The following is a 60948-nucleotide window of genomic DNA, read 5'->3' on the forward strand; positions in this document are numbered from 1 at the left end:
AGTTAAGGTCATTCCAGCTGCTCAAGCAGGCACCCTACATAAGGCAATAGCAAAATAAGAAGCAGCAAAGCAGGGGTGAAATGCTACCAGTTCAGCCAAACCAGTAGTGATGACAGTGGGTAGTTTGGAGAACCGATAGCAACAGCAGCATGAGGCTTCGCCCACCTGCCCGGTCATCATTACATCCTGGTTTTAACCAGGAAGTAACCTGTTTATTACCCTCTGCGCATGCGCAGAAGGGTTTGTGCATGTGCAGAGAGTCCGCATGTGCACATGACGCAGAGGGTCCGTGCGTGGCATGTGCACTTCTGAACCGGTAAGGAAGGTAAGTAGATTTCATCCCTGCAGCAAAGACAGACAATTACTTTAGTAACAGTAAACATATAATTTCATTTTGCATGGGAGAAAGAAAAGCAAAATATTCTTATATTTTACTTTAAAAACCACATGGATAGACACTATCAAGTGTCTGATAATAAAGCACCAGATAATGGACCTCTCAAATCAGACGGCCCCCAACACACTACTAAGATTAAAGCTTTCAGGACACATAATTGCTGATATTACCCTATGATAAGACAAAATCCAAACCTATAAAGATAGAATTACAGTGGGAACATGAAATATAAGAAGTATAAATATGAGAAAACAAAGTGAACAATGAAATGAATTAATGACACATTAACATTATAGATATCAGCGATTCAAGTGGATTAATAGTGAACGCCTTTGTTCAGAAGATCATACTATTAGCACTCAGGGAATAAAAAATTAAGCCAAAACTGCATGTTTATATGGTCAGGAAGCATATAGCAAAGACCGTACTTGGGTGTAAGGAAGTCAATGGCCAAATAATATCAATCAGACTTTGCAGACAATCCTTTAATATGGTGATTATCCAACTTTATATTCAAATCATTGCTGAACCGAAGAGATGGATGAGCTTTTGGATCAAGTTCGATCAGACATCAATAGAAGATGCAGGCAACGCATGCCACATGGGATTGGAGACCAGAATACCAAAACTGGAAGAAAATAGAGTTGGAAATAGAGTCTAGGAAACAGAAATGAAACATGAGAATGGCATATCACTTTCTTCAAACTCAGTTATTCTTCAATACTAACATAGTTTTCAAACAGCCAATCTGATACCTATGTACGGTATATATCTTCAGATAAGCACACACAAATCAAATTGACTATTATTGTTAAAAGGAGGTAGAAGACCTCACTTATATCATCAAAGACATTGCCAGGGGCAGTGTGTAGAACAGACTGTAAATTCTCATGTTCAAGTTCCAAACCAACTAAAGTGAAAGAAAAAAGCCAACCAGTTTCAATGATATGATCTTCAGCATATAGCTATAATTTTCAAGAGGGGCATCAAAGAAACACTTTGAAGTTCTGAGCCTAATTGACAGAGAACAACAAGAACTATGAAATGAAATCAACAGGATTAAAAATGAATGTAAAAAGAGATGGCCAAAGACTTGGGAACAAAAGAAAGTCAAAAGGATTTAAGAACAAAAGGGGCAAGTTGCCAAGAAAAGACTGGCCAATCCCAAGACTTCCAAATTCTTTTAAAAAATGAAAATCAAGAATTTCAGGAAGGAACTTAACAAATCAGGTGAGAGAGCTGCTAAAACAGGCAAGAACTAATATTACAACATCCTACAGACATTGAAGATAGAAACAAACTGGAATCAAAATTAAAATATTCCCAAAAGTCTCCATATGCAGACGGTTCCACCTTTAATTGATATGCTAAAGGATACCAGTTGATTGACAGTAACTCATTCTATAAAAATCAAACAAATATGGAAGGAGTACAATGAAATTCTGTACAATAAAGAGGTCAACATCTAAAGTAGCTTGAAAAATAATTCCTTATTTATCCCTTAAAAACCTCTGATACAGGGGTGAAATCAAGCAGGTTCTGACCGGTTCTGGAGAACCAGTAGTGTAAATTTTGAGCAGTTCAGAGAACCGGTAGCGGAAATTTTGAGTAGTTCAGAGAACCGGCAAATACCACCTCTGGCTGGCTCCAGAGTGGGAATGAAGATTTTGCAGTATCCTTCCCCTGCCACGCCCACCAAGTCACGCCCACCAAGCCACACCACACCCACCAAGCTACGCCCACAGAACCAGTAGTAAAAAAAATTGGATTTCACCACTGCTCTGGTACTGTAAGTGGAAGTTAGATCACCATTCTGGTTATTCGACTGGCGGCTCCCAGGGAAAGGGCCTTCTCTGTGGGGGCTCCTACCCTGTGGAATGAACTTCCCCCTGGACTTCGACAACTACCCGACCTCCGGACCTTTCGCCGCGAACTTAAAACTTATTTATTCCGTCTCGCTGGACTGGCTTGAATTTTTTAAATTTTTAACTGATTTTATGGGTTTAAATTTTTATTAATTTTACAGGGTCAATAGTTTATTTTATAATAGAGCCAAATTGAATAAATTTTTTAATGTTTGTTTTTAGTATTGTATGTGTTGTTTTTTGTATTTTATTGTGGCTGTAAACCGCCTGAGTCCTTCGGGAGAAGGGCGGTATACAAATTAAAATATTATTATTATATTATTATTATTATTGCCAAGTTAAAACCTCTGTATTATCCAATGCAAATTAACTTCCATACATAGAAATGGAGATGCCACATGTGAGTTAGAAAGACTATAAACTCTCCTTATTTATTCAACCCACATGCTGAATATATTCTATTTTGAGGGTTATTTTGGAAGAAAATAACCCTGGTTTTAAAACTGGAGTAAGAGACATCAGCAAGCCACTTTATGCAGATGATACTATCCTGAACATGCAAATAATCTGCAAATTCTACTCATGATAGTCAAAGAGCACAATGGAAAAAAATCACATTATGATTAAAAAAGTCCAAACTAATGGCAACAGGTACACCTTAGAACTGACATATGCATATGCATAGACTCAGCTTTTAGGATCAATTACTAACAATAAAGAAAGCAGAAGTCAGGAATAAGCCACAGAGTAGCACTTGGTACTATCTTGATAAAATCTTGAAAAATATATTATAGCTTGATGATCAGAAATATTGAGGAAGTGGTTTTTCCTATGATACTTTATGGAAGTGAAATTTGGACTCAAAAGAAGCAGGGTAAAAAGAGTACTGATACTCTAGAATTTTGTGTTGGAGGACACTTCAACATGAATAGCCATGAGGAACAAATGAATCGCAGATGGATCTTGAGTTCTCCATCAAAGTTCAGATTATATGACCATTTTGCAAAGACTTGGCTTCCTTGAGAAGTCAGTAATGATCAGAAAGATGGAAGCAAGATTGATGGACTCAGTTATAGCAATGATGAACGTACCATTGGAAGACTGGAAACATCAGGTTGGGGACAGATCATCCTGATAATGTCTATTGAAGTGGTCACTCAGAACTGAGATTGACTTGATGGCACATAATAATCATATTATGACTGGAATTGTCAGATATTAGATAGTAATATGGCCAGTGGGTTTTCTTCGCTTGCCAAAACATACTTTGTATATTCTTTGTGTGTGTGTGTGTGTGTGCAACAAATAAGTGTGAGGAATATAAGAAAGCATCTGGTTGCTGTTTTATAAACAGCTGGAAGGAAATAGCAAATTTAATTAACAATATTAAGCAAAGAGAAATGGAAAGAGCAGAAAAATTAGTCATGATTTGCCATCATGGCTTTAGTTTTTCAGAAATTACATTTAGAATAAACAGCTGTGAAACTGATCATTACTCCCAATGTTCAAAATTAGAAGCCTTTTAGATTCTCCTTTCTTAAGACTGATAACAGAATCCAATAAGGGTTATATATCAAACAGGTACATACAAAGCTTCCGTTGTGAATAAATTTCAGCTGCCGGAGAGATTGAAAGGCAAGAGAAAACCAACTTGTTGTAATCACTGCTCAAAACCAAAATATGGCAGATCAAAAGCCACCAGTAATTTGAAGTGCCAGGAAATACCGCTGGTTAATTGAGTTTACATCTGTTCCTGTCTTGGAATTCTCAGGGCAGGTAATAAATTATTGTGAAATAAAATAATTTAATCTGAACTAAATAAACCATACTGCTTCATCCCTACTTACCAAGTGCCAGGCAAGTAAACAAACAATAAGTTTTCTATTGCATCTAAAGTATGCTTGGACCGGAGTTATAGCAAATCACCAGAGAAGGCTATTCATTTCACCAGGAAGCAATTTGGGGAAGTCTTTCTTGTTCTGACCTTGGAAAGAGTTTGAAGGACCAAATGAAAGGAATGATTGACAATTGCTCTCTAGCAAAGGTCTTTTCATATCATATTCGTATCTGATTCTTCCCTCTGGAGATGTCAGGAAGATCTCCTGCATTCCAATCATGTGCTCCACCACTGGCTCATTTGATGAACTATCATCCATCATGGTAATGCAAAGAGAAGATAAGTCAAAGGGGAAGGACTCCTGCACTCATTGCTTCCTTTTTCTATGACATGGGAAGACATTTCCATATTTAAATACCACTGTGTTCAATCAGAGCATTTCTAGCATCCGACTGGGTCAAGAGGACAAACCATAGAATCCCTTTAGCAATGCGCATTCCATTTTGCAGAGCTGGGTAATTCAGACTTTCATTTTTCACTTACATTCAATGACTCAATTGTATATATGTTTACAGTCTGTTAGTTGAATATAGCCAATAGCAGTAACACTTATATACCCCTTTACAGCCCTCTCTAAGCAGTTTACAAAGGCAGCAAAATCTGGGTCCTCATTTTACCCACCTCAGAAGGATGGAAGGCTGAGTCAACGTTGAGCCTGGTGAGATTTGAATTGCCAAATTGCAGGCAGCCAGCAGGCAGCAGAAAGTAGCTTGCAGTATTGCACTTTAACCACTGCGCCACCGTGGCTCACGACCAGTAGTGGGTTGCTACCGGTTCTCCCCAGTTCGCAAGAACCAGTAGTAAACATTTTGAGTAGTTCGGAGAACCAGTAGTAAAAATTCTGCATGGCCCCGCCCCCAATCTATTGCTGCCTCCTGACTCCCAGCTGATCGACTAGAAGGAAAAAAATCAAGACTCACTTGTTGAAGAAGAGAAAAAAAAACAAGACACCGTCCCTTTAAATTGATCGGCTGCTTCTCAGCCAGTAGATCACTTGGCAAAGAAGAAGGGGGGGGGAACGCTGTCGTTTTAAATTGACAGAGCGGCTAGAAGCTCCATTCTGAGTCAGCAGAACAACAAATTGGATAAGAGGAGGAATTCTTATATGGTTCAATGTTTTTGAAGTTTTGAGGTTTGTGCAACATGGGCTTTGTGTTTTTAAAAAGGTTTGGGCGATTTCTATTGTGAAGTATCCTGTCTTGAAGCAGTTTTCTGCCTGCTTGTAAATGGAGCCGAACTTCCGGCTTCCACTTTCTATGATCTCTAAGCACCGGCAGCTGTTTTCTGCTTACAAAGTTTTCTTTATGCAGCTCGCAGGAATGTGGAATTCCAGGCAGGTTCCTTGCTAGCAGCTTGATTATTCCTTAATTATCTGGGATATTTTATTTGGGAAATGAAGAGGGGGGAGTTTGATTCCTTCCCAGAACAGATTAGTGGGGTGGGGAGGAAATGGGATTTTGAAGTAACCTTCCCCTGGAGTGGGGAGGGAATGGGAATTTTAGGCTTGCTGTCAAACATCAGCCATAATACTAATGATTGTTTTGAACAATATGCAGGTTGTATTACATGAATGGCTATTTTATATCTGAAATTATGACTGAAACCTATATAGGTTCACACTGTCAGGAAGTTTGTCCTTAGTTTTAGGTTGCTTCTCTCTTTGTTGAGTTTCCACCCATTGCTTCTTGTTTTGCCTTCTGGTGCTTTGGAAAATACTTCCTCCCCCCTTCTTTCTAGCAGACTCTTAAAAGCCTGTTGCCTATCACACTCTTGGGCAAAGCATGTGAGCCATTTCCTCCTTTCAGTGGTCCATGAAAGTGCATCTATAGCAGAGGTCTCTAACCTTGGCCACTTTAAGACTTTAAGACAGCAAAGTTGGCTGAGGAATTCTGGGAGTTGAAGTGGCCAACTTTGGAGACCCCTGATCTATATAGTATGTAGATAATAAAGTTGCAAAAAGGTGAACAACATTTTTGCAGAACTATAGATACGTTGAGGCTGGGTGTGACAAGGAATGGCTGGGAGGGGAGGGGCCAGGCGAGGTACCCCTTGACATGAGAGACATTGAGTTGGCCATGCCTACCCAGTCATATGACCATCAAGCCACACCCACTGTCACATGACCATCAAGCCACACCCACAGAATAAGCCACGCCCACAGAACCGGTAGCAAAAAAAATTAGAACCCACCCCTGCTCACGACCAATGCTATCGATACGACCAAATGAACTTTCAAATGTTCTTCAAAAGGAATTAAAAATTAGGTTGGGGATGGTCCCTTTTAGTGTCTGCATTAGCAAAGCACTACTCCAGTCTGGCAGATATATTTATAGATTTAAATTGGGAGGCATGGAATTGAGGCATTCAGGCATTTACTTTTGCTATGTCATCTAGTACAAGGGCCCTTTGAATGCCTCTTCAACTAATTCATCTAGTTGCTAAAGCAAATTACACAGAAACTACTTTCAAAGCAGATAGTTCTGCTTTTTGTTCTCTGACAGGCAGTCCCCAACACAGTCTTTTTCAAGACAAGGTTTCCCTCCCCTCAAAAAAAATATACATTTTAATTCAATGATCATACCCTGAGTGCAGCTTTTAGTAGAGTGCCTCTGTTTCTGCATTTTTAAAAAAACAAAGATTCCTTTTGATCGTAGCATCTTGCAGGTATTATTTTACCCCTATGGAATGAGGTTAGAACAAAATAGAAGAACAGTGGTGTGGGCCGGAGAGAAATAAACAACTACCAGTTTTTTTTTCCCCTCATTTCACACACACACGCATACATACATGCATACACATAGAAAGACACGCATATAATATATTCCAGGGTGAAATGCTACCTGTTCTCCCTGGTTCGGCCAAACCAATAGTGATAGAAACTACCAATTTGGGCGAACCAGTGGTAAAAAAAAAAACCAGTTCGACCGAACCAGTATTTCCAATGATCAGCTGTGCCGTGTGGTTTATATTTGCTAGAAAGCAGGAAATCCTGCTTTGTAGCGAAGCTAAATCTCATGGCACAGCTGTTCCCCCCACTCGCTGTTCTACTTATCTAGTGAAGTTTTCTTTTTCTGCACGAAGTGCGCATTTGGCATGCACCGTTCATGGGCAGGCAGCAAACCAGTGGCGATCCATGGAGGATTTCACCACTGATACATTCACACAAATGTTCTGATGAATATCGCTCTCACGTGGCTGTTCCAGAAACATAGAATTTGGCCCTTTTAATATTACTGTAAGTTGAGCTTGACATTTACATATTAACATTTAGGTATTAATGAAATACAGTACAGAAGAAAGTCAGATTGACAGATGTAATACAAGGTAGACAACTTAGCAGGCTAAAATTATATGTTGCTTTGGATGTCTCATTAGCTGTAACAAGACATGTAAGTAGATTTCTGCATGATGATCTGAAAATGTACTTGGGGAAAGAAAAATATTTCAGACAGAATAAATGATCAGGAAACTAACTCGGATGTCATTCTTCTTCTTTTATAATTTTGGGGACAAATGTCTGAATTGCTCACATTTTTAATGCACTTAAGCAGCTCTTAGCTGCCTTCTTTTTCTCTTTAATTGGCTTCTGGTTTCCGTTATTTTCTAAAATATTATTCCTAGAGGCTCCTTTCCATTTCAGTTGAATTCAGATCATCTTTCTCCACTTCACCTATCCATGCTATTTCCCATTTATCAAAGAGCATCTCAAAAGTACAGATAGTCCTTGACTTACAACCATTCATTTAATGACTGTTTGAAGTTACAACAGCACTGAAAAAAATAATATCCGGCTGGTTTTCACACTTACGACCGTTGCAAGACCCCGTGATCACATGATCAAAATTCAGGCACTTGGCAACTGGCATGTATTTATGACACTTGCAAAGTTTTGGGGTCATGCAGTTGCCATTTGTGACTTTCCCACTCCAGCTTCCGACAAGCAAGTCAATGGGGGAAGCCAGTTTCACTTAACAACCACACGATTCATTTAACAACTGTGGCAAATGTGATAAAATGGGATTCACTCACTTAACAACTGTTTTGTTTAGCAATGGAAATTTTGGGCTCAGTTGTTAAATCAAGAACTATCTGTATACATGGATCTCAAACATTGATTCTAGGGCTAAAACGGAGAAGAAACATTTGAGGTCTGGATATTTTCCAGTATGCTTACAATAGTGGCCAAAATTGTGGAAACCTTTTGGGAAAAGTGTATTTTCTAAAACTAGCTAATAACATCACTTTTTTTTTGAGTAGTACCATAAAATTATATATCAATGTCAAGATAATTTAATCAAGAATGTAATGCAATAACTTTTATGAAGGATTTGCTATTAGAAGAGCAGTTACAGAATAAAGGAGAAAAGTGAAACACATAGAAAAAACAAGATATACAAAAATTATTACCATGTCAGTTAATACTTAGTTGGGTAACCTTTAGCATGAATTATGGCCTTACAACATCTTCCCTTGGAGTGAACCAAGTCTTTTAGTTCTGCAGCTGTTATAATGTGAAACCAAGATTGAATGATCATTGTTCACATCACCCAACTGCTCCACTTATGACTGTAACTTTGTTGCTTGTATCCTTACTATTTATATTGATATTGATTGTTTCCTGATTGCTTATTTGTACTCTATGACTATCATTAAGTGTTGTACCATATGATTCTTGATGAACGTATCTTTTCTTTTATGTACACTGAGAGCATATGCACCAAGACAAATTCCTTGGCCAATAAATTCTTTTATTCAATTCTATTCTATTTTTCTATTAACTGGGTTTTATTGCTGGGTCGCTTCTGACTAACAAGTTTCTTTAGTCGGCTCCATAGATTTTCAATTGAGTTAAGGTCTGGGCTATTCCCAGGCCATTCCAGCAGTGGAATATGATTATCTTGAAACTCCAAAAAAAAAGTGGTGTCATTAGCCATCAACTCTCAGAAATACACTTTTCCCAAAAGGTTTCCACAATGTTGGCCACTACTGTAAGTGACAGTGTGATTATCCTTTGTCACATTTCCTTGTGAACTTACTGATGAACTGGAATTGTGGAATTGTGCTCATTGGCTGTACATGTTTTGAACAATGTTTTTGATAAAGATAGGTTAGACGAGGATTGACACAAAGTAAACGTGTCAGCAGTGCAATTTTTCTAAGAACAACAATGTCAAACCTTATCCTATCACTGATCAGAGCAAAAACAAAAAACAGAGTGTGTGTTTTTCTCGAATTGGTTTCAACACACTGAGGAGGTTGGTTCTCTTGCCTACCGGCGTGCCTTGAATCACTGCTTCAGTGTTCCCCTGGGTTAAACCTTCAGTTCAGCTGCTTTATGATCACTTGGAAAGGCTATACTTCAAAACCCCACATCAACAGAAAGTCACTTCAAACTTCTATATTTACAAACTGAAATGTTCTGGTTGAATCAACTCTTGCTTGTATATCTTCTCACGTGAGGGCAGGATACCCAGTCGGCGTATTCAAAGCTACATGTGGCCCTTAAAAACCTTAGAGGAAACTTCTCAAGAATCCCTCCAAACCTTGTCAACAAACTCTCACTTTTAACACAGAAGAACAAAGGGTTTATTAAATAAAATAGGTGTCTTGTAATTGAACTACATCTTTCAATTAACACCTGGAAAAGAGACTTAGAAAAACTATACTAACTCTTCTTATTGCAAATTGTGAGATGACAAACATTTTGCTATAATAGCAATCAGATAATTATTTCCTTCTTTTGTGGTAGCAGGTGCCCAAACACTTAATCCTCATTAAATTCTAACCTTCTTTTTCTAATGCCTAAACTAAGCAATTCTGGGAATGGAGATTGCAGGGCTATTAAACCTGCCACCTATTTGTGAGTCAAATTCTAAAGATCATCCTGATCCCTCAGGTTCACTGGGTTTTTTTTGGAGCAGTAAGTAATTAATGGGAACAATTTAAATAAACACGATCCTGTTTGGTTTGGTCCTGGCACTTCTTTTAATCTCCTTCTTCAGCATTTATCCCGCAAATTCTAAATTAGCCAGTAACACAGGAATTTCAGAAAACACTGGAAATTCAGAGTATGAATTGTATTCAGTTAGTTTAATTATTACATTTAAATACAGATTCAATTGCATTTAGATTTTGGCTTGGCCCTATCTAATTTTTAGGATGAGAATCCTGGCATGCTATACAAATCTTAACCAGCCCACAAGCGCCCCCCCCCCCGCCTCCAAAAAAAGTTGCATATCCCTAATCAAGGGTCACTGTAATGAAAAGTTTGTAGGCATTAATTTTATAGTAACACTCTACATCTGAAGTTTTTATTTGTTAGTTTGTTTATTTATAGGACTTACTGAATATGGTTGCCTATCTCATAAAGTAACTCTAAGCGGCTCACAACAATGTTCTTTGTCTGTACATTATTGCCATACGTTTTTTAAAACTTGCTTTATCCAAGCTCAGGATTTTTGTCTGAGTTCTCATGTGACTAACAGAGCATTTGAACTCCATGTTTTCTATTGTTATAATGTTCTTCCAAGCATTGAGAGAGAGGCATAGCAATCAGGCATAGCATTGACAAGTAAGATATCAAAGAGTCAGATAACTTTTGCATTTTAGGATCAACTGTCAACAGAAAAGGGACAAGCAGTTGAGAGATACTCCATAGACTAGTGTTTGTTAAAGCAGCCATGAAGGCCTTAGAAAAGATATTCAAATGTTGTGATATCTCTATATCTACAAAGATCAGAACCATATAAGCCATAGTATTCCCTCTGAAACTTTATGGAAATGAAAACTGGATTTGAAAAATTAGGACAGGAAGAATATTGATACTTTTGAACTTTGCTGTTGGAGAAGTGCCCAGAGAATGCCATGGACAACCAGGAAATCATCAAACAAATCACTTGAGGTACAAATGACCACGCTCAAATTATCCTACTTTGGACACCTTACTGGAAGATCCAGCTCTCTTGGAGAAGGCTCAAATGCTCGGAAAGAGAAAAAGAGGATGGGGTTGGACTCAGTTGTAGTGGTAATGATTGCACCACTGGAAGATCTGAAAGATTAAGTTAGGGAATTGATCATCATGAAGAAAATCTATTTATGTAGTGGCTAGCAGTCAAAAACCACTTGATGGTATATAATTAATCTATCAAAATGTGTGTCCATATTGTTTGTACGCTGCCAGCTGAGATTGTATACATATCTGTTAGTAACAAAATAATAAATTTTGAAAATTTTGTATTACTGGCTCATAGATTCTTAGCATTTTATTTTAAGGAAACCACAACATCATTACTGTACATTTTGAGGGCCACCATACAAGTCAGGAATTCCCAGGCACATAAACTCTTGATTGGATCCATAGACTAGAATTTTAAATTAAATATACTGGTATACATAAATATACCAAACATCATGTGAGATCACTTAATTTATCCAATCAAATTTATATGGTCAACCATCTCACATAAGCTTTGTCAAAGATTTTGGATATGAAAACGAAAATCATTCAAGATTTAGTTGTCCTGATAATTATAATATTGTATGTACCAAGAATTAATTTCAATATCTTCTTGGATGATCAGAAGTCAGATTTAAATCAGATTTAAAAAACTGCATTATATGTCTTCTATGAACTTTCTACTAGTTAATATTTACAATTCTAGTAAGGTCATTTAAGTACTGATGATGTTTTCTATACAATTAAGCCTCCACAGGAGTTTTTTCTAAAGTAATATTTATATTTATGGATTACAGAAAATCCTGTTTTAAAACTCCAATGGAGTCTTAGGCGATCTTAGGCCAGCAATTAAAAATCTGTGTTTCTCCAGATGTTCCTGCATTAAAAAAAACATAATCTCTAAAAATATGGCCTATGATTACAGACCCTGAGAGTTGTAATTCAACAACATCTGAAGATGTTTCCCTATCTTGTCCTATACATCTGTAGAACTAGTTCATCATGGAATTGTGAAGAGCATAAAATAGTATGATTTATATGTGCTGCCCTGAACCCTTAGAATAAATATGGAAATCCCTGTAAGTAATAAGTTTCCGTAGAATGGAGAAAGGGAAACCATGGGTTCATTTAATTGTTATGCCTTTTACCATAACATGTCTTTGCTCCTCTCTCCTTGCAGAAAACAGTGCTATTGATAGTAAACACCTAACCCTATGTTCTGATGCTCCTCCACCTCTTCCTCCTTCTTTCCTACATCAAACAATTGTTATATAGCAGTGATGGCGAACCTTTGATGTTTCCCTGTACCAGTCTGCGTGCAGGAAGTGGCACGTGAAACCATCCTACGATGTATGCGTGGACCCGCTAGCCTTCACGCACACGGGATCGCTGATACCGGGATCGCTGATACCCGGTGGTCCACCACGCATGTGCAAGCCGGCACCTGAACACCTGGATACCGGCATGGAAGCACACCCAACGAACAGCTGGCCATTGCACATGTGTGCAACAGCAACCCAGAAGGTCGAGTGCTGGCCTGTGAATGTGTGATGGAACGCCGCTCTTCTGGGTTACGCCACTCCTGCACACGCGACGGCCAGCTGACCGGTGTATGTGTGATCACAGGAATGTAGAATAGAAGCCAGCGAAGCTGCACATTCTTCACGGGATGGTTTCACGTGCTGCTTCCGGCATGCATGCCATAGGTTCGCCGACAGTTATATAGTGTGGCTAGGTTTTACATTACTCATTACATGTGTATTATAGCTAGTTAAAAGCAAAGATGGAATACCCATGGCCCTTTAGATGTTGTTTGTCAATAATGAGGGATGCTGAAAAGTGCAGAACTGTGAGTAATGTGTTGGCCCAGCCATCTTGAGACTATCTCACAAATCAGGAGCTCCCAATGCATAAATTAGTAAAGTTTTCATACATTTGTGGAAAACCAAGGACATGATCATCAGCAAGCAATAGGCAATAAGCAATGAAGCATTCGCATGCCTGGTAGAGGATCGCCCTTCCATAAGTTGGGTTCGTTGCTAAAATATTACAGTCCTAGTCAGTCTTCTGTCCCTGACTGATAAGACTGGTAATTAAGCATGGAAAACCTTCTTGCTAATTTATCTGCAATAGAAAAGGAAATTAACCCTGAATCCACTGTTGTCCAGTTCCTTGGTAAGGCATTTACATATAGCCTTCCTGGAATTTTAGGGCAAGGATGTGAGGCCCAAGAATGGGAGGTCCAGAAGGAAAACATCTAAAGGCAAAATTAAGGGTTTATTTATTTTTTATCAAAATGGGATTTCTCTGACAATAGATCTATTGTTCTCTGGAAAGGCTAAAAGTAAGAGAATGTTCAAGGACCTTCCTGTTCCTATAATTTTTGATGGACAGATTGCCATCTTGCTGTCATTAACTGGCCCAAAGTGGTCCATATAATAAAACATAGAAAACAGAACATAGAATAGGATTGGAAGAGATCTTGGAGGCCTTCTAGTCCAATCCCCTGGTCAAGCAGGAGACCCTATACTCCTGATGGCGAATTTATGGCACGCGTGCTGGAAGTGGCATGCAGAGCTATTTTTCCAGGCATGCGAGACGTCGCCAAAATCACCTGAAGTTGCGCATGTGCGCGCACCCCAGCTGGTGTTTAGGCCTCTGATGCGCACGCACACAATTCAGGGGACCCAGCTGGTCTTCGGAGCTCTCTTGCGCATGCACGCGTTTGTGCATGCACGTGAGATGACTATTGTGCAGCACACGCATGCGCAGACAGCGTTCAGGTGCATACATTGCACTCGTAAAAACCATGCGCATGTGCAGATGGTGAGATTGCATGCACAGCACGCACTGGGGCACATGCATGAAAGCTGTGCACCTGCACAGATGGTGCGGTTGCACGTGAAGAACATGGGGAGGAGCTGCGCATTAGGGCGGCTGGCACATGAGTGCGCGCAATGCGCAAAATGCCTTCCTGTTTGGCACTTGGTAAGTAAAAGGTTTGCCACCACTGCCCTATACCATTCCAGACAAATGGCTGTCCAGTCTGTTCTTTAGAAATCTCCAGTATTGGAGCATCCACAACTTCTGGAGGCAAGGTGTTCCACTGTCAGGAAATTTCTCCTTAGTTCTAGGTTGGATATCTCTTTAATGATCTTCTACCAATTATTTCTTGTCCTACCCTCAGGTGCCTTGGCGAATAAGTTGACCTCTTCTTCTCTGTGATAGCCCTTCAAATACTGGAAGTGTTGTGCCTCGTCCTCCCTCCTCTCCTCAGCCGGGCCCCTCCCGTCTCCTCCCGGGCGTGCTATCAGATTCGGAGTCTGATAATGAAGATGAACAGCCTGTCATGCTTCCAGCCCCCAGCCCTGGCCCCATGCCCGGACAGGATGTCAGGAATGAACAAACAAACCTCACTCCTACAGCGTGTGAGCAGGGAGCCAGCCACGTGCTGGAATTACCGGCAGCAGATCCAGCGGAAGAGAATTCACAGTGGGAGGATCCCCGCTTCCGGAGATCTGAGAGCCGACGTCAGCAGAAGGAAGGGAGGGGCAGGCCTGGATAAGTGCTGAGACATGGAGCCACACCCCACAGCCTATATAAAGGACCAGCTTGAGTCAAGCAACTTTGAGTCAAGCAAAGTCTCATTTAGTTTGCTGAAGTCACAACTTGGATTCCTGCCTGCCCTGAGAAATCTGAAAGGAATTTGGCAAAGCTGCAGAGGCTTCATGGCCATGCTTGATACGGACTTCCTAGACCCGGTCGTTGGAGGGGGAGGGGGACATGACAGGAAGACTGCTATCATACTTACCTCTAGTCCTTCTCTTTGTTAGACTAGACATACCTAGTTCCCTCAATCGTTTATCGTTTGGTTTAGACTTTTGACCCCATATCATCTTTGTGGCTGTGCACTGCATACTTTTCTATCTTCACGACTGATTTCATGACTGTTTTATTTATTTATCAAATTTATATGCCACTCATCTTGCAGTTTGAGGAGATTCTGCTCTTCTCCAGGTTGAAGAAAAGTTTACCAAGAGCCGCATCCTGTGTTGCAACAACTGTTTCACCACTCAGATTTTTCTTCCAATTAGAGTTGACATACACATTCACTTTAAAGTTTTCTGTATCCTGCAATCACACCTTTAAAATAAGTGATCAGTAAAGAAAGATGACCCTTTTCAGTAGAATGAGCTAATCACTTCATGAGCTTCCTTCCATGATAGTATTTGTATTATTTAATTTCTGGCTAGCTTATTTTGTCCTGGGCATCTTTTGCCATGTCAGTAATTCCTTCAAATTTATTCACCAGAGCAGGAATTATTAAAAAAGTAAAGTTTCAAATCATATTCCCAGACCTGCTGTCTCCCAGTCCTGGATTCTTTTATCATTTTATTTTTAAACTAGAAGCCTTCTCTTCTGTTAAAAAACACTGCCATCTTCTGGCTTGCCACAAAACTGAGAAAGCTGATGTCAGAAACAAGTGCCACTACATTTAATGAATGTGCTCAATCATAGAAGTCAATTGTGCTTTGAACTTGTATGGAAATTGCCCGTGATCGTAAATGAGATTGCAGCTGAAAAGACCATCACAGGCTTACACAACATGGGTTAAATTTTAAAGCAACATTATTAAAGTCAGAGCTCTGTGCAGTTTAAGAGAGAGAATTTTCTGCACGAGTCAAAAACAAGCTATTAAACAGCAACATTAACCAATGTAAAAGAAAAAAAAAAGAATTCGGAGGGCAGGGAGCTTAAGAAAAAGGGCATGGAAGCATAAACTAGACTGCCAAATTACAAAGGAAACATGCCCCATTGCCAACATAGTAACACATCATTGTTATAACACAGAGTTATGCATTTGGTTGTCTTTTTAAGTGAATCTATGACTAAGACGTTGCCTAGAATACCACCTCCTACAGCTTTGCCAGCTGATAGTCCTTGCCTTAGGAAGTTGACATCTGTTTAGTGGGAATGGACAGTGAAAAAAACATTAGAGCCAATAGACTAAGGTAATCAGTGGATAAATGACAACTAATACAAGACACACTATTGGTGGTCCTTTTTATGTCTGTCTGGCACTATCTATCCTGTTTAACGCCTTTGAACGTTGCGGAGGTACTGCTGGGGATGAAAGTGCTTTTCCTCCTCGTCATGAGCAAAATTGTGTTTATGAAATAAAGTTACCACACACAGATATTCATTTTGGAATCCTGGAAAGGGAAAAGAATTTAGAACCGTTTGATGGGTCTGCAGCAGGGCATGATAACCCAGATAGACAAAGCATGTGCTACAATATCAATAATTTCTGTCCACGATACATGCTTGTGTGCGATGTTACTTTACAAGTACAAAAGGGGCAAATTTTTTGCAAGATGACATTATGACACACATTTCATCACTTATATCCCCTCCCCTCCACTTGGACGCTTTCTGCAGATGTAGCATTTATCACAAGTGCTTACTAGATGTGTTGGACTAACTTCAAGATGGAAGACCAGCAGCTCATGAGCTGCACAGGGCCTCGGTATACCATTTGCACAGATACAAATGGGCAAGGCTGAAGATTTTGAATGTTTTGTTTGGACAAGAGAATTAAGAGGCACGGATGCAACTTGCAAAGTTGCTTAGTTCTTCCATAGTTCTTTTTAAAACTCCCAAAACTCTGAGGTGGGTGGGGGATTTGCATGTTTTGTATACATTTAAAACAAGAGCACAGACACACACACCCTTCTGAGTCCTTTCCAGTTGAACAGACATTTGTCAATAATGGACCGTCACATCTAAAACTTAACACAGCGTTTCACTCTACTTTCACAATTCAGGCAAAGGATTAAAGTTATGGCATAGATCTAACCTACATTGGTCTAGCTTTTTAGTTAACACTTTTTTTCCCGTTCTGTAGATGAGTCAAGGAAAGAATAAAAAGACGGCCCTGAAGAGTTGAGCCCCACTCTCTTTGATCATGGCAAATGAGACAATGTGTCTTGGGTTATTCAATCTACCAAATTCGATGATGGTGAAGTCCAACTTCCTGTTATTCCATTCCTCAGTCTGTCATGAACATCACCAAATTTTACTTGAACATTCCTGATAAGCAATGTCTGCTTAAATCCTTTAATATAGTTTAGAAGCTGAGTTCAAGCAGAAGGGAGGTCAGATCATATCACATCAATATTTCCTTTTATCACACAAGTATTAGCCAACAATCAAGCAAGAGATGGCATTCATTGGTTTGATGAAGAATCATGTAGCAATGTATCAGTGGTGGGTTTCAAAAAAATTTACTACTGGTTCTATGGGTGTGGCTTGGTAGGTGTGGCAGGGCTTGGTTGGCGTGGCAGGGGAAGGATACTATATAATCTCCATTCCCACCCCACTCCAGGGGAAGGATACTGCAAAAATCCCCATTTCCTCCCAATCAGCTGGGAATGGGGAGGCAGAGAATAGATGAGGGCGGGGCCAGTCAGAATTTTTACTGCAGGTTCTCCAAACTACTCAAAATTTCCGCTACTGGTTCTCCAGAACTGGTCAGAACCTGCTGAAACCCAGCTCTGCAATGTGTCCATCACATAGAAGAGTACAGACACTCAATCTTGTACAAGACTGAAAGAACAGGCAACTATATATTCCAAAGCTGGCAACAGGTTTCACGCCTCTAAGCTCATAGCAAGGAAGATGCTACCTAAGTAGCAATGAAAGATCTGCAGATGAAAAAATGACCTTAGACGACCCCCTACGATCCAACTATGATTAAGACAAAATGTTTTCTCTGTAGTCACCTGTGCAAAAAAAGAAATAACTAATGAACTAGAACAGTGTTGGCAAAACTTTTCAGCACCGAGTGCTGAAATGGGAGCAAACGCGATCGTGGAAGCACCCAAAACCAGAAGAACTGCTCTCTGGCATGAACGCGCGGAAGCGTCGGAAACCAGAAAAGCAATTCCCTAGCATGTCTGCGCATGCGGGGAAGCTGAGCTTCCAGTTTCCGATGTGTGCGTGCACGCCAGTCACCTGGTCTTCCAGTTTACGGCACACATGCAAGCACAAAGACCAGCTGGTCGGCACTTCCACATGTTTGAAGACCAGCCAGCCGGCGCGCATGTGTGCGGCGGAACCTGGAAGAGCAACGGGTGATGGCTGGCATGCCCGGAGAGATGGCTCTGCATGCCACTTCCGGCATGTGTGCCATGGGTTTGCCATCACGGAACTAAAATAAAATATAGCTAAACTAAACCAAAATCTAGTCACAGTTCTAAGGCTAAAATTGTGACAGTTAGCAGGACTGGGCATACTTTGAAAATGATTTTTAAAAAATGGTTTAGACATTATGTAAACTCAGGGACACAATACTTTCTCTGTTACTCGTGAATATAGCCCCTTTTTTTAATGTTCTGTGCAACAAGAAAAAAATTGCTACTGCAAAAGACCATACAGAAATCTCAATCTATCAGACTGCAATTCAATAGAATTTGTACGGAACAGACCAATTTTCTGCACTGATTTAGTGTTATTTGCATAATTACATTGTTATGCAAATGATGCAAATTGCTCCAGGTGAGCCCTTTCCAGTTGAGCAGACATTTGTCAACAATGGACCTTCACATCTAAAAGTTAACAGAGAGTTTCAATCTACTTTCACAATTCAAGCAAAGGAGAAAAGATATGGCATAGAGCAAGGGGTCTCCAATCTTGGTCCCTTTAAGACTTGTGAACTTCAACTCCCAGTTGCAAAGCTGGCTGAGGAACTCTGGGGGTTGAAGTCCACAAGTCTTAAAGGGACCAAGGTTGGAGACCCCTGACATAGAGCAAACCTACAGTGGGTCTACTCTAGCTTTTCAATTAACACCAGCTTTTTTTCCCTTCTGTAGACAAATACTTAGTACAACCAGGTCTGCTTTGTTGTAATAAAATACAGTAATTCTTTAATTAGGGTATTTAAAGATTAGTACAAGCTAGGCTCTCTTAAGAAAGCTTTTTTATCCCAAATACAATTGTAATGTTAAGGATGGCATACCTGCCAAGAGTGTGAATTATATGCTGGCGGCTGCTTCTGCTGCTTCTGATTAATACACTCATTAGTCACTTGACCCAGCTGTAGTATGGTTTGCAAATAGGCATTAGACACGTTGTCCAAATATGAAGATATTTAGATCATTAACTGAAAGAAGGCCAAGCTTTCGGGATATTGTTTAAACGTTCAACAGGTGTGAAACCTGGTTTGATTAATCCATGCTTTGGAGGAAGTCAAGCCCCAGCCTTTCCTTATCCACAGTCCTCCAGATGGCCATGATAGCTGGAAGCTACTGGGAGTCCAATGCATCTGGAAAGTATCAGGTTGAGGAAGGCTGATCTAAAGGATGGAACACTTCCAAGTCCCTCCTTTGTAGAGCAAGATGGAGCTGCTTTCAAAAACCACACCATTAAAAAAAAACAACCCAGCATTTTCCCACATGGAGTGAAACTAATGCAGGATGTAAGCAAGGCTTTCTTTCTATCTTACTTTGAAACATTAATGCTTATTAGCAATAAATCAGGTAAATGGGTTTAATACCATAATGCCTACACTGAATCATAATCCCAAGAACTGTAATAAATCTAGAAAACCTAGTTCACACCTACAGAACTATTCATCACTTTCACATCTTCGCCATCACATCTCCCTTAAGCTCATAAAAATGCAACTCATCTTAATCTTTCTTTACTTCTTTCAGCTAGGAAAGTGGGGTCCTCTGCATTCTTCAAAGGGTTTTTGATGTTCATTGTTGATTCTTTCTGTCATGTCGTTTGGTCTGGCACCTTTAGAATCTATTTTCTATGTTAGTTAAACCAATATGGTGTCAATCAATAAGCAACAATTCTTGTGTCATTCTCTTTCCCTTTTTAAACCACCTGTTTCTCCCAACTATGCCATTATAATGTCAGAGATGTTTATTAAAGGGTAACGGAGCTAAATGGATGATGAAACTTCCATGGCAATGCAGGACACCTTCTTGTAATTTATATTCCAGATGGAGGAGTGAACTGAGGGGAAAGGAAGATGTGGATGGAAAGACAGCCTGAGGAAGGCTCAGAGACCTGGCCTAGGAAACCATCTGTCCGAGAGACAGAGTTATGAAAATATTTAGTGTCAGAGAAGTCAAATATTGACCATCTGTACTCAATATAAAAACTGTACATTAAATGCAGGTATTTATAGCCCAGGTTATGTCATTTAATAAATGGTATTTCCTCAAATGTTACAGAAGTGCCTGTGCCATCCTATAACTTTTTCCATATTCCACTGAGTCACATTCAGAGGTGGGTTTCAGCAGGTTCTGACCAGTTCTGGAGAACCGGCAGCGGAAATTTTGAGTAGTTTGGAGAACCGGCAAATACCAACTCTGACTGGCCCCGCCCCAATCTATTCTCTGCCTCCCAAGTCCCAACTGATTGGGAGGAAATGAGGATTTTTACAGTATCCTCCCCTGTCACGCCCACCATGCCACGCCCATCAAGCCATGCCATACCCACCAAGCCACACCCACAAAACAGGTAGCAAAAATTTTGAAATCCACCACTGGTCACTTTATGTCTGCAATACAAAGAAATAAAAGAGAAAAACAAAATAATTTATAAATTATGGACTGATGGTGGCAAGGAAAATAAGAGACCCTTCTGAAATATTCCAAACTTACTGGACTTTAATTCTGAGGTGGGAAAGGCAGAAGGAAAGGGAGAGAAAGTGCAAGAAGGGTATGTAACCCTTAATTAGGGGGGCAGAGGTCGGCCCCGAGGCGCCTCACTTGTGGGGTGCCGCAGGGGTTGATCCTCTCGCCCCTTCTGTTTAACATCTACATGAAGCCGCTGGGTGAGATCATCAGTGGTTTCGGTGTGAGGTACCAGCTGTATGCGGATGACACCCAGCTGTACTTTTCCACACCGGACCACCCCAACGAAGCTATCGAAGTGCTGTCCCGGTGTCTGGAGGCCGTACGGGTCTGGATGGGGAGAAACAGGCTCAAGCTCAATCCCTCCAAGACAGAGTGGCTGTGGATGCCGGCATCCCGGTACAGTCAGTTAAATCCGCGGCTGACCATCGGTGGCGAGTCATTGGCCCCAATGGAGAGGGTGCGCAACTTAGGCGTCCTCCTGGATGAACGGCTGTCTTTAGAAGATCATCTGACGGCCGTCTCCAGGAGAGCGTTCTACCAGGTTCGCCTGGTACGCCAGTTGCGCCCCTTTCTGGACCGGGATGCCCTATGCACGGTCACTCACGCACTCGTGACGTCTCGCCTGGATTACTGCAACGCTCTCTACATGGGGCTCCCCTTGAAGGGCATCCGGAGGCTACAGTTAGTCCAGAATGCGGCTGCGCGGGTGATAGATGGAGCCCCCCGTGGCTCCCGCATAACACCTATCCTGCGCAGACTGCACTGGCTACCTGTGGCCTTCTGGGTGCACTTCAAGGTTTTGGTGACCACCTTTAAAGCGCTCCATGGCATAGGGCCGGGTTATTTACGGGACCGCCTGCTGCTACCGAATACCTCTCACCGACCCGTGCGCTCTCATAGAGAGGGACTCCTCAGGGCACCGTCAGCGAGGCAATGTCGTCTGGCGACGCCCAGGGGAAGGGCCTTCTCTGTGGGGGCTCCCACCCTCTGGAACGAACTACCCCCCGGACTTCGTCAGCTTCCGGACCTTCGGACCTTCCGCCGCGAGCTTAAAACATACTTATTTAATTGCGCAGGACTGAGTTAGATTTTAATTTATGGGTTTTAAATTGGGTTTTATTTCTATATTTTTAATTATCGGGCTTTTAGAATAAGTTTCTTAATTGTTTTTATATTGTATTTATGTGTTTTTTAAGTGCCTGTAAACCGCCCTGAGTCCTTCGGGAGATAGGGCGGTATATAAATATGATCAAATAAATAAATAAATAAAATAAATAAATAAATAAATAAATAAATAAATAATAAATAAATAATTAGTATGTGATGCTTCCAATCATCTACCTTCATTTCATTGAAAATATTGGGATTATAGATCCTATATTCTTCTGATTGTCACAAGAGCACAAGAAAGCAAGCCTGGAGATAAAGCAATATTTCTTGACTTTAATTTAAAGAAAGATTATAGTCTAACCTCCCCACTCACCTCTTCCTTACAAATAGTTTATGCAGATCATTTATCCTGTTCCTTTGTTTCTCTTTTATTCACAGAAGAAACGTTTTGCTGACTAAAGATAGTCCTTGACTTATGATCATCCATTTAGCAACCATTCAAAGTTTCAATGTGCTGAAAAAAGTGACTTAGGACTGATCCTTGCATTTACAATTGTCACATGCTGTTATTCAAGCACTTGGCAACTGGCATGTATTTAAATATGTTCACTACAACAATATAGCTGGCTTCTGACAAGCAAAGTCAATGTGGGGGGGAGCTGGATTCACTTAATGACCATGGTGACTCACTTAATGACTGTAGCAAAAAAAAGATCCTAAAATTGGGTGTGTGTCACTTAACTTCGCTTTGCGACAGACATTCCAGTTCCAATTGTGGTCATAAGTTGAAGACTACCTACCTGTACCGTAGACCAAACACTTTTAACACTCAAAGGATCAGCTGAGACAATTTTTCATCTTTTGCTGTGTTGTCCCTTCTATAATTTCTTCTAAGAATAACCCTGCTAGTTAACTGCTTGGATTGGCCGGATGAAATGCAAGCTTTCTGCTAGTGCGATGTTTCTTAAACTTTTTTCTCTCGGGATCCCTCCCCACTTTAAAAATATATGGAGAACCCTCAAAAAAGCTTTTCTTTCTTTGGGTTATGGTTATCAACATTTACTGTATTAAAAAATAAAATTGACACATTCGTGACTGCTACCACCTCTCAATTCCTTGATGGGATTTTAATATTGTATTATTATTCAAGGTAGGGTGGCAAATGGTTTGGATTTTGCAGAGCCCTGAGAGGATCCTCAGATCACATTTTCAGCAACATTGTGCCATAAATATTTCTTCTGAAATATTCATGAGTTTTTTAAGTACTGTTCAGCAGCAACCGTTGCAAGGAAGATTTGGGTCTAGTTTTGAAACCTTTAGACTGGAATCTAAATTGCTGCCTGATTAGGTATTGTTATGCATTCTATGATTACTCTGTCTTTTTCATTGGTTAACATTTCTATGCTAACTCTTTACCTCTAATGTTTTAACTATTAAAGTAAGCAAAGATTCGGAGCATAAATTATGCTCCAATAATTCCAAAAGCCTGTAAATTACATATCTGCGTGGGACGAAGTACATTGAAACCATAGCTCTGAAAATGTTTCAAATTATTATAGGAGAGCCTAAAGCCATCTTTATGAGAGATTTGCTAGTCTTTGTGGAATTTCCCTTTTTTGTTAAGAGTATTAAAAAAGGCTTGTTAAAGGGGATAGTTAGAAGACACCTTTACTCTGGTTCTGATAAACATCCCAAAGCAATAGCTATGTTATGTATCTGTAAGATAGATGGATGGATGGATGGATGGATAGATAGATAGGTAGATAGATAGATAGATAGATAGATAGATAGATAGATAGATAGATAGATAGATAGATAGATAGATAGATAGATATGGAGATGGATGGGAAACAATTTGGAATTGTTTCCAAATTATAAAATAACAAGATCAAAGGCAAAATATAAAGAAAATCAATACAAAATGTTCTACCGCTGGCATATGGCTCCCTCAAGATTGGCAAAAATATATCGAAATTTCACCCCTAATTGTTGGAAATTCAGACAGAAGCAGGGTATCTCCTATCATTCATGGTGGCTATGTCCAGAATTGAAAAAATATTGGGAAAAAAAATAAAAAAAAATGGTTACAGGAAATAACCGGTGCCCAACAGGAATATACAACCAGAATTGTTCCTTCTGGGGATAATGAGAAAAACTTATGACACGAAAACAAGACATATGATTATACATATAACAACTGCGGCAAGACTGGCCTTTGCGCAATGTTGGAAGAATGTAAAGACGTCTTCCAAGGACTTAATAATTAAAAAAAAATTGACTGTGCTGAAATGGATAAACTATCATTGGAACTGAAAGCAATAACAGACTTGGAGTATTATGTATCATGGGAGAAATGGTACAAATGGATTGAAAACAGAAGAATAAAACAGACTCAAACATAATTAAAATTTGATGAAGTAAAATGTATAGAATATAAAAACGTTGTAGTGATATGTGGTGTAAATGGTCACAGTTCTGCACATAAATTTTCTTTTTTGTATTTTTGTAATTTTGTATTGTTGTATTTACGTTTTTGTCTTTTTGTTTGATTTAAAATTAATAAAATATGTTAAGATGGAGAGAGGGAGATGGAGAGAGGGAGATGGAGAGAGGGAGGGAGGAAGATGGAGATGGAGAGAGGGAGATGGAGAGAGGGAGGGAGGAAGAGAGAGAGAAAGAAAGAGATTAAGGACAAGACTCAGATACTGAAGGACCTGAGTTCTTCTGAAGCCTTCAAGATTGCTGAACAAAGGCTCACAGCACTGGCTACCAGGCTAGGGAGATGCTCTAGAGCAAGGGTCCCCAACCTTTCGGACCTCAGGGACCACTAAATTCATAATTTTAAATCCTGTGGACCACTAATATGATCTGCTTAATGACCCGCTGGGTGGGTGTGGCTAGGTAGTCATGTGACTGGGTGCCCATGACCAACTGGATGTCACTCACATCGAGAGGCACCTTGTGTCAAGGTTCCAGAAATACTTCTTCTGCGTAAAAAAAGACTCGGAGGCATCCGTTCCTTTTCTCAAAGTCCTTTACTAGCATGAGGAGACTGGCACACGATGAGTGCAATTCCCAAAACTGAAGTTCCGGATTCGTTTCCCCAGTTATACAAACCCCAGTAGTCCCACCCCCCTGACCCCTCTGATGATCACACGGTCCCACGTCCTTCCAGTTCATTCGAGTAACTTCTTGCCACTCCTCGTGCAGACGTGAACGCTATCCGACCTTGACCACCGGAAGAATGTTACCCTGCCCCTCAACCCCCCCCTTCTCCCCTTAAGATAAAAATGTGGCAGCGTCTGGAAACCGAAAGTTCAATATGGTTTCCAGGCCTGACAGGCGCCCCTGGAAAAGAAGCTATATCCTAGGAAAGAAAACAAAAAGTCGATAAAGAAGAGTGTCAGTGGTCCACACTTCCCTTCTACCCCCCCCTCCCCCCTCCAAGAGGTTTCCTAGGTTTGTCAGGGAAAGTGTCGTGAAAATGTTTAATCAAAGTGTCCGCATGTACTTTCCAACTTTTGACCCAAGTAGATTCAGATAATGGATATCCCTTCCAGTGGACTAAATATTGTAACTGACCTCTATATAGTCTAGAGTCAAGGATTTTGTTGATTTCATAGTGGGTTTCACCTTGGATTATCAAGGGTGGTGGGGGAGCAGCAGGTTGAGGTCTCAGACCAGACTGTCTAGCAGGTTTTAATAAGCTGGTATGGAATACCGGGTGTATTTTTCCCAATATTCGAGGGAGCTTAAGTTGGACGGTAACGGGATTAATAATTTTTACAATGGGGAAAGGGCCCAAAAATTTTGGACCGAGTTTCCTGCTGGGTATTCTTAATCTTAGATATTTAGTAGACAAAAAGACTTTATCTCCAATGCGAAAAGGGGGTTGAAGGGAACGGTGTTTGTCAGCTTGGGCTTTGTAATTCCGAGCTGTGACAGCTAAGGCCTTTTTTGTGTTTTCCCAACCTTTCTTCAAGGAATTCATCCAGTCCATTAGGAAACCGAAGTGGGGGTTGCAGGGGAGTTCAGGCATTGAACGAAGTCCATGCCGCTGGTTATTTGAAAAGGGTTAATCCTGCTGCTGTGTACGGCATTATTATATGCAACCTCTGCAAATGGTAACAAGTCGGACCAGTTTTCTTGTTGGTAATTTACGTAACACCGTATGTATTGTTCCACCATCAAATTTAATTTCTCAGCCGCTCCGTTAGTCTCCGGATGGAATCCAGAACTAAGTCCTTGAGACGACCCAATGGACCGTAGGAACTCTCCAGAACTTGGCTGTGAATTGAACACCCCTGTCGGATATTATCCTTTAGGGACTCCATGCAGTCTGTAGATGTGTTTGAGGAAGAGCTTTGCTAATTTTCTAGCCGATGGTAATCCGCTGCACGCAGTGAAGTGGGCCTGTTTAGAGAACAAGTCCACTACGGTCCATATCACTGTATTTCCTCCACTAGGTGGGAGTTCAACAATAAAATCCATGGCAATCTCTTCCCAGGGTCTGGTCGGTTCGGCTACGGGTTGCAGGAGTCCAGGGGGTTTCCCTGGTCTGGACTTCATGGTGGCACAGGTAGCACAGCTCCTGACATAGTCTTCGACATCTGATTTCATTTTTGGCCACCAGAATTGTCTTCTAGCCAAGTGGAGAGTTTTTAAAAATCCAAAGTGGCCTCCTAGGCGAGAGTCGTGGCTTCTCTGTAGTATTGGCAACCGCATAGCGACGGGTACATAAATTTTGGTTCCCTTCCAGGGGATCCCATCCCTTAAGGTGAGGTCTTCCGAGTTTTCTTTAAACCAAGCATCATTAGTGAGTGCTGATTTTAAGTCCGCTAGTAGTTTATTTGGTGGGATGTTGGTACTGCGGTGTGATCGCGGTCGAGTAAGTGCTTGGTTGACCGGTTCGCTATCGGGGATCATTGCATGTATCACCTCTTCGCGTTTGCTGTCAAATTGTGGTTTCCTAGATAGGGCGTCAGCCAGCAGGTTTTGGTCGCCTGGGATGTATTTGAGGGTGAAATGGAAGCGCTTGAAAAACTGAGCCCATCGAACTTGTTTGGGAGAAAGCTTTCGGGGGTTTTTCAAGTATTCGAGGTTTTTGTGGTCCGTCCATACCTCGAAAGGTTCTTTGCCCTTCAAGGAAGTGTCTCCAGGAGAGGAGTGCCCAACGACTGCAAAGGCTTTTTTCCCAAACTGCCCATCTGCGTTCAGCGTCGGTCAGTTTTTTAGATATGTACGCGCAGGGCATAAGGTTGTTTTCGGTATTCCGTTGTAATAAGACAGCGGCTATTGCTACATCACTTGCATCAGCTTGGACCACAAAAGGTTTATTTGGATCCGGGTGTTGAAGAATCGGTTCCATTGAGAAGAGGCGTTTCAGGTGTTCAAAGGAACGTTGGCAGTCCATTGTCCAAGGTAGGGGTTGGTTAGGTTTGGGTTTGGTGGGTGATGGGCCAGTTTTTAGTAAGTCCGTTAATGGTAGAGCTACTTCTGCGAAAGAAGGAATGAATTTGCGGTAAAAATTTGCGAAACCCAAGAAACTTTGAAGTTGCTTACGTGTGCGTGGCGGTTGCCAATCCAATACTGCTTTCACTTTACCTGGGTCCATTTCGATACCTTTGTTTGATATCCGTAACCTAGGTAGACGAGGGATTCCTTATGGAATTCGCATTTGGAAAGTTTGACATATAGCTTGGCGGCTAGGAGTTTTTTAAGAACTTGTCTGACCAATTTGATGTGTTGTTGCATATTGTCTGAGTAGATAAGAATATCATCTAAGTAGACAAGAACCCCATTGTAGAGATGGGGGTGCAGGGTTTCATTAATCAGTTGCATAAAGACAGCTGGGGCCCCTTGGAGACCAAAGTTCAATATGGTCTCCAGGCCTGACACCTTGCTGGCCTCTACTCACCCCTCCCCTTCTACCCACTCCTCCCCTGCATGCCCTGAGTGGTGCAAATGGTTCCTTTAGTCTGCAATTATTATTATTTTTTCGGGAAATCCATACTCCCACACCATTCGAAGGGTATACATCCCAAAGTGCATAGCTAAAAATCTATGGAGATTCTCCCATAGTCAGCCAGGTCATGTTTGACCCAAAGGTGCTTTTTCAGAAGGAAGAGCTGAAGAAGCTTCTTGGATGAGAAGGGAACTGTCTTCAAAGAAAAAACAAGAAATCCAATTGCCTGCTGAAAAAGCACCTTTGGGACAAACATGACTTGGGTGACTGAGAATCTCCATAGATTTTTCCAAGTCAGGTAAGCTAACCTAAAGGGAGATTATATCCCAATATCTCTGAGCAAAATGAAATGATCCTACTCAAAAGTCCTTTCCATTTTTGGAGGCAGGGGTGGGGATCCCCAACCATGTCTGCTTTCACTTTAACCCTCTAGGACAGGGGTCTCCAACCTTGGTCTCTTTAAGACTTGTGGACTTCAACTCCCAGCTTTGCTGGCTGAGGGACTCTGGGAGTTGAAGTCCACAAGTCTTAAAGGGACCAAGGTTAAAGTGACCAGATTTCAGCGATGGCAAAGCGGGACACCATTGACGGGGGGGGGGGGGTTGCGCATGCATGTTGAGTCTTGCCACCTACCTGAAGGTGGAGGAGCGGCTGCTGCTTCTCCGCTCTTCCAGGCAGGCTCAGCTCTCCTCTCAGCTCTTCCAAGTAGGCTCGGCTCTCCTCGGCTCTCCTCTCGGCTCTTCTCTTCTTCTCGGGTGAAGTCAAGTGTCGTCTCTCCTCCCTCTCGCGCCCCCTTCTCCACCACTCCCCCTTCTCTGCCTCCTCCTCTTGCGTTGCCGCCTCCCATTTTCAGAATGGGAGTGAAACAAAAAAGAAAATCAGGACCTTTTGGAATTGCCGTGGGACGTGGGACAAATTATTAAAAAGCGGGACTGTCCCGCCAAAAGCGGGACATCTGGTCACTATAACCAAGGTTGGAGACCCCTGTTCTAGGATACTCCAGCTGCTTCTCTGGTCATTTTTCTTTCCACCAAAAATCTGTTAAGTAAAGATGGAAAAGTGACATACTAACTTTTGATCTGCAATAATAAGACCCATTTATCTGGAAGTACCCACCCAATCTAGATCAACTCTTACGTCGGCTGATTTGATTTGGAACAAGGGGGTGGACATGGGAGGACAGTGCAGAAGCAAATTATTTTATTATCACCAGAGATTTGGGGATTTTTGTTACTGATAAAATTGCTTGTGTCAGGGTTCCAAGTAACACCCCCAACGAAAGAAAACTCCAAGACTGGAAGTTCCTCGAAGTTCCATTTTATTAACAATGTCATATTGGCACATCTGGGAAAACCTGAACCTGAAAGCTTCCAGGTTTTCCCCACCCAAAAGACAATCCAAGACCCTGCCCAGCACCCACATGTCCATCACATGATCCTATCAAAGCACCGTCTCAACTGGAGATACTTCCCAGTCACACCCCTGCAGGTGCAGGGCAAGATGTCCTTGACTCTCGGAGAATGGAATGTTATTATGACTATATATCATCCCTCCTCCATACAATGCCCCCTCCCAGTTTCCCACAGCACTAAATGTGGCAGGCCTGAAAGCCCAATGCAAAAGATGGCTTCCAGGCCTGACAGCTTGCTTCTTGTTCTTAGCCTTTCGAGATGGACAGATTTGTGGATGACCACAAATCTGCTTTCATGTGATGGAAGAGTGAAAATGGGGCAGCATGGACATGCCCTCACTATAGCAATCCTACTTAGAGCCCCTTCAAACTAGCTTTGGCAACCCAGGTTCTACAACTTGAGATGAATCCATAGATTCATAGACTAGATTTGCATGAGGTTTTGCGCATGTTTTGAAGAATCATTTACGGGTCAGATGCTGTAGAAGATCCATTATTTCAAGCCGTCCAGACTGACGGATGGGCTTACAAACTTCTCCAAAAATAGAGTGAGTCACAGCTAGAAGACAAGCAAGGTTAAACTAGTTGACATCCTCCTGTGCTCCTGGGGGAAAGGATGCTTCAGCAAACTGTCAAGATTTAGAACCACAAATTGTGACGAGTGGTGCTCGAAATATCTCTCTAAGCCAGATAGAATGAAGCCTGCGTGAAGAATTCACGACTCCAATTAGAGGCTTTTTAGCTTCGGTGACAACTTGAAATGCATTCCCGGGGCTCCCTTTACAAAATTGTAATGGAGTGAGTCCAGACACATCCATGTCGTTTGAGACTTTTCTAAAGTTTATCCAAGAGGAAACGTTCAAGGTGATTGTTTCTAAAAGTCATCTCCTAAAGTCAAACTCATTCAAAGTACAAATCAGATTTCAGATATGAATTTGTTTCTAATCATTTTATAAGTGATCTGCCAAACAGCAAGTGTGGAGAAAAGCAAAATAAATTTCAGCATGCATATCTCCTCTTCCCTCCCATACACATATTAAAGCCACCCACTTGTGGCACAAAATTTTTTACTTATATGAAGATCCTAATCATAAAGGGTCATCATCAAATATTATTCCAATTTTACTGGTACCGTATTGTGGAAAATGAAACTGTTTTGCTTGCACCATCTACTGTCCAAAGATATAGACTTAGTTGCTAGTAAATCAGTAGGACTGATTTGCAAAGGGGCTTAAATAAAGCAAACTCATTTTGCCCACTGCTGAAAGAAAAGAGCCTGGAAAATTCAGTTCCCTGGATTTGAGAAACTGGACAACTAACTTTCCAGGAATTTAGTTAAACTTCCTGCCTTTGACAGCCCAAAGAAGTTCATATTATATGCACCAGGAGAGCAAATAATAAGGCAAATAAATAGTTTATCAAGTTTTTCAATCAGGCAGACAGTGTTATAAATCTTTCCAGGGAACAACGAGACAAAGCTAAAATACAGACCCGCATCTTTTTCCCCCCTCAAGCATCAGGCTAAACTTTGATAATCATTAAATCCAAAATAAAAGGGTGGAAGTGCATCAGTGGAAAACATAAAAGCAAAATAAAAATAATCAGGTTACCTGGCCAGATTTAAAATCTGTTTCACCCAATAAACGGACCTGGCTGTGAAAAGACTATTGTTTGTCGCCATTATATTGGTTGTAGAAGGCTTCCAGGCCCACTTCAAAGTGTTGGTGATGACCTACAAATATGGTTAGATACCAGAGCCATATTTTCTTGGGGAAAAAGAAAGACCTGAAAAAGGGGGCAAATAAGGATTTTAAAAATGTAATGGTTTATGTTTATAAATTTGCTTACAAAGGAAGAATCACAAGCAAAACCAAGAAAATAAATGATTAAATTAAATCATCTAACCTAAAGGACAGCTTTCTAAAATCAAGGTTGTATGGTCACTGTAGCTAGAGCGTAGCACCTTGTTCCATTAGTTAGTGCCTTGCCAGATTAAATCTGCCTATCCAGTGAGAAGAAGAAGAACAGACGAAAAGGATTTAAGTGTTCTCATAGCAGATGACTGCAAAATGAAAAGTGTGGCCAGGCAGCTGTAAAGGCAAACAAAATTCTGAGATGCATCACTGAGATAAACAGCAGGGAAAAGGAGGTCCTAATACAGATGTACAGGTTGTACTCGATTTACAATAGTTCATTTAGTGACCATTCAAAGTTACAATGGCTCTGAAAAAAGTGACTTATGACCGTTTTTCACTTATGACCACTGCAGCATCCCTATGGTCACACAATCAAAATCCAGATGCTTGGCAACTGGTTCATATTTATGACGGCTGCAGTGTCCTGGGGTCATGTGATCAGCTTTCGCGAGCTTCTGACAAGCAAAGTCAGTGGGAAAGCCAAATTCACGTTACAACCGTGTTGCTAACTCAACAAATGTAATGATTCCCTTAGCAACGATGGCAAGGAAAGTCATAAAATGGGGGGGGAGGAGGAATTCACTTAAATGTTTCACTTAACAACATAAATTTTGGGCTCCATTGTGGTGGTAACTCGGTTAGGTTTTTTTAGTCTGACCCCTGTCTCGGTTTTACTCCGACCCTATTTAGAATACAGTGTTCAATACTGAAGACCTCATTAAAAAAAACATATTGGTAAGATTGAGCGAGTCCACAAATGGGCAACAAGAACGGTGCAAACTCTGAGGAACAAAAAAACATCAGCAGAGATTGGACGAACTATGTACAGACTGGAGGATAGGAGGGAAAGAGTGGGGGGTGGGGAGACAAGATTGAAACCTTAAATATATTAAGGATATGAATAAGGTTCTAGAACAGGAGTCTCCAACCTTGGCAACTTTAAACCTGGAGGACTTCAACTCCCAGAATGCCCCAGCCAGCTTTGCTGGAAGTTGAAGTCTGCCAGGCTTAAAGTTGCCAAGGTTGGAGATCCCTGTTCTAGAAGGCAGTATTTTCAATATTAGACAAAAATCAAATACACAGGGGGAGGCGGGAAAGTTCAAAAGTATTGTTAGAAAATATTACTTCAAAGAAAGAGGAGGGGAAACTTGGAACCAACTTACGCAGTGATAGCAGGTCAGTCAGGGGTGAAATCCAGCAGGTTCTGACAGGTTCTGGAGAACTGGTAGCAGAAATTTTGAGCAGTTCGGAGAACTGGCAAATACCACCTCTGGCTGGCCCCAGAGTGGGGTGGGAATGGAGATTTTACAATATTCTTTCCCCAGGAGTGAGGAAGGAATGAGGATTTCGCAATATCCTTTCCCTGGAGTGGGGTAGGAATGGAGATTTTGCACTATCCTTGCCCTGCCACGTCCACCAAGCCAAGCCACGCTCACCAAGCCACGCCCACAGAACCGGTAGTTAAAAAAATTGGATTTCACCACTGAGGTCAGTCATCAGTAACTGAGTTTAATCATGCTTGGGATAAGCAAGCACAAGACCATCATCCCACAAAAATTTAAAAAAATAAAGTATAAAAATAATAATTTTTAGATAGGTGGACAAAAAAAAATGTCAAATGCAGCCTAAACATCTGGCTGACTGTGTGACAAACAAAAATAAACTAAAAGGAAAATTTCTCTAGTAAAGGGATTAATTCCTCCTCCTCCTCAATTTACAGGGAGAACTGTGGATTATACAGCCAATGGGGAGTTAGGAACAGCAAATTATATCTGTAGGACACAAATGTATATGCAAAACAAAGAGAGAATTAGTGAAAACAGAATTAGGAGAGGCAAAAAAAAAAAGCTAGCCTAAACTGTAACAGTTTATTTTATTTTATTTTATTTATTTATTTTGTCACACAGTATATATATAAGCATAAGCATGAAATAATTATACAATATAAGCATATATATGAGTATGTGTATGTAATAACTATATTAATTGGATATAACGAAGGAAAACAATAGGACAGGAACGGTAGGCACGCTTGTGCTCTTATGCACGCCCCTTACAGACCTCTTAGGAATGGGGTGAGGTCAATAGTAGACAGTTTTTGGTGGAAGCTTTTGGGATTTTGGGAAGAGATCACAGAGTCAAGTATTCCAAGTATTAACAACTCTGTTACTGAAGTCATATTTTCTGCAATCAACATTGGAGCAGTTCACATTAAGCTTAAATCTAATGTGTGCTCGTGTATTAAGGGGCGTGCATAAGAGCACAAACGTGCCTACCGTTCCTGTCCTATTGTTTTCCTTCATCATATCCAATTAATAGTTATTACATACTTGTAGGAATTTAGCACCCACCCCCCTCCTAGAAGAATGAAATATTCTAGGAAATATTTTAAAAAGCAGATTATACCTTCCTGGATGAGAAATGGAGAAACATATTTTAAAGACAAAGGAGCTCCCTGCAACTTCCTGACTCCCCCCCCCCCTTTGTCAATGGGCCATTAAAAGCCTCAGCTAAGCTCACTCATTCTCCCCACCTTTGTCAATGGGCAATTAAGGCTTCAACCAAGCTCACTCAATCCCCCCATGATTTGCAACACAATACAACTGAAACTCACCACATGGCATGGCTCAAGCAAGCTTGAGAGACAGCCAGCAAGGCTAGCTAAGACTCCCACCCCCTGGGAGTCTGACAACCAATCAGGATACTCTTCCTGTGCCCCAGAAAGGTCAGAGCTCAGAAAAAGCATAAAACCAGGGAGCACACAGGATCTCGGCCCTTTTCTGTTCAGGAACTCAAGCCATGTGATCCTGACCACCATTAAACCATCTTTCCAAGCAGCCTCCATGTTTCCAGTGTCTTTGTCCCCACTTGGAACTGAACCCAGATGGATATTTCTTCCAACAATTGGCACCCACAGATGGGACTCTGTTAACCTAACTAATGGACCTGGCCCAGGTAAGCCTCCCTTGCTAGCAGCAGACCCATTGAGTCTGTGGGTAAGTTTTCCTGGACCTTGGCCATTTGGAACTAGGTTTTAAAGGGGTTTTGAGTTTGAGCTCAAAGACTGCTTGGAAAGAAGGTGAGTACCTCTAAATTTTAATTTTAAGCATGGAAAAGCATGGGAAATATGTGTATGCCTGCATGTGTGTGAATGAGAGAGCCCTGCTCCCAATCACAGCTGGATCTTGCATCCTCTGTGCATTTCCTAACCGCAGAAAGACCAAAAGTCTGGAGAGCATGGGGGTTTTGCCAGAGCACAGGACCTTCTGTTAGGGAAGGAAGAAGTGTGTGTGTGGGATTCCACCTGAGGAAACAGTCTGATTCCACCTCTTTGAGCAACCTCTAGCCGCACCTCTGCCTACTGCTAGCTCCACCGAGCCGTGACCGGTAGGATAGAGAAAGCAAGGGGGGGAAGCCAAACGTGGAACTTTGTGTTTATTGGGAACGGAAACCGAGCGAGAGGAAAGTAAGTGTGAATGAAGCAATTAAGAGAGTAAAAAAAGAGAAAAAGGAGAAAAAAAAGGAAGCAGGAAATCTGCTTGGGGCCCTGGATGCCCGGAGGCTGCCAGTACTGCCTGGTATGCTAAAAAGGAAGCAGGAAGCAGTGTTGAAGAGGTGCTCGTACCTACTGGCAGGGCAGTAGGTCCTCTGGGATCACCTTTTTTGATCCAAAACGGAAGCTCCCTTAACAGGAAGGTGCTCATACTTCGACAGAAGGGAGTCGAAGTCCTTCCCAGAACCTTTTTTTTCTGAAAACTGTAGGAGGATCCACCCGGCTAAGCCAAAGTGAAAAATAAAACCTCACATCAGAGAGGGAAACATGGGAAGCAGTAGCTCGAGGGTGGAGGGAAATCCTGAAAACCTGCTGGGGCCTGAGTGCCCGGAGGCTGCCAGTTTTACCTGGTATGCGGAAAAAGAAATTGAGGAAATTGTGTAATAAAGATGAGAATAGGAAACAAATTTGGCTAAATAAAGGTACTTAAAAGAAAAGGAAATATATAAATAGGAATGTTTGGGTTTTTGTTTGTTTGTTTGTTTGTTTGTCTCTTTCTCTGTCTTCTATGGAACCACGTGGTCTGTCTGTTAAGATTTGTGCCTTCCTAATTTAACTGAGATTTATGGCGGAATGATCAGTGTGTGTGTAAATCTCAGAGTTTTGTTTTCTCTTTGTCCTCCTTGTTTTTATGTGTGTATGTCTGTCTTTGTGGGCCCTTGAGGTAATTGTAACTGTAAAATGTATCTGATCTCTAGAGACAAGAATTTTAAATTGTTAGGAAAAGAAAACAAAAGGTTGAAACAATGAAAATGGGAAGAGAGAGAGAAAAAAGAAACAGCCTTTGCCCTGTCTTTGTCCGGCCAACAAAACAGAGGAAAAAGGACTTTTCATCCTATTTCTGTTTTTTTTCTCCTCTCTATCTTAAAGTAATAACTCAAGTTTATAAGGAAACATTTTAAGTTCACTTACAAGATAAGTTTATAAGGAAACGTTTTAAGTTCACTTACAAGAAAAAAAAAATTCAGTCTTGCATTTACTGTGTGTTTAAATGATTTTACCTCTTCATCCTCTTCCTGAAGTATGTGAAGTTTTTCTTTCTCATCAGTTGTGTCTCCATTTTGTTGAACCTGCATTATCTTTTAGTAACTGCAATATTGATGTGTTGTTTCTTTTCAAACTTTGCCTGCAAGATATCTACCCACCCCTTTTAATCCTGTTACAATGCCTTTCCTGAGAAGATTACCCACAAAAGTGGGGAGGAGATCCTATTCTAATGTCTTTCAGCCCTGAAAAGATGACTCTGCAACTGTGGAAGCAGAGCACATGGTTCCAGATGCTGCCCCCAGAGGAGACCTTCCATTTGTTGGAGCCAGGAATTGAGTTTGAATCCAGCCCCCACTGAAAGTCATCACAGCAACCAGATTGGAGCAGACCTTTCCAAACCTGACTGACCAACAAGCATGCCACCCAAAAGATATGAAAGAAAGGACCCTGAGATGTATAAGTAAAGACTAAAAGACTCTTTTCAATTCCCAGAAGACAACTGGAAAGACTATGGGGAGGTGGAAATTCATTGTAAGGTTTTCTGTCTTGTCTCATTTACATTGTAATCAGTCTAAAGTACTCATGTAAGGATTGTATTTGAGTGGCTACCACAGCAAGTTCTGAACACGTTAGATTTTTGTCTGGTGGGAGGGAAATATGTCCAAAATGTTTGTATTGCCTGTATTGTAAAAGTAGCTGCATACACAGGCACACACAGAGAGACACACCATTCAGAATTAGTCTATTCCCTTCACTTACCTCCACACAAGACTTTTAGGTTGATTTTTGCTCTGTGGCACTAAAAGCCCAAGGAGTCAGATCTCCCTGCTAATTCCATGGGGGAGGGGCATCCCCCTCAGGCAATTCCTCTCTTGAAGAGATAGCAGAAAAAGTGATATCCAAAACCCAAGCCCTGACTATGACTCACAAATGATGCTGCCCAGTTGCCCAGTAAAGCAAGATATGTTGCACTGGTGGTCTCATGAGTAGAAGTCCCAGGGCTCATTGTGTAATTTATTTTGTTAAGAAAGGAACAAGCCTGGATTGCACACTGATTAACCTCAATTTGGACTGGAAAAAAAATCTTGGATAGACTAAAGTAAGAGCTAGGGCAGGTTTAGTAACCAACCCTTGGAAATGGGCAGCCTGTAATTTAAAGGAAAACCATGGCTGTGAAAATTTTGGGATGTGTGCTTGCTTGACCTGACTGGAAGCTCTCAGAAAGTGATATCTAACAGCTGAAATTAATTGGCATAGAAAATTGGATACTGTAAAATTCTTACCAGAACTTTTCCCCTGGCTGCTAGACCTTCATGGTTGAAAGCTTTTGGGAGCCACTGAAGGAATCTTTTTTTCTGTTGTCTCTATCAATGGCTTCCTTTGCATCAGGAAAATTAAAAGCACCCACTGATTTGATCAATTTTAATTTTTGCCAAGAGCATGTTTCAAAACTCACGTTTTGAAAAAAAAAAAAAAAGTAGGGATTGTAGGAATTTAGCACCCACCCCCCTCCTAGAAGAATGAAATATTCTAGGAAATATTTTAAAAAGCAGAATATTATACCTTCCTGGATGAGAAATGGAGAAACATATTTTAAAGACAAAGGAGCTCCCTGCAACTTCCTGACTCCCCACCTTTGTCAATGGGCCATTAAAAGCCTCAGCTAAGCTCACTCATTCTCCCCACCTTTGTCAATGGGCAATTAAGGCTTCAACCAAGCTCACTCAATCCCCCCATGATTTGCAACACAATACAACTGAAACTCACCACATGGCAAGGCTCAAGCAAGCTTGAGAGACAGCCAGCAAGGCTAGCTAAGACCCCCACCCCCTGGGAGTCTGACAACCAATCAGGATACTCTTCCTGTGCCCCAGAAAGGTCAAAGCTCAGAAAAACCATAAAACCAGGGAGCACACAGGATCTCGGGCCCCTTTTCTGTTCAGGAACTCAAGCCATGTGATCCTGACCACCATTAAACCATCTTTCCAAGCAGCCTCCATGTTTCCAGTGTCTTTGTCCCCACTTGGAACTGAACCCAGATGGATATTTCTTCCAACATACTCATACTCATATATATGCTTATGTGTTGTACAGTTGTTTCATGCTCATGCTTATATATACTGTGTGACAAAAATAAATAAATAAAATAAATAAATAAATAAAGTATTGTTGCAATTGAAGCTGAAGTGGTCTTCGACAGGAAGGACATTGTAAAGCCTTTGGTTTAACTTCAACTTCTGAAACATTTATTTTAGAAACATTTATTTGAAACATTTATTTTTGTTTATTTAAACATTTATGCTAGAAATTGAACAAAATAGAAATATACATGCATCTTTGCTTATAGAAAAGTTTCTTTGCCCAACCTTACTTGGGCTCCAAACAAATTTGCAGGCAGGCATCTTGGATGGAGACACAGGTAATTTGTTCGTATAAACGCCCTTAACAAGCTCATTGTATTTTGCACCATGCTTATATTTTGTACTTGATTTAAAAAATCGCGCCTTCCGAAATACGCGTTTGAAAATACGTGTACGTTGCAAGAGAGGATCAATCATACCTCCAAGCCTCTAGGAGTCGCTACAAGGGCGCCTTTGGCCGTGAGGCCGTGTTGGAACATCTCCGGCTGTCATTTCCGATTACGTCCGCTTTTTTCCACCCTCCTTCCTTCTTCTGGCGCACGTGTGCTCTCCGATCTTAGCTGTTGCGGAAGGATGGCGGCGAATACCGGGAAGCTTCCGATGCGGCTCCTGCGCAAAAAGCTGGAAAAGCGCAACCGCAAAATCCGTCAGCGTAATTTGGCCAGGCAAGCAGCCACCGATCAAAACCTGGCCGCGGGAGCATCGCCGGCGGGAGAAACGCTGGGTAAGGTCATCATCATCATCACCACCACCATCAGTTTATAGCCTGGCTAGGTGGCTCAGTGGCTAAAACGCTGAGCTTGTCAATCAGAGAGGTCGGCGGTTCGAATCCCTAGTGTAGGTCTCTTGCGTGAGCAGGAGTTGGACTAGATGACCTCCAAGGACCCTTCCAACTCTGTTACTGTTATCATCGTCGTCGTCTCTTTCTCTCTTCGAGTCCTATTTAGTCCCAGTCCCCCCCCCCCCAGGGTGTGGAAGGAAGCCGGTGGCATGTTGTTTTTTCAGGGCAGACTCGATTGCCTCTTGCGCAGAAAGGGTCTCCCAAAATGCGGGTTGCTTATAATGTCAGAATTAGCCAGCTTGGGTTGAGTCGTTTGACACAAAACCGTACTGGTGTGTACATGCAACCCACCCTATCAAACGCTTGCAAAGAAGTTGCCTGGATAGGGTGAAGGGGTGGTAATGTTTGCATGAGATAAAGAAATCTTGCTGGATAATTTTACTTACCGGAAAGGAAGGCCAGCTCATGCATGGATGATGGAGTTTTGATACCGGAGTTGAGTTCAAATGACTAAAAGTTTATGACATGCCAATAGCACTTAGACTTATATACTACTTTACAGTGCTATATACAGCCCTCTCTAAGCAGTTTACAGAGTTAGTTTATTTCCCCCAAACAGTTGGGGTCCTCATGCCATTTATGCACAAAAATCTGATCTAGTGAGGGTCAAGCCAAATTGGTGCTAGATAAGGGTCCGTGGAATTCACCAGGGGCTGGACTGGTATCAGTTATAGGAGTGACTTCAGACTGATGACACATTTGCCCCATGCTCAGGATCTGCCTGCTAATCTCCTACATATGGATTGGGTAGAACCTCTTAAGGAGCTGGAGCAGCTTCCTTGTGAAAGAAAGGTTGCAACATTAGGGCTTTTTAGTCTACACAAGAGGCGAATGAGTGAGGTGTACAAAATTATGCCTTATGTGGGTAAAGTGGACAGAAAGAAGCTGCTTTCCTCTTCCCAAAATACTAAAACCGGAGGTAACCCAATGAAATGGAATCCTAAAAGGATCAGCATCAACAAAGGATAAATTTTTATATGTATATTACTCAACCTAAGAATTTACTACCATGAGATGTGGTGCTATCTACCAGCTTGACTGGCCACTGTGAGAACAGCCTGCTGGATCAGGTGAGACAAGGGTGTGATCCAGCAAGGTCTATTTTAGTGGCCCAATCAGTAAAGTGGTAATAATATTCAATTCAATAAACACTGTAGCAAGTACGGTAGAATACAGGTGCTTAATTGATATTCTTATAAAAACTGTGTGTGGTATATTCATTGATCCTTGTTACCTGAATGAGATTTCTAGATACGTCTTTGGCACTTAAGCGCAGCAACAGTTGACCTTTTTGTTTGTGCCATTAGAAAATGCAGTGGAGAATGTCTCAGAAGAAGTTTCCAACCTTTCAGAAACAGCAATGAAAGACCCCAAAATGACAGAGGGGGAATTGCTTGATGTAACAAAAGCTGAGGAAGCTGAGTGTAAACAATCTGGGAAGAAGAAGAAGAAAAAGAAAAGGAAAGTTGAAAATTGTGCAGAAAATGGTATGATAGTTCTTATTTTTGCTTCTTTTTAAATGAGCGTTACTTTATTTCCTTAGTTCTTTTCCTCCCCTTGATAGCATTGCAGTAGTCTTTTTATGATTGTATTTTATGTTATTATTTTAATTATAATACATATAGACGAGCGTACCAAACACAAAAGCTACAATTGATACTCTGTAGTTTAGTAGATATGGGAAGTCATAATACAGGTATATATAATCATTCATGGTATAGATAAGTTGAAGACAAAAAAGTCTTTCTTTTTTTCTGATAATACTGGAATGATGTTCAATATCATCCGCTGTAACGGAAAGCAGGGAAATATTTAAGACCAGCAGAAAGAAAGACTTTTGTTAGTTATTGCATAAATATAGTGGAATTTACTGTAATGGCAATTCAATGCTAATACCGTTGCCTGCTAAGTCATGAACAGCATCCCTTAAATGTTGGTTGCTAGGATGTGATAATGGAAAGGGACTATAAGTAGTCCTCGGGTTACAACCACAATTGAACCCGTAATTTTTGCTGCTAAGTGAAACATTGGTTACGTGAGTTTGTCCCATTTTATGACTTTTCCTGCCACCATTGTTAAGTGAATCATTGCATTTGTTAAGTCAGTAACACGGTTGTTAAGTGAATCTGGCTTCCCCATTGACTCTGCTTGTCAGAAGTTCACAAAAGCGGATCACATGACCCTGGGACACTTTAAGAGTCATAAATATGAGCCAGTAGCCAACCATCGGAATTTTGATCATGTGACCAAGGGGATGCTGCAGCGGCTGTAAGTGTAAAAAATGGTCTTAAGTCACTTTTCAGTGCCATTGTAACTTTAAATGGTCACTAAATGACTGGCTGTAAGTTGAGGACTACCTCATTCCTTTCATTCCAGGTGTATCAGTGTCTAGTTACCACTGTGGGTCACCAAATACTGGATTAGATCCATTAGAGCTCTTTCCCAGTAACAGTGCATGCTGAGATTCAATAATAATGAAACAAGTGCTGTGCTGAGTATCTACCCTCAGCTCTGCAATAGGTTGAAGTAGATCATTCATGAGGAACGGTTTATATTAGCTTTCCTAAATAAAATGGTGTCTCTAAGCTTACGTGAAAGTATCTCTCATTTTTCTTGTCCATCCATTTCTAGCTGGTAAAATGTTTCATAAAATGGACATTTGATCTGATCAGATGCAACAACACAAAACTTAAGTCCATTTCAAACTATGAGGGGTATATGGCAGCGGTATAAGGAAACAAAACTTTATGTCTAAAAAAAAAATCTGCATTTTGAGTGGTTTTAACTTTCAGTGGAGAGAATAGCATAGCATAGAATAGAATAGCTTTAATGTCACTTTGAATATAGACTAATCGTCATACATTAAAATGAAATTATATTGCATACAGTTCTCAAAGGGTCTCCACCTCTAATATAAATATAAACATGACAAGATAAATAAATAATAAATGCATACATACAGAATTATGCATGTACCCACATATATTATATGACCCGGAGAAACAACACAGTGTAGTTCGAATGTATACATGTACATGGCAAGAGAAACAAATCTTCCAAGTTTACAAAGAGATTACTGCTTCATCTTCAGATAATTATTGATAATGAAAATTGGTTATGTGGACCTGGAAAGAGATACTATGTATGTATTAGAATGATAGATAGATAAGTTGACATTCTAGAATATGAATGTCAGAAATAACTGTACAACACTTGCACTGTTTAAAATAGTATGTATGTTATTTTGTTTTTAACCATTGTTTCATATTAAGTGGAATGCCAGGACAATTACACAGCACTCAATATATCTGTATGTAAATAATAAAAATATATTTTTAAAAAATGAAAATTGGTTTTGGTGTATGCAGGTAGTAAAAAAGCAAAAGTTGAGGAAGAAGATCTTGAAACACAAGGGGCTTTACCTGGGAATCTCAAAGAAGAAGAAGAAAATGCTGAATGTCCAACGGAAGAAGAAGCATCCGATGATGCTGATGGACCTGTCTTGCCTCTGGGTTTAACAGGCAAGTTTTCCCAATTCTGTTTCTCAGATTTTGTACGTTGACATATCCACATTACATCGTAAATGCATGGAATAAGTCTTATCAAACTCAGTGGAATTTAGAAATATATTGGAATTGTATGCAGGAACCTGGAATCTCTTTATTTTTACTGAACTTAGAGGCCAAGCCTTTGGCCTTGGTTAAATATTTATTCATTTTAATTGTTAGTTCACTGGCTTGTGGGTAACATAAGACTTGTACTAAAAACATCCATTCCTAGTGATTAGAATGTTAAGGATATTACATTAAGGGAAAAAATGTTGTAATTAACAGCTTTGAGTACTTTCTTGTGATGGATGATGGGCTGTAACCCAAACAAATAAATTCAAAGTCAATGGATTTCAAGGTTGATTTCATAAATGTAGGAATATTTATTGAAAAACTGGTGATTTTATTGAGGAATGTGATGTATATGGGAATGCATTGGTTTAAAAAAATCTAAGCAGTACAATTTTTCCAAAATAGAGTGGCTAAATTTGACTCAGCCTTAAATGGTTTGATGACCTAATATTTCCTTCCATGTTTATCTTCCTGCTTGACATTTATTTATTTATTTGTTTGTTCGTTCATTTGTAAATTTATAAGTTGATTTATTTACAAATAAGCCAAGGTGGCAAACATATCAAACAAACCTATTTTTCTCTACAACAACCACCCTCTAAGGTGGGTAGAACTCGGAGCGAGTCACTGGCCCAAAGTCATGCAGCTGGATGCTCTTTCATGGTTAAGGTGGGAATAGAACTCATGGTTTCCAGTCTGATGTCTTAACCACTACACCAAATTGGCTCTCGATTGTTTTAAACTAGGCATACTTAAACTCTCTTCTATTTTAATACAATTAACTTCTTTTTTATCTATAGTGATTGATTAGGAGCAATTAAATAAGGCTGACATTGCTTGTTTCTTCAGGTGCTTTTGAGGATACTTCCTTTGAGTCTCTTAAAGATCTTGTCAGTGAGAACACGTTGAAAGGGATAGCAGACATGGGATTTACACACATGACAGAAATTCAACATAAAAGTATTAAACCGCTTTTGGAAGGCAGGTAAGAAATGACATTTTTAAAGAGAAGGCAAACGAAATGAATTTCTGTCACAGATGATTGACAGGCACAAAGCAGTAGTAATTAAAATTGTTGTCTTGGAGTTATAGTATTCAGTTAATCAGCCTTATTTTTTAAGTATGAATTAATTTTAAATTCATATTAATGTTTCTACTTTTTAAATAAAAATATTAATTTCCAAATCACTTATACATTCCTTTTTTCTCTCTTTTCTTTTTGAAATTATTCTACATGGCAGAGATATTTTAGCAGCTGCAAAAACTGGCAGTGGCAAAACTCTTGCATTTCTCATTCCAGCCATAGAACTTATCTACAAGTTAAAATTTATGCCTAGAAATGGTGAGAAATTTTTTTTTCTTGAAATTTCATTTGAAATCTTGAAGATAAATGTGGTGTAGAGGTCCAAGTAGTCATTTCCAGGGGAAAAGAGGTCTCCAATTTGATGACAGTTGACTTTTCTAATTTGGTTGTCCCATCTTGATGTGTATTATTTACTTTAACTGAGTCAGGGCAAAGGTATTACCCTCTTCGAAACCTGCCGGAGCTGAGGGGAAAAAAGTGGTATGGATCTCTTACCACTGTTCCTGAGGTGGCAGAGCATGTGTTAGGTTGACCCAAATTATAAGTTTGGGTCCTTTTGGTGTATCAATCCTCTGCTGAGCTCTCTAGTCACCAGCTTGATCATCTTCCTCCTTACCTTTTGGTAAGGGGTTGGTTCTAGTAGATTTAAGAGATTATAACCTCCATGGTGGCAGCCATAGATTTGGTGGTCTTGGGAAATCTGAGCTCCAAATTTGTAGGTAGGCCTATGTTAAAACTTGTTTTTTTATCTCTGGGGAGTTAGCAATCGGGATGTTGAGAATACATTATTGTTGTATTTTATATGTCACGGTGAGGTAGCTTCCTGGTCCAAATGCAGTTGACTGTGCCCTGCTCCCTCTGCAGGGCTTGACCGATTCATTTGGTCCACCTTAGGCACTTTATGGATCCAGATGATTTTCCTAGGTGTTTCCCTGACATGAGTAGAGGTTGAGAGTTTGATCCATCACTGGCAAGAAGCAGTGTGTCTCACGCCCCTGACAAAACGGCTCCTGACTATTGGCCAGTCTGGGTGATCCCTTGGTTTACAGAAGATGGGAGATGAAATGGCAGAAGCAACGCCTGGTATACAAGTGGAGGGCAATGAAGACTGAATCTGACTAAGCGCAGCTAATGTGCCCAGGTTTGGGGCCAACTCTGTGGCAACATGAGAGGCAAAGTGTATGTAATTCTCTCTTATTGTGTCAGCAGGTTATCATCCAGAAGCCCATCTCTTGTAATTATCTTTGAGTAAAGGGTGTCTTGTAGAATCACCACCTTGCCACTCTTGACCAATTCGTTGGGCTGAAACACAGGATAGCTGTTTTCCCATAGTAGGTCTAGCCTTCTGGAGTGGCTTCCCATTGGAGGTTCAGTTGGCGCTGGCATTGTCCACTTTCCAGAATGAGTTGACAATGGAACTCTCTTGAAGGACATTTGGTGTGTGGCATCATCTGTTGTAAGCTGGTTTTAAAATTATTTTGGGTTTATATTACAGGCAGTCCCCAACTTACGACCACAATTGAGCCCAAAATTTATATTATTAAGTGAGTCTTGCCCCATTTTACAACTTTTCTTGCCACGTTTGTTAAGTAAATCACTGAAGTTGTTAAATTAGTAACACGGTTGTTACGTGAATCTGGCTTCGCCATTGTCTTTGCTTGTCAGAAGGTTACAAAAGGTGATCACATGACCCCGGGACATGTTAATTGTCATAAATATGTACCAATTGTCAAGCATCCAAATATAAATCACATAACCATGGGGGGAGGGGGGGGTGCTGCAATGGTCATAAGTGTGAAAAATGGCTCTAAGTCACATTTTTCAATGCTGTTGTAACTTCAAGCGGGCACTAAATGAACTGCTGTAAGTCAAGGACTACCTGTATTCTTGTGGGGAGGGTTGGTTTTTTTGTTTGTTTGTTTTTTGCTGCCAAGAGTTTAGATTGTTTAGCTCAGGGGTCTCCAACCTTTGGAACTTTAAGCCTGGCAGACTTCAACTCCAAGAATTCCCTAGCCAGCTTTGCTTTGCTGGCTGGGAAATCCTGGAAGTTGAAGTCCACCAGGCTTAAAGTTGCCAAGATTGGAGACCCCTGGTTTAGATTGCAGTAAGATGATAGGCAAACAGATAGGTTTGCCATTATCGGTTAGAAACTCTAGACATCTCTGTTTCCCTTCTTCATTTTAGGAACCGGTGTCCTTATACTCTCACCGACCCGAGAACTTGCCATGCAGACTTACGGTGTTCTCAAAGAACTGATGACTCATCATGTCCACACCTATGGCTTGATAATGGGGGGAAGTAATAGATCAGTTGAGGTACAAAAACTTGGAAACGGCATAAACATCATTGTTGCAACTCCAGGCAGGCTTCTGGACCATCTGCAGGTAAAAACAGATCGTATTGCATTATGCACGTCCTCTCTTTTGTCCATGTGTGTAGTTGACACCATTGTTGGATATGTTTTAGAATACTCCAGGATTTATGTATAAGAACCTGCAGTGTCTGGTAATTGATGAAGCTGATAGAATTTTAGAAGTTGGATTTGAAGAAGAAATGAAACAGATCATAAAGCTTCTACCAAGTAAGTCAGATATTTATGCTATCTGTATTTTGTGATACTTAAAAATTTATGCAGTAGTCCTACTTCCACTTTCGTAAATCCTATTCTTGTGTCAGCTGTACTAATTCCTACAATTCACTTTAAGCACTCTACAATCTTGAATGTTTGGTTTTACCGTGCTATATTATGCATATTTACTAAAGAAAATCCTTCCCCATTCAGTGGACATTACTCCCAATGTAGGATAGCTTGGAAAAAATTAGGATGGCTTGAAAAAACACATTTATAAAGATTTGGATGAGTGGCTATATATATATATGTATAACTGCCATTTTGTTTCTTCAATTTTTTTATTGTAAAAGCTTGTGAGACACTATTTTTTTTTAAAGGGGGGGTTTCTAAGTGGCATGTATCAGCTGGATAGTTCTAATTTGTTACCTTGTCAAGGTATGAAAAAAACCATGTATGTTTAATTTCATCCCTTTCCCTGCCAGAGCGTAGGCAAACCATGCTGTTCTCTGCTACCCAAACCCGTAAAGTTGAAGATCTGGCAAGGATTTCTCTAAAAAAAGAGCCATTATATGTTGGGGTTGATGACAATAAAGAGACAGCAACTGTAGAAGGACTTGAACAGGTAATTTAAGCACAGACATCTTGGCAAACCATATTACTCTTAACATCTAATTCAATACTATTTGTAATGTTTAATTCTCTTCTTTCTTTGGGATTTTCTTCCTTGGCCCTTTCTTTCCCATTTTGAGACTTGTATCCAAGCATAAGGATATTTTCTCCCCTGTGTTTCTAACTCTAGTTCTTCTATTAATTTCTCTTTTAAAATGTTCATGAATTCTTTATCAGGCTTGATTGATAACTGCTGACTATATACTGATATTTCTGGATTTTCACATTCCTTCATCAATAAATTGTTGCCTGTTCTACAGGTAGTTAAATTAAAACGTATACTTTGCATCTTCATTTCGAAGTCATTAGAAATAGCGGTTTGGGAAGTAATATATTTTAAAAATAACACTTTTCAAACAATTACAGGGCTATGTAATATGCCCTTCAGAAAAGAGATTCCTCCTGCTGTTCACTTTCCTGAAGAAGAATCGGAAGAAGAAGTTAATGGTGTTCTTCTCTTCGTGTATGTCCGTGAAATACCACTATGAACTTCTTAACTACATTGATCTGCCGGTATTGGCTATTCATGTAAGTATTCATGATTTGGATAAATCGATGTACGCACACCTACACTACTGTGCTACTTAGGCCACCATTAGATTTGTTATTGGAGCAAATATATAGTGACTATATATAATGATGTTTCAGTCTCCTTATTAGAATATAACCAGAAAATACAGGAAATTTGTATGCAGTATTCAAAATCAAGAAAAAAAAACAGCTTCTGTAGGCTCAAGTGGCAAGTACAGGAAGTCCTTGACTTACAATTTTTCAAAGTTACAATGGCAGTGAAAAAACTAGTTTATGCCCATTGCAGCATCCCCATGGTCCTGTAATTTACATTCAGATGCTTGGCAACTGACTCATTTATGACGGTTGTAGTGTCCCAGGGTCATCAAATGAGACAAAACCCACTTAACAAATTTCTCATTTAATAACATAAATTCTGGGCTCAATGGTGGCCATATGTCGAGGACTACCTGTATGTAATGTGACTTCCTCTTACAATTGAACAACAGCAGACACCTGGCTTCCGTAAACCGAAATTGGGAACCCTCAGTACTGTCATTGTTTAACAGCTTGTATATCCTACTATTTCAAGCCAAAGTGACTGCTGTGCAAAAAAAAATTACACCAGTTTTGTGCAAGACCTGCTTGACCATTACATACACTACATGCATATATTGTATGAGTGTAATTCATTGGAAGCTTGCTAGTAAGACCAACTTTTCATCGCATCATTCCAGCCAAAATGCCAGAGATTACAGAATTTGACAGATGTAAGGTCATACTTTTGCATCAGCAAGGCCACTCTTGGAGGGAAATCAACAAACAAACTGGATATTTAAGATGTGATATTCAAGATTGAAAAATAATTACAGATGTGGTCAGTAAAACTTTGCTACAACAACAAATTTAATGGTGGCTGAAGACTTTTTTGCACACTATACTGTATATTACAGTAATTCAGCATCTGGATTATAATCCAGAGTTTCTCAGTTCTAAAATGCTTCTCTTACCTTAGGTTGGATTCAGAGTTTTCAACACCACCAAGATACCTTTTATTTGCTAATTTGTTATATGACGCTTGGTGCTGGTTTTTTCCCATTCTCCAGGACAGATTTTCAGGCTATTGCATAGCTGAGGAGAATGACTGAAATAAGTCTCCATTGAATCAAAAGCCCCATCTTTTGATGGCAGGGACTCCGAAGTGATTCTCATTCATCCAGGTCATAGTTGTCCCAAAAGTGCTTTTTCAGGAGGCAACTGGATTTTCTTGGGTGGGGTGGACTGTTCTTTTCTCTTTTTTTTTTCTTTTGAAGAAGTTTCGCTTCTCATCCAAGAAGCTTCTTGAGCTCTGACAGGACAGTGGGGAATGGAAGGATTTGTATTCCAGTGTCCTGTCAGAGCTGAAGAAGCTTCTTGGATGAGAAGCGAAACTTCTTCAAAACAAAAACAAAAACCAACAAAGTCCAGTTGCCTCCTGAAAAAGCACCTTTGGGATGGTAGGGACTGTTTCTTCTCCTGGAAACCTTTGTGACCTCCAACCCTTTCATTGTAGTAACTTTATGAGCACTTTAACCATCTTACGGTCAACTAATTTACCAATTTTATTTTTGACCAGCTAAGTGTCAATGTTGACTGATTTCTGTTCTTAGATTTATGAGAGTTCTAGGGCATTGTAAATCCAGAGGCTTTTCTTCTGCTCTCGTGTTGCAGTGAAGATCCACTTTTGTGCCTTAGTTGGGTGTCTCAAACTGTCTTTCAAGCTTGAATAATGCAGGCTGCTTTGAGGTTATTGCAAATAGCAAGTGGCCTTTATGAAGGTTGGGGTGCATAACAACAGTGTCAGATTCTCAGCAAGATTTCAGCAGCAGAGTCATAAATTAACCTTTAAATGCCATCTGGAGCATCTTTCTCTTAAAGCTGTCTTTAAAGTGCTTATCTGAAAAACAGGGTTCTGTCAGCAAGGTTGAAGTTGTTTGTTAGAACAGTGTTTGCTGTCAGCAAACTATTTTAAGTGGTTCCAGTTGGTATATGACATTTGCTTCTACTGTACCGTGTAGAAGAACAGAAACATCCATTGATTCCATATGTATTAGCATAAAAAGAAAAAAATAGATTTTTGTTTGCCCATTTTTAGTTTCATAAATAAACTCTTAAGTCATTTTTATGGAAATCTGGGCATTACCTCTGTGGAAGGAATTACAAATATGGTAAAAGAGGGACTGCTAATATACCTTAGAGGTATGTAAAATGTGGTTTTGGCCTTTTCTCAGACAAGAACTTAGACATTTTGGGTTGATTTCCTCCTTCTTTAAAACAAAAACCAACAAAGTCCAGTTGCCTCCTGAAAAAGCACCTTTGGGATGGTAGGGACTGTTTCTTCTCCTGGAAACCTTTGTGACCTCCAACCCTTTCATTGTAGTAACTTTATGAGCACTTTAACCATCTTACGGTCAACTAATTTACCAATTTTATTTTTGACCAGCTAAGTGTCAATGTTGACTGATTTCTGTTCTTAGATTTATGAGAGTTCTAGGGCATTGTAAATCCAGAGGCTTTTCTTCTGCTCTCGTGTTGCAGTGAAGATCCACTTTTGTGCCTTAGTTGGGTGTCTCAAACTGTCTTTCAAGCTTGAATAATGCAGGCTGCTTTGAGGTTATTGCAAATAGCAAGTGGCCTTTATGAAGGTTGGGGTGCATAACAACAGTGTCAGATTCTCAGCAAGATTTCAGCAGCAGAGTCATAAATTAACCTTTAAATGCCATCTGGAGCATCTTTCTCTTAAAGCTGTCTTTAAAGTGCTTATCTGAAAAACAGGGTTCTGTCAGCAAGGTTGAAGTTGTTTGTTAGAACAGTGTTTGCTGTCAGCAAACTATTTTAAGTGGTTCCAGTTGGTATATGACATTTGCTTCTACTGTACCGTGTGTAGAAGAACAGAAACATCCATTGATTCCATATGTATTAGCATAAAAAGAAAAAAATAGATTTTTGTTTGCCCATTTTTAGTTTCATAAATAAACTCTTAAGTCATTTTTATGGAAATCTGGGCATTACCTCTGTGGAAGGAATTACAAATATGGTAAAAGAGGGACTGCTAATATACCTTAGAGGTATGTAAAATGTGGTTTTGGCCTTTTCTCAGACAAGAACTTAGACATTTTGGGTTGATTTCCCCCCTCCCTTCTTTAAAACAAACCAAAGCACAAAACTACTAAAATAGAATAATGGGAGTTGGCGATGTTGTCTTACGCAACCAATAAATCTCAGTAGCAACCTTTTTCTGATGCCATTGTTTGGTACGGCAGTTTTAGTTAAAAAAAAAATTCAGTTGCTTACCACTTCCTTATCTTGCATGTCTTTTTTTTCTAGGGCAAGCAGAAACAAACTAAACGCACAACCACGTTTTTCCAGTTCTGCAATGCGGATTCTGGAATACTCTTATGCACAGATGTAGCTGCTCGCGGGCTGGACATTCCAGAGGTTGACTGGATAGTTCAATATGATCCACCTGATGACCCGAAGGTATTGCATATTCTCAAAAATTGTATACTTTAAATATGCATTAATTCAAATTGTATGTGTAATGTTAAAAATCGGAAATTAGAGTAGTCTGGGATAGTTTATTTTTAATTAACTCCAGCAAAGCTGAATTTAGCATGTTCCTGTTTTTATTTATGTATTTTATTTATTACTTTTGTATCCCGTTTGTATCTTGGACACCCTGGTTTAGCTATGTAAATGGCTTCAGTGTCGGTCCAAGGGTTGAGCCATTGCAGTTGGGTGCCTGGATAGGCAGCTCTGTGGGTAAGTGGCACTGGCTTTAAGGAAAACAAGAGAATGAACTCATATTAGTGATGGGTTCTGGGATGCTAGAGTGCCTTAGCCGACTTCTGAATTTAGCTATTGTTGAAACAAATGCTGCCAGTTAAAAATAAATACATTCACAATGGGTCTGTTGATTTAAAACCTCCAGGCTTTGCTTTATTAGTATGTTTGCTTTATTAGTATGCAATTTGTAAAGTATATTAAATACGAATAGGGGACTTTGGATAAATTGGCATGACCTTCCGTGCTATTCTTTCATGATTATCAACATGAAACCAAAATGTTAGTTTATGCTCTTATTACTTCCCATTAATGAAAGGAATATATTCATCGTGTTGGGAGAACAGCCCGTGGAATCAATGGCAGGGGGCATGCCCTGCTCATTTTACGGCCAGAAGAACTAGGATTCCTGCGTTACCTCAAGCAAGCCAGGGTAAGTTGCTATGGAGCACTATAGCATTGTACTAGTAGCTGCAGTGATTAGTCTTTTCTTTCCCCAGTAATATGAGTTTCTTCATGTTTAATATTTAACAATATAGCTTCATTAGAAATACAGGGCAGCTGGCATAGCGGAACTGTGTAATATGGAATATAAAATAATGGAGCAGTTTTAATCCAAATTACCTTAGACTAAGTAGTAGTACTAATTGGATGCTGTGGTTGTGGATTCAGGTTTCATATGGTTGCTAGTACCTAGGACAAAGAGGATTAGCTATCTATAATACTAAAATGGCCATCTTCTGTCTTTTTTAAAAACAAAGAAACCTCCCTCTATTCAGTACCCTCAAGGTGAGTCAGTAAGTAAAACTCTCCAAAAAGAAGGCCTAGCCGCTTTTTGAGTGGGTCAAAAGAAAATAAGACCCAACCTTCTTTTTGGAGAAACATGGTAAGAGTTAAAAAAAAAACCTAGCTTAGCAATATGTGTACACCCAGCCAATGTTTACATTTCCAGAGTTAGATGGTCTAAATTTAGGTGTGTTGAAATGTATTATATTCTTAATATCTTGTGTAGATATAACATTCATTATGTAGAATTTATGTTGAGAACTTAATCTTTATATTTTTAGGTGCCATTAAGTGAATTTGAATTTTCTTGGTCTAAAATTTCTGACATTCAATCTCAGGTAAATATAGACTATATTATGAATATTTTAAAAACTTGCTTATTTTTTTCCCCATTTGTATAGCTAATAAAGTATTCAGCAGTTCAACGATGCAAAAAACAACAAAAGATTCATAGTGGTTTTATTTTGATATTCTTGTGAAATGTGATAGTACAAGATCCAAACATCTGATTAAATCAGATGCAGTATGAAATTTCTTGTTAAGAATGAACAAGAATTGACTGCTTTTCTAACATTGCCATCTGTGCAGCTTTGACACAAAATATACAAATTATAAGATTATAATTATAAGAACTGATCCTTAAACAGAGTACAGATGAATATATGAGTATAAGCATTTGGATTTGTAATTTTTTAGAAAGGTTTTTTTTGGGGGGGGGGGAACAATTCTCAGGGATGCAGGTGGGATATAGGAGGGATAGATGGCAAAGGAAATGAGAGCAAGGCCAATTCTAATTATATATTTTAAAAGTCCACTTCTAGGATGTTGCTTGTACCCATGGAGAAGAATCAAGTTGTGGCAATAAATTGTGATTGCTTTAGTAAGCAGGAAAGCTTGAGATGAGACTGTTTTAATGCAAGCAACTAAAGTAAGTTGCTTTATAGTAAGATGCTTACAATTATCTGTAATGGCTTAAGAGTGTTCTCTAGAATTTTAGGCAGGAATTTCTCCAGCCTAGTTTATCTGGAAGTTGCTAACATGCAAATCAAGTATTTTATGGTTGAGCAGTGGTCTTTTCCTAACTATGAACTTGGTATACTGGTAGTAGCTAATCTGATATTTGAAATAATAACAAAAATATTATTCTATATCCATAAAGCTACACGATATGTTTCAGTGCCATGAATTTTAGAGTGGTATACAATGCAAACATACAAATAATTTTCTGTTTGGGTAAATGTCAGCTACCTATAAATTGTTAACGACTATGAAGTACAAATACAGTTCTTTATGCTTCTTTATTTATAAATTTTCAGCTGGAAAAATTGATTGAGAAGAATTACTTCCTCCACAAATCAGCCCAAGAAGCATACAAAGCCTATATAAGAGCTTATGATTCCCACTCTTTGAAGCACATCTACAATGTCCATAGCTTGGATTTGATCAAGGTTGCTTTGTCCTTTGGCTTCAAGGTCCCGCCGTTTGTGGATCTCAGTATCCTTTCACTACAAGTTAAATTACTTTTCCTCCCTTTTTTTCTCTGTTTCCATTTTTTCTCCTCACCCAATAATGTGCTTGCTTGAGTGGGTTGGTGGCAATTTTTTGATGTTAATAAATCATTTAAAAGTTAGTGAGATACTAGCAATCTATAAGATTTTTTTTTTGTCATAGTTAGATGTGAGGAAAAACAAGCTTTAGATGTACGCTTGCTCATTTGTGTCATTAAGATAATATCATTTGTTGTGATATTTGAATGCTGTTATTGTAGTGATCTTACATGTTATGTACCATATTTTTTAATCTGTTGTGTGGAGGGGGCTGCTTAGACGTCTAACAACCTTTGATATAAGCTGACAGTGAGTGATGGGAACAGAAATCCAATGAATCTGGAAAGTTCCATAGTTAAGGAAAGCTGGTCTTGAATCAGCTATTACTTTGTCCTCTTTTGAAACTACTAATGTATTGCCAGCAAACTGATGTTGTGCTTAAGTGAAAGGCTTGTGTCAGCCTCTAAAACAGGCCTGTCAAAACTGGTGGCCCACGGGCCAGATGCGTCATATGCAGGCCATACCCACCCCAGCACCACAAAGGAAAATAACACCTCGATACATCACGATATGTCACGTGACGTGATCGGGTTTGACACCCGTGCTCTAGAGGTCAGCAGTTCGTTTCCACATTTAATGATGGTACCAAAAAAAGAGGATTAACTGAGGTAGCTGTCTACAGGAAAACCAATGGAAAAGTTAAGACCACTAATAAGCAGGCAAGTCTATCTATAGTTAGGAATAAATTGCAAAATTATTGTGGAAATTAGGGCTCTTTCCACTGTTGGCAACATGCTTTTTGAACTCTTAGCTATTATCCTGTGCAATTTTTTTTGAGCCTCCATTCCTTAACGTAATCTTCAGATGTAAACAGCAGCCATGGAAAGAGACTGCAAAAAAGAGGCGGAGGTGGCGGCTTTGGCTACCAGAAGGCAAAGAATGTTCAGAAATCCAAAATCTTCAAGCATATTAACAAGAAAAAATCTGACAACCGGCAGTTTTCCCGCTGAATTGCTTTATTCCGTGTTGACTGAAATGGCTGTATTACTTTTCAACCAGTGTACAGTCTTATTCATTTGGGGACAGAATTATATGTACGTATTTCAAATTAAAGCTCAGTATTTCAACATGATCCATTCTAATCATTATCTTAACATGGAAGACTCCTGTATGTTGTCTCCCCAGCTGTTCCATGAATAGTTGTAGACAATGGGATCTGATCCTGTACTCCAGATGGTATAAGGTAATTCGTAGCTTCCTTGCAGTGCAGGTATCAGTGTAATCAGACCTTTCTGGTTGCCTAGAAATCTTCCAAAAGCAAATCCCATGATCACAGTGTATAGTATATTATATGGTTCTTTTTACTTTTCTTCTACAAGCTGTTTGAAATATTGGGCATATTTTGGAATTTGACTATAAACTATGTATTGGTTTTTTTAAAAAATGATTTTTCTATTGTAAAGATTTTTAATGGGATGATCTTATTTGTAAAAGTTCGGCTTTTAGGATCACACTAACACCTGAAGTGTTTTGTCTTCTCAGATCTAGTGATGCCTTCAGAATGACGCTTTGCAAATATTAAAGGAAGTTTGAAGCAGAAAGAACTATTATTTTGCGATTATATAAAAAATATACTTTGAAAGTCATAAAATAAATAAATTGGGAAAGTTTGCACTTTGTGTAAGTTAAATGGTTACAGTCAGAAAGATAGCCAATGTTGAATTAGTGTGTGGACTATGCATTCAAAGTTACCAGTTCTGATCTGCAGATGCTTTCTTAAATCTCTTATTCATGCTTCCACCTCTGTTGCAAATGCATTTAAACCTTACATAGCTGGCTTATTTGGAAGAATTTGCCTTTTGAAATTGCTGCAATAGCACAACACTGGAAAACTGGCAGTCATGCTTAGAGGAAGAACTGTTAACATGAGTTGCTGGGAATTTGGCACAATAACAATTTAATTTTTTATTATTATTATTATTAAATAGTATATTTTATTTTTATGAGTAATATGTAGTTAGATTCACAGATCAAGACTGTGTGACTAACATGATTCAAGTCCTAAGCAAAGACCTAAAAATTATTAAAATGGTATCTTAAGAACAGAAACATTTCCAAGCCGGGTTTTTTTTTTTTTTTTGGTGTTTTTTTTTGGTAAAGTTAGGATGTTCAGGTTCAATAAATACAAAATTTTCAGATATTGAGGGAGTCCTTTAGCTATAGCTCCAAGGGCTCTAATCATGATTGTATAACAATAGATTTCTTTTTCTATAAGCATTCAAGTCCTGATACTTCATAATTTTTTTCCAATTTCCAATCCTCAATCCTAGCATCATCCAGTATAGCAACATCACTGAACCAGATTTTCTTTTGTGACTGCTGTACAAAGCATATTATGAACAAGATGCCTGTGTGTTTGGATTTTAAAAGTCCCATAAGATCTTCACCCACTCAATTTCTAAAATCATCCCAACTTGATAGTCCCAGTAGTTTTTACAACATTCAAATCAAAACCTCTGGCAAAGTTTCCAATGAATAATTTTGGCCAGGCAATCATAACACTGCTTATAGTCAGTTTGTGAAATTTTTCTTACTATTTAAGAACTGCATGTAAAGCATCACCATTTTCCATTTTAATAAGGTGACTTCTAGATGCACTGTTCTGTGGATTTATTTATTTTTTTCACATTGATTGTGTAGGTGTATGTAGATGTGGTCAGGCGGTGAAGTGTTTTCTTCCAAGGAAAAGAAAAGATCTGGATTAATGTGAATCTCTGCAGCTTGAAGATGTGTAAACTTCACATCTTCAGCCAGGGAATTCTGGGAGTTGAAGTCCACACTTCAAATTGCCAAGGTTGAGAAACACCAATCTAATGTATACAGCAGTGTACAAATAGGATACTTGCTTGTCTTTTGTGCATTACTTTTAGCTTTATAGAAATCTATAAACCACGATAAACATTAACTGGAGAGCTAAAGTTTCCTGTGCACTTTTCCTGTTATCAATCTTAAGGTTACTTAATAGACTATACTATTCCACACTCAAGGCTTGTCTCATAAAGATGAAAGATGCTTTGAGCACTAACCATCCTGTGTTTCTTGAGGAATTGTCTCCCATTCAGAGAACCTTGACAACGAAATTGGACTTTGTAAGCCAGTTAAAAGCAGGTGATCAAAGTAAGATCACGTGGGAATTTTTAAAATAAGAATTGCCTTGCTGTGGCTCCCAATAGCGATAAATAATCTGGTACAATCCAAGCCTATTCACTACATGCAGGCATTAAAAAGCTATTGCAATCAAGATGAAATGGTACAGAAAGACAATATATTGACTGCATGGTGTAGTGACGATTTCATAAATCAGATAACGCTAGTTTCATAATAGCCATTGGACAAAACAACTACCAATTAGTGTTGTTCAGCTGTATAAGCTGTCGTACAGAAGGAAAAAATTATGAAGATCATTTGCAACATCTAAAATATATTTTCTGTGTTTGGAGGGGGGATAATTTTTGCACTCTTAACTAGAGAAAGGGTCCATTATTGTGTGGGAGATACCTTTCTCTATGGAGTTTGTGAGCAAATCAGCCATAAAAACAAGTTACTTATAAAGTGAAAAGCTGCTGTCTGAAGTGTTTCATATTTCAGCTTTTGGATGGAATTAGCCTTGTTAAGTGGGGCATCCACCACAGCACATAGATGATCTGAATGTTTTCTTGAGGCTGTAACAACAGCAGCATTGTTTTGCTTGTGACTCTTCTGCAGGGTACTTTATTACCAAGCTTCAGCTGTCAATATTAATCAATAAACTGCAAGAAAGAAAACTTCAGTTTTTACACTTTTTGGTAAAGTAATGCCTCAACATTTGTAACAAGATGGTTTTAACCAAAAAATGTTTAAATATTCCTCACCCATATCTTTAAATAGAAGAATGCAAACCCTCCCCCGTCATGCTAATTATTTTAGACATCATAATTTATTTTCTACCACTGTAGCATCTAATACGCCTACGCCTCCACCCTCATTGCGTCGGCAGATAACCGCCCGCCGCCCCAGCTGGGTGACCCGCCTTCCTACATCAGGAGGTGCGGATGACCCTTGCAGGACGAGCCGAGGAGTTTAGTGGTTATCTATACGATAAAATCGCTCAGCTGAGGGACGGTCTGGACCGAATTTGGGATGATCCAAGCGAGGGAGAGGAGGCACGTCTTGTTGAGCACATTTGGGATGAGTTTGACCCTGTGGCTCCCGAGGACGTGGACAGGTTGTTGGGGAGGCTTCACGGCACGACATGTTTACTGGACCCGTGTGGCTGGTACTGGCCACTCAGGCGGTGACACGAGGATGGCTCCAGAGGATTATCAACGCTTTGTTGGATGGGGTTTTCCTGCCGCCTTGAAAGAGGCGGTGGTGAGACCCTCCTTAAGAAGCCCTCTTGGACCCAGCTATTTTGGCTAATTATCGTCAGTTCCAACCTTCGCTTTGTTGCGAAGGTTGTAGAGAGTGCCGTGGCGCGACAGCTGCCCCAACACCTGGATGAAGATGTCTATCTAGACCTGCTCCAGTCCGCTTCCGACCCGGATACAGCACGGAGACAGCTTTGGTCGCATTGGTGGATGATCTCTGGAGGCCAGGGACAGGGATATTCCTCTGCCCTGGTCCTATTAGACCTCTCAGCGCGCTCGATACCATCGATCATGGTATCCTGCTGCGCCGGTTGGAGGGATTGGGAGTGGAGGCACCGATATCGGTGGTTCTCCTCCTATCTCTCCGACCGTCGCAGACGGTGTTGACAGGGGGCAGAGGTCGACCGCGAGGGGCCTCACTTGTGGGGTCCTCAGGGTCGATTCTCTCGCCCCTGCTGTTCAACATCTACATGAAGCCGCTGGGTGAGATCATCAGTGGTTTCGGGGTGAGATACCAGCAGTACGCTGACGACACTCAGCTGTACTTTTCCACCCCGGACCACCCCAATGAAGCTGTTGAAGTGCTGTCCCGTGTTTGGAGGCTGTACGGGTCTGGATGGGGAGAAACAGGCTCAAGCTTAATCCTCCAAGACGGAGTGGCTGTGGATGCCGCACCGATTCAGTCAGCTGCAGCCGCGGCTGGCTGTTGGAGGCGAGTTACTGGCCCCAAAGGATAGGGTGCGCAACTTGGGTGTCCTTCTGGATGATCGGCTGTCGCTTGAAGACCATTTGACGGCCGCTCCAGGAGGGCCTTCCACCAGGTTCGCTTGGTCCGCAGTTGCGCCTTCCTTGATCGGGATGCCTTATGCACAGTCACTCATGCGCCTGCTACCTCTCGCTGGATTACTGTAATGTTTCTACATGGGGCTCCCTGAAGTGCGCTCGGAGGCTTCAGTTAGTCCAGAATGCAGCTGCGCGGGTGATAGAGGGAGCTACACGTAGCTCCCATGTAACACCGCTCCTGCGCAGACTGCACTGGCTGCCTGTGGCCTTCCGGGTGCACTTTAAGGTGTTGGTTATGACCTTTAAAGCGCTCCATGGCTTAGGACCTGGGTACTTACGGGACCGCCTGCTGTTACCATACGCCTCCCACCGACCCGTACGCTCCCACAGAGAGGGACTTCTCAGGGTGCCGTCCGCCAAACAATGTCGGCTGGCGGCCCCCGGGGGGAGGGCCCTCCTCTGGGGGGGCTCCCACACTCTGGAACGAGCTTCCCCCGGGTTTACGCCAAATACCTGACCTTCGGACATTTCGTCGCGAACTCAAGACTCACCTTTTTATCCGCGCGGGGCTGGCTTAAATTGGGATTTTAAATCTTAAATTTATTAATTTTAAATGGGGTTTTAGTAGAGTAAATTTTAATCATTGGGCTAATTTAAATAAGTTTTTTAATTGGGATTTTAAATTTGTATATTGTATTGTTGGTTTTATTATGCCTGAGTCCTTCGGGAGAAGGGCGGTATAAAAATAAAATAAAATAAATAAATAAATAAATAAATAATATAGGCTTTACGTTTGCTCACTCACGCACAAACATTTTGGTGATAAATTCACAAACACATTTTTGTAGGAAAATTCTCATTTTTAACATTTCCGTGCACTTGATGCTATCTCCTGTACGCTTTCTGCCTTTATCTTAGAAAACACGGTTTCCAACGAAGCAATGTTTGCTTTGTGTTCTCCCGCATTCAGATTATTCTTCTAACTCAGAAACAAAAGAAATGATAAAAGGTAATTAAAGAGTTGATTGTACTGGTTGCCAAAGCACTCAGTTTCTTGGGACAAGATAGGAAATGGATGTGGCACTCATAACTGCAGTTATCATGAAGAAAAAAGGAACTTTAAAAAAAAAATCAATGCATAGTAATAGTTGCAAACTTAAATGTGAATTACGATTAGCCTGCCACATTTCTTTACAATTTTGCTAGGTAAGAAAATCCACATCTCTGAATTTTTGTTATACTCCCAATTAAAGGGACAATTGCTTTCCTTTTTATATATATATTGCGAAAATATAGAAAGAATTTAGCTTAATCCAAGCCTGTCTTCTTTTACTCCAAATTATAGCTTGCCCTTGAGGGAAGGAAAGGTTATCATTGCAGCATGATTATAAATAAAAGCAGTTTGCCCCTCTCCCTCCCCACCCACAAAAAAATTGCAATAGTACTTGACAAGTAAAAAATGGCAGCTTAAGGTTTGAAGGAACTCCAGAACCCGTTAGTGAAAACCATCAATGGAGGAGGAAAGTGACTTCCTCACCCATAACAATTATTTCTGTCCATTCATGTGCACCCTCTGAAGCTAACTACACAAACATTTTGCTGGTAATGCCACCTTTCTGCACCTTCCCGACTCCACTAATATTCTCACAGATATTAAAGACCATCATATCAAACCGTTATTGTTTTTCAGATAGCCAATTTGATGATTAATTCTAAATAAATTGATGTCGAAAGGAAAGACTCACTAATGCAGTTTTGAACCTGGAGATGTTATTTTCAAGAGGATAGACAAATTCTTTTTTTAAAAAAACAGCAACCCAATGAGAGCCACGAAGTGCTGAATATCGGCTTGAGAAGAAGTCAGTCATCCTGAAGCTACAAAAGAAATGTTGGACTTATAATTGAATGCATCCGACAGGTATCAAGATATTGGAAGTTTTATTGAGATGAGCGTTCCACAAGATATCCAATATTTTTGACAGCTTTGTCTTTGTTATTAAGAAGCTAAACTCTAAGTTATTGGTATTGAAATCTACAGGTATATTTTCAATAAAAAAAAATTTTTTTCATCTAAGCCTATTTATTTATCAATAAAGTTAGGTTTGTTCATTCCATGTTTACGCATTCAAATAGTAACAGAATTGTAAAAGCTTCTTCCTGAAAAATAATTGACCAGTTCACAATATCCTAATCTGGCCATAATGACTAATCACATTGTCATTATGTACATTTTATATACGGGTGTGAAGATTATTTCTTAAAATATAATTAATAGAGCAGCAGTTATCTATTCTGATCTTCAATCTTTGCTTCAGCTATCCTGAATGGAATCTATCAGAATGGTATACAGGTAGTCCTCAAGTTATGACCACAGTTGAGCCCAAAATTTATGTCAATAAATGAAACATTTGTTAATTGAGTTTTGCCCTATTTTACGACCTTTCTTGCCACCATTAAG

At 40.1% G+C, this 60948-nt stretch overlaps 1 protein-coding gene across 3 annotated transcripts; it reads left to right on the forward strand.

Moving 5' to 3' along the window:
* The first annotated feature begins 38367 nt into the window (after window positions 1–38367).
* Window positions 38368–60532, forward strand: DDX18 (DEAD-box helicase 18). 3 transcript variants are annotated; one of them, XR_009156483.1, is made up of 15 exons: window positions 38368–38574; window positions 39999–40178; window positions 42060–42212; window positions 43161–43296; window positions 43553–43653; window positions 45580–45779; window positions 45862–45976; window positions 46450–46589; window positions 47003–47164; window positions 50513–50665; window positions 51288–51401; window positions 52036–52092; window positions 53071–53248; window positions 54166–54395; window positions 60181–60532. XR_009156483.1 is itself a non-coding variant. In XM_058194423.1 (14 exons), the coding sequence occupies exons 1-14, from the start codon at window positions 38424–38426 to the stop codon at window positions 54309–54311; spliced, it is 1986 nt and encodes a 661-aa protein (XP_058050406.1). In that variant the 5' UTR covers window positions 38368–38423; the 3' UTR covers window positions 54312–57340. The 3 variants fall into 3 exon arrangements, 1 of the variants encoding a protein (XP_058050406.1); XR_009156486.1 differs by lacking the exon at window positions 60181–60532 and adding an exon at window positions 54844–57339; XM_058194423.1 differs by lacking the exon at window positions 60181–60532 and having other exon boundaries at window positions 54166–57340.
* Window positions 60533–60948: the final 416 nt, after the last annotated feature.

This window comes from Ahaetulla prasina, chromosome 1, assembly GCF_028640845.1.
Source record: "Ahaetulla prasina isolate Xishuangbanna chromosome 1, ASM2864084v1, whole genome shotgun sequence".
Classification (NCBI taxonomy): Eukaryota; Metazoa; Chordata; class Lepidosauria; order Squamata; family Colubridae; genus Ahaetulla; species Ahaetulla prasina.

Excerpts from the sequence above, each read along its gene's own strand:
- DDX18 (XM_058194423.1), top strand. The coding sequence starts at position 38,424 with ATGGCGGCGAATACCGGGAAGCTTCCGATGCGGCTCCTGCGCAAAAAG. Across the intron at positions 47,165-50,512 it reads TGCCGGTATTGGCTATTCAT|GGCAAGCAGAAACAAACTAA; the intron begins GTAAGTATTCAT and ends TTTTTTTTCTAG. Across the intron at positions 53,249-54,165 it reads CCCGCCGTTTGTGGATCTCA|ATGTAAACAGCAGCCATGGA; the intron begins GTATCCTTTCAC and ends CGTAATCTTCAG.